Source organism: Phoenix dactylifera, unplaced genomic scaffold (genome assembly GCF_009389715.1).
Source record: "Phoenix dactylifera cultivar Barhee BC4 unplaced genomic scaffold, palm_55x_up_171113_PBpolish2nd_filt_p 000658F, whole genome shotgun sequence".
In the NCBI taxonomy this organism is placed as follows: Eukaryota; Viridiplantae; Streptophyta; class Magnoliopsida; order Arecales; family Arecaceae; genus Phoenix; species Phoenix dactylifera.
In genome coordinates this window covers 177391-249247 of record NW_024068047.1, presented here as the reverse complement: position 1 = coordinate 249247, position 71857 = coordinate 177391, and the positions used below count along the sequence as shown (strand labels likewise).

Sequence of the window (71857 nt, the reverse complement as noted above, 5' to 3'; positions counted from 1 at the left end):
TCTTGCAGCCGTGACGACTTATATTTTTTTCCTAACACTACCCCCAACTTCCGAGCTCGAGCTGCTCGCAGGTTCGAGCGCGGGAAGTAACTTCGGTCGTGTCAACATTAACTAGGAAAATTTTGAATTATCACGCGCTTCAAGACGCTTTTAATGGGCGGGTCTCCTTTTTTTGAAACGTTTCATCAAGGGAGTGCCTTTTCATTTTTCGAAGCATCCTCGCGTCGTGGGCTCATGATGGAGCCGCACGATCCAACGAGGTGTTTCCGTATTCGAAGCATCGGACCGAATTGAATGCCGTGCTTTAACTCTCGGGGTCGACGCGTGTCGTGATCTGGGCAGGGGACGGTGCTCCGCCCCGCAGATCAGAGCTGTCAGTGGGATTTATATAAATCCCTGTTTGGCCATCTCTGACTTCTTTCCTATTGCCCTTTTCTATCTTCTTCTCCGTCCGAGGCAGCTAATCTTCTCTCCCCATTGTCTCCGGCGAACTCCGAAAGTGTTCTCCCCTGCCCGCTCAGAGTTTTTCCTTCTTTTCTTTCTCTTTTTCTCCTTTCCGATGGGTCTTGGTCCAGACGAAATAGGGTCTTCGATGAGTGAGGAGGAGGTGGAGATGACCGAGGAGTGGTTATTTCCTCGGCGAGGGTTCCGTTTGGAACCTGCCGGGTTGGGGGATCGGGTGACGAACCCCCCCAAGGCCGAATCGGAGTGTATTTGGAGGCACTCTGGGCCGGCCTGCGATTTCTCTTCCATGGGTTCGTGAATGAGTTGCTCGGAGAGTACCAACTCGTCCCGGCACAACTTGTTCCGAACGCATGGAGGACGATCATCGGGTTTCTATCCTTGTTCATAGCACACGGGATCCCGTCCTCTGTGAATATTTTCCGGCGGCTCTTCATGTTGAAGTCCAACCTAGAGGACGGAGAGTGGCTCTATATCGCCCTTCGGGGAGGCCGACCACTCTTTCAGGGCGCTCCGACGTCCATTCACGAATGGAAGAAAAAGTTTTTCTTTTTAGCTTTTGAGCGGACATGGGGGTTCGACCCCAGGTGGGGGCAGAGCCGGCTTAAGACCGCTAACAAACTCCCCAGGCTTTCCAAACGCAAGCAGGGGATCCTTGACGCTGTTCGCGGCCTCGGGGATGATTTCCTCCTGAACGACCTCATAAGTGAGGACGCTCTGGTCAACGTTAACCTGAGCTCGGCGTGCCCTCAGGGTAAGGGTAGCAATTTAAAATTTTTATCCTCCTTTTCCTCTCAATATTTTACTAACTTTTTCTGCTCGTCTTTACAGACATAGCGAAAATGGTGACCAAGAACGAAGCTTTATACGCTCGGTTTCACAAGAGGGCGGCCGAGATTGGAGGGGCCCTTCTCGAGCCAAAGAAGAAGCTCAAGATCTCGGCTAGTGGGGTGGCCGAGAAGGACGCCCCTCGAGGTGGGCCCTCTGGAGCGGCTCGGAGGGAGGGTTCGAGCTCCGAGCCTAGGAGCTCGGGCTCAGCGGGAGCTGCCATGGCGCTACCATGTCCGGCGCCAATTTCGCAAGTCTTTGGTCGGCCACCAATCCGACCAGAGCGCCCGGCGTCTGAGCCGGGCAGCAGCCAAGGGGCCGCGAGGTCGCCTCCACCAAAGGCGACAAGGCCCCGCCTCCTTAGTCCACCGGAGGGCAAGGGCCAACGAGGAAGGCGGCCCCACATCCCGGAATAGGAAGTGTACGAGGGCGATTCAACCCTCGAGAATGTTGAGATGGCGCGGCAGATCTTCCACGTCGCACTTCTCCCAGCCGATAAGGCGAAAATTTAGGCCATGAGCCTGAACAATTTTTTGGAGTCAACCCGCCTCTCCGCTGTTCGGGTAAGTCTTCATTATTTACTATTATTCATTCTTTGCGCTTTTAGCTTTTATGCCCTAATTTTATCCTCGGCCTAATTTCTCTTCACCTTGCTCACAGCATCTTCACGAGATCGATACACTGATCTCGATCGGCGTGGACTATAAGGAACGAGCTCGTCAGTGTTTACGGGCACAAGAAGAGGCCGAGAGAAAGCTGGCGGAGCTCGAGCTCCATAAGAAGGAGCTTTTGCTTAGAGTGGGGGCCATCGAGGACGAAGTCCGAATTCTGACTGCGATGCTCGAAGAAGAGAAGGCCGCTCATGCTCTGACTAGATCAGAGTTGCGGGCCGCCAAGGCTCGCTTGGCCGAGGCGCGGTCCCTGCTCGTCGTCCGCGAGCAGGAAATAAAGAACGCGGAGCTGAAGGCCGAGCAACTCGAAGCTCACCTCGGAGCTCGGGAGAAGGAGGCCCAGGAGCAGGCCCAGAGCACCGTTCAACTCTTCCGTGAATCGGAAGAGTTCCGCGACCTACTCGAAGAGGAAGCCGTGAATGGGCTCCTTCAGGGCTACAACGACTTCCGCAATCAACTAAGGCGGCTTTGCCCCGATTTCGACCTCGACCTGCTCCAACCGGGAGCGGGAGTCGAAGGCTTCGAAGCGGAACCGGCCGAGGCGGTTGGAGAAGCTGCTCGGGAGGCCGCTCCCGAAGAGGCTACCCAGGTCATTCTCGAAGCTCCCGAAGCTCCGGCGGCAACTTCCGAGGCTGCCCTTGCCGTGGGAGAACCGACCACTGCCGAAGGAGGTCCGGCAGTTGCCGAAGTCGTCGAAGTCGTCGAGGTTGAGCCCGGTGAGATTCCGGCCGTGGACGCCACCGCGCCCGTCCCTTGAGATTTTCCTCTTGTATTCTACCTTTCTCTTTTTCTTTTTTTTTTTGTAATGGAGGTCGACCTTTATGCTTATTGTATGGCCGAACCTCAATTTTGTACTTAGCCTTCGGGCTTTTCTTTTAAATGAAACTCTTCCTTTCAACGCAGAACTTTTCTCGGTAAATCAAAGTGCTTGTGCTTGACTAAGTCCTTAGACTTAGGCTCAGTCGCGGAGAATATTTGCTAGGGCGATGTCTTAGGTGTCAGGCTCGAGCCACAGGAAAACCAAGTCCTTGAGCTCGGCCGAACTTGTAAACTTGGACTTCGTGGGCTTAAGTTTTCGCCGCGCTCATCAAGTCAGATCTTTATCGACGAATTTCTCTAAGTCTTCGAGCTCGGCCAGGTTTATGGACCTGGATTTTCTAGGCCTCGATTCAAGTCATGTACGCCAAATGGGGTTCCAAGCTCTGGGCTTTTGAGCTCGAACCTGAACCATGCTGGGCCCCTAGGCTCGGCGCCTATATTGAGCCCGGCCCCCAAATTCTGCAGGAGTTTTATCGGGCTTTCGAATTCGTCCTTTAGGCGATTTTAACTGAGTTCCCGAACTTAGCTTTTCGGGCGTTAGCCAACAAAAAGTGTTGGGGTCGGCCTCCGGGGAGATCCCGGATCGAAGTCGCGTCGCAATTGGGGCCCTTACGACGGTTGATCGCAGACTTGGCCGAAATGCCAACAGAATCAAAATCGTGGTGGCTCGGTACTTCCGAGCTCGACCAGGATATATTTGCCGCTAACGAGCAATAGGGGAGGTGTACCTAGCGTATGGACCCCGGCTTGCAATTGGTTTAGAGAATCGTCTCGACCTTGGTCGAGGTAAGTCCTGAGCTTAATCAGGAAATTGCTGGCAAAATTAATGAATAAATGTAATGGGACTGTAAGGTGTACATTCTGTACTGTCGGAGTCGAGCGTCCCATGCCAAAGTCGGCAGTTTTGCTCCTCGGCTAGCTTTTGAGGGCGCTCTTTTGCTCGAGGTCCGCTCTTTGGGGACGCCGGCAGATTAGGAGAAAGTTGCCATTGGAGATCCGTGTGGGCATTGCTTTGTGGTCATCCACGAATATTTTGGGGGCGCTTTGTTGTCAATCACGAACATTTGTTGCCGATCACGAACACTTGTTGCCGACCACGAACATTTGTTGCCGATCACGAACGTTTGCTGCCGACCACGAACGTTTGTTGCCGACCACGAACGTTTGTTGCCGATCACGAACGTTTGTTGCCGACCACGAACGTTTGTCGCCGACTACGAACGTTTGTTTCCGGGGGGCCGCGAAGGTACTACCCCGTCATTCCGAGGTTGAGGGAGCTCGGGCTCACTATCGACTCATCGGGGCATCTCGACCTTAGTCGAGGAGGCGCTGCGGGGGGCCACGAAGGTACCACCCCGTTGTGTTGAGCGCCACGGAGGGCTGCGAAGGTACTACCCTATCTTTCCGAAGTGTCGAGGGGTCTGGGCATGCACTGTCGACACTCGGGGCATCTCGACCTTAGTCGAGGAGGCGCTACGGGGGGCCGCGAAGGTACTACCCTGTTATTGGTGTTGAGCGCCATGGAGGGCCGTGAAGGTACTATCCGTCTTTCCGAAGTATCGAGGGGTCTGGGCACGCACTGTCGACACTCGGGGCATCCCGAACTTTGTCGGAGGATCGTACGCAGGTCGAGGGGTCTGGAAATGCACTGTCGACCTGCGACGCTTCCCGAGGTCGAGGGATTTGGGAACGCACCGTCGATCTCGGGGCATCCCGGCCGTAGCCGAGGTATTTGAGGAAGATCAAGACCAAGCTCGACATTAACACTTCGAACTTTTCGCTAAGGCGCTCGACTTCGCCCGGTGCTGATTGTAGTATCCGAGCGGGGTCGTGTATATGAGCTGGGCCGGGTCGTCTGAGAATCACGAAACATTTAGACATCAGGAGAAGCGCAGCACAATTAAACAATTGCAGATAAGTTATTGTAAAAAGGTGAGACTTATGCTCCAAACAGAGAACCCCTTGGGGTTCTATTGGTAATACACCCGGAGGTTTTCGAAACTCCAGCTTCGTGGAATAGGGGTCCCGTAGAGAGACTCCAGCTTGTACGCCCCGGATCGCTGGACACATACGACCCGGTAGGGTCCTTCCCAATTCGGAGCCAACTTTCCTTGCTCGGTTGGCTGAGAGGCTTCAGCTCTTCTGAGGACTAGGTCCCCCACTTTGAAGGATTTGACTTTGATCCTGGCGTTGTAATATTGTGCCGTCTTTTGTTGGTACCTCGCCATGCGGACTCGGACGGTTTCCCTCGTCTCCTCGATGAGGTCCAGGTTGTTTCTGAGCTGCGAAGAATTGGAGTTGGCATCATAATGCTCTACCCTCAAGGAAGGGAGTCCAATTTCTAATGGGATGACGGCTTCCGTTCCATACGTCAAGTTGAAGGGGGTTTCGCCGGTGGGTATGCGGAATATGGTCCGATAAGCCCACAGGACGTTGTATAGGTCTTCGACCCACTGACCTTTGGATTGGTCGAGCCTGACTTTGAGTCCCTACAGAATAGTGCGATTCGTTACTTCGGTTTCTCCATTTGTCTGAGGATGCGCAACTGAGGTGAAGCGGTGGTCGATGCCGAGCTCGGAGCAGAACTCTCTAAAGCGAGCGTTATCAAACTGGCGACCGTTGTCTGATATGAGGATGCAAGAAAGTCTGAATCTGCAGATTATTGACTTCCAAATAAAATCCTGCATCTTCTGCTCGGTGATCCGGACCACTGGCTCGGCCTCAACCCATTTAGTAAAATAGTCAATATAGACGACCAAAAATTTTCTTTGCCCGGTTGCCAGAGGGAATGGTCCCAGGATATCAATTCTCCATTGGGCGAATGGCCAAGAGGAACTGATCGAGGTCAATGGGGCCGAGGGTCGGCGTTGAATATTGGCGTTCCTCTGGCATCGGTCGCATCTCCGGACGAAGTCTAGCATATCCTTCTGGAGTGTCGGCCAATAATATCCCTAGCGTAGAATCTTATGCGCCAGTGCTCGGCCTCCCAGATGATTTCCGCAAATTCCTTCATGGACTTCACGCATTGCATAATCCGCCTCCGACGGGCGGAGGCATCTGAGGAGGGGGGAGGTAAAAGACCTCCGATAAAGTTTGCCCTCATACATTATGTAACGAGAGGCTAAGCACTTGACTCGGCGAGCTTCGCGCTCATCAATGGGGAGGACGTCATCCTGCAGGTAGATGACGAGCTCGTCCATCCAGCTCGGCTCAACCTCGATGCAAAGGGCCGGCTCGGGTTCCTTCGTGCTGGGCATCTGAAGATACTCCAGTGCTGCTGCTTTGGGAAGCTCGCTCATGCGAGAGGACGCTAACTTTGATAGTTGGTCTGCTCTGAGGTTCTCCGACCTAGCAATGTGTTGGATGTGGAAAGAGCACAGAGTCGAGGTGAGATCCCGCACTTTCCGGATATACTCCTGCATCGTGGGCTCTCTGGCTTCAAAGTCACCCAAGATTTGGTTCACAACCAGCTGGGAGTCACTGAAGACCCTTAGGTCCTTCACTTTCAGCTCCCTTGCCAACTTGAGCCCGGTGATGAGTGCCTCGTATTCCACCACATTGTTAGAGGTGGAAAACTTGAGGCGTAAAGCCTGCTCGGCAACCACTCCATCTGGACTGGTGAGGATGAGGCCCGCTCCACCACCCCCCGAGTTCGAGGAACCATCGACGGGCAGAGTCCACATCGACCTCAGGGTCTGCTCCGTTGATGCAAGCTCGAGCTCGGCCTTGTCTGGCACAGTGCACTCGACTATAAAGTCGGCGAGCACCTACGCCTTGATCGCCGGTCTGGGTTGGTACTTGAGGTCAAACTCCCCGAGCTCGACAGCCCACTTCGTAATTCTTTCAGCACGATCTGATCGTTGCAGGATTTGCTTCATCGGCTGGTCGGTCAACACGGCCACCGTGTGGGCTTGGAAGTAGGGCCGGAGCCTCCGAGCCAAAACGACTAGGGCAAAAATTGTCTTTTCCAGCTTTGAATATCGGGTCTCGGCATCCCTCAAGACCCAGCTAGTGTAGTATATCGGTCTCTGAAGCCTGTTCTCCTCTCGGACCAGAATCGAGCTCTCTGCAACTGGGAAAACAGCCAAGTACAGATAAAGGAGCTCACCCTGCTGAGGCTTCGTGAGCAAAGGAGGAGAAGCGAGAAAATGCTTAAGCTCTTCAAAGGCTTGCTGGCATTCTGCCGGCCACAAGAAGTCCTTCGGCCGCTTGAGAGCCGCGAAGAACGGGAGACAGCGCTCGGCCGACCGAGAAACGAATCTCCCGAGAGCTGCAATCCGTCCTGTAAGCCGCTGCACCTCTTTAACTGTCCTCGAGGGCACCATCTCTTGGAGCGCTCGGATCTTCTTGGGATTGGCTTCAATTCCCCATTGGGTGATCACGAAGCCAAGAAACTTGCCCGAGGTGACTCCGAATACACATTTTGCGGGATTGAGTTTTATCCGGTACTTTCGAAGCGTGGAGAATGCTTCATCGAGGTCAACCACATGATCCTTCGCCATTCGGCTCTTCACCAACATGTCGTCGATATAGACCTCCATGTTTCGGCCTATTTGGTCTTTGAAAATTTGGTTGACCAGCCTTTGATAAGTTGCTCCAGCATTTTTTAAGCCGAAAGGCATCACTTTGTAGCAATAGGTGCCCCCGTCAGTAATGAAGGCCGTTTTTTCTTCATCCTCCGGCGCCATCCGGATCTGGTTGTACCTTGAGAAGGCGTCCATGAATGTCAGCAACTCATGCCCCGAGGTGGAGTCTACGAGCTGGTCGATGCTGGAAAGTGGGAAGCTGTCCTTCGAGCAAGCCTTGTTCAGGTCGGTGTAGTCCACGCACATGCGCCATTTTCCGCTAGCTTTTCTGACGAGGACCACATTGGCGAGCCACTCCGGATAGGATATCTCCCGGATGAAGTCGGCCTTGAGGAGTTTGTCGACTTTCTCGGCTGCTGCTCGTTGTCGCTCTGGAGCGGCGCTTTGCTTCTTTTGTCGCACAGGCTTACAGGTTGGCTTTACTTGGAGTCGGTGGACCGCGACCTCCGGATCTATTCCCGACATGTCGGCGGGCGACCAGACGAAGACGTCCATGTTGGCCCGTAGGAAATTGATAAGGCGATCCCTCTCACGGGCATCAAGGCCAGAGACGACCTGCACGGTTAGCTCAGGACAATTTTCTTATAAGGAGATTTGGGTGAGTAACTCACCAGGCTCTACCCGCTTCTTCTGAGGGCCAACCCGTGTCTTGAAAGTTTCAACCGAGAGCTTGTCATCCGGCATCGAAGTTGACACCTTGGCCGGTTGTTTTGCCTCGTGGGTCGCCATGTAGCATCGCCTTGCTACCGCCTGGTCCCCATGGACGTCGCCGACTCCTTGGCTGGTGGGGAACCGCATAAGCAGGTGGCAGGTTGAGACCATGGCTCGGAGAGCGTTGAGCCCTGGTCGTCCAAGAATGGCGTTATAGGCCGAGGGCAAGCGCATCACGAGGAAACCCATCCTCACGGTACTCTCTTGGGGGGCCAGCCCGACCGTAACCAGGAGATCAACCTCGCCCTCCACTGGAACTGAGTCTCCAGTAAATCCGACCAGTGGGGCGTTCATCCTCCGTAACTGCTTTTCTGTCATCCCCATTCTAGAATAGGCATCAAAGTACAAAACATTCGCCGAACTTCCATTATCAACTAGGACGTGTTTTACATCAAACTTGTTTACAGCCATAGAGATGACCACAGCATCATCGTGGGGAGTTTCAACTCCCTTGAGGTCCTCATTCGAGAAAGAGATGACTTCAGAGGTGCGGGGGCGCTTTGGAAGAAGTCTTTCCCCAGCTGGTTCTCCGGCTGGGGCCCCCCGATCTATGGTGTTGATAGTGCCAGCAATGGGTTTGTTAGCATTTGAATCTCCATGCTGCACGACGTCCTCCACTGGTCTTTTTTCTTCACGCCGGTTCCGCACGAACCGGTTGAGCACTCCTCGGCGGATGAGTGCCTCGATCTCGTCCCGGAGCTGGAAGCAGTCCTTCGTATCATGACCGTGGTCCCGGTGGAAGCGGCAGTACTTCTTGAGGTTGTGCCAGGCCCCGGGGTCCCGCATCGGGGGCGGGGCCGGAAATAATCCCGACTCTCGATCTCCATGAGGATCTCAGTCCGAGGAACGTTAAGGGGAGTATAATTTTCGTACCTCCCGTTGGATATACGAGGCCGCAGTGGAGATCTCGGACGAGGCAGGGATCTTGGTCGGAGCGGTCCCCGCAGCCGGGGTGGACTCTTCAGACGAGGCGGGTTCTTAGCTCGACGCGGAGACGGGCTTCTGGGACGGCCGCGCTTCTCACGACGCCTCTTTTGCTTTTTGGATGTCTGCTCGGCCCCACCCCGTCTAGAAGCGACGGCTTCCTCGGCTTTTGCATACTTCCGCGCTCGGGCCAGCATCTCGGTGAAGTCAACTGGGAAATTCTTCTCGATGGAGAAGAGAAACCTTTAAGACCGAGCTCCAGTCTTGAGTGCCGACATGGCTATTGACTGGTCGAGCTCGCGGACCTCCCATGTTGCGGCAGTGAAACGGTCCAGATATTTCCTGAGCGACTCTCCCTCCCTTTGCTTTATATCGAGGAGGGAATCTGAAGTCCGCAGCTGGGGTCGGCTGGTAGCAAAGTTAGTGGCGAACTGCCTGCCGAGCTGTTCGAAAGAGGAGACCGTGCCGGGTTTCTGCCCGGCAAACCAAAGCCGAGCTGCTCCTCGAAGCGTTGCTGGGAAGGCCTTGCAGAGCATGGCCTTCGAGGATCCTTGCAGCGCCATCAAGGCCCGGTAACTCTCCAGGTGATCGAGGGGGTCGGTCATATCGTTGTAGGGCTCCACCTGGGGCATCTTGAACCTCGGCGGGACCGGCCCATCCTCGATTCGTTGGAAGAAAGGGGACTTCGTGGTAAACTCGAAGTCGCCCTCGTGTCTCGCCCGCCTGCCGTGGAGCGCCTCGATCTGGCGCTCCAGGTTCTCAACTTTCTTGTCGAGTTCGTCACTCTGGGGGATCGCCACGACAGTCTGCTCGGGCGCAGGTTGCCCTGGGACTGACTCGACCTCTGACGGTTGTGGCCAGTCGCCTGGACCCCTCACTGGGGGTTCTCTCCAAGAAGATGCTCGGGCGTAGAGATCTTGGCCTTAGGGGGCCGGTCCACTTGGAGGGGGGACCGGCTGGATCGGGGCCTGAGGGAACGGCGCTGTCGGGACGCCCCTAGGTTGCAGGCTTTGGACAGCAGCAGCCAGGGCCTGAACCTGCTGCACCAGGGCATCGAATTGTTTCGGTCGAACTTGAGGAGTCGAATCGGCCAGAGGTGGTGAGTTCTGGACAGAGTGTCCAGGACTAGGTGGAAGACGTCGGGAGGCATTAGAGGCTCCCTTGCTTCTCAGCTTCATGGCCGCGACTCGGGCCCTTCCTCTAGTGCCAACTGTTGCTGAAATTTGGACCCGGGGGCGACCGTCGGCTGAGGAGAGGGGGAGCTCCGGCGAGAGTCGATGAACGGCGGTCCGGCTAGCGCGCGACGTCCTCCGAAAAACCTGCAAGAAGCCGGTGGCCGGGGTTTCCGGCGCCGGTCCTCCGATGCTTAAGTTAGAGGGGGCAAGTGTATGAACGGGAGTAGTCAATATTCAGAGTTTTCCCTCCTTTTCTTTAAAGAGGGGGAGTTCCCCTTTTATAGAGGGGGCTGGGTTACCTGTGATGTGACGGGGCAAACGGTCTGTAGTACGATTGGGCATGCAGTAGAAATCAATGCTCGATCGTGTGAAGCAATGTCGTTACTGTAGGAGATTAGGCCGAAGCTCTCAAGTCATCATGGAGTCATACCATCATTCATAGCCAAGCAGGTTTTCCGTAAGAGGCTTGATGTCCGTAGACAATAGGAGCCATACGCTTTAATTATTGAGTAAGCTGAGTACCTGCAGGAGCCATATGCTTTGATTGTTGAGTAAACTGGACGTCTGTAAGAGCCATACGCTTTGATTGTTGACGAAAGCAGGGCATGATTTTTCGGTCGCGCTGCGGGGGGATGCGACTACAGCGCGAGTCAGGGCGTCTTTGGGTCAGTAGGGCTGCTCGGGCGCTTCCGGGTTAGGGGGTCTGCTCGGCGCCTCCAGGTCGGAGGGTCTCGCAGTCGTGACGACTTATATTTTTCCCCTGACACATGGCATTCACTACAAAACTATCAGAAATAAAGAAAATTTATAATTTTTAGCTTTACAATCTCAAGATTCACACAACGGAAGATTGTTCAAAACCTGAAATAATTTAGGTGACTTATTAGACTTCTATAAGGTGTCATATAATTTGTATTATCCCATTAAGTTGTGAGACCTTCTCAGACTCCACAATTTAAGGTTTTTTTGAGACATAGGTGGTGATCCTAGATCCATAAACTAGTGACTTTGCCCCACGAGTAGGGTCCAATCTACATTTACACCACCATGTCTAACTTAGCATCTGGGGGTCTCAATCACCCTTTTGATCTAACGATTAGTTACAACCTATACTAACAAAAGTATTTCGTAGAAAGATAGAGTTTTGTGATTACCTGAATGTGAAGGGGTCTATTCTAATCACACCTCCCACCTATTTGGGTTCTTGTTTCCTCCTGATTAGATTAGAATTTTTAGGTTAGATCTAACTAGTAATTAAAAGGTAATTAAGCTAAATGGAGGGGATTAGACTCGATCTAGGTTGACCAATGGGAGAAGGAGAGAGTGACTTGGTCTAGGTCCAATTGGGTTTTGGACCTAATATACTTGATAGCAAGGGGATATCATGATATTAGGTCCATGAGTCAGGGAGGAAGGTATATTAGATGAGGGAGAGAGAGAAAATTCATGGAAGAGATGTGGATTATGTGAAAACAAATGAGGGAAAAAGATAAAAATAGAAGAAGATAATGACAGAACAGAAAGAGGAAAAGATGAAAGAGAAAAGGCTAGAGGAGGGGTTGATGGCAGCCAGACCGTGGCGGTGGTGGGTCAATGACTAGCTAGCGGCAGTCGACGAGGGTGATGTCAAGCGGAAATAGACAAAACAGAGGAAGAAAGAGGTGGCTAAACAAGGTTTCAGCTGAAATCAGAGGGATAGGACTCGACATAGAGGAGAAAAAGGAGGGTGATGAAGGGGGTTCGTCAGCGAGTAGCAAAGGCAACGAACCTTCGTTAGAGGTGGCAGTTCTATCAAGGTTGTGACACCAAAATGTAGAACAGAAAAACAAAGGAGGATTTGAGAGAGGAGGAACATGGTCGTGATTGTGGCTAGGTAGTGGTGCTCAGCTATGGTGGAATGGCGACTGCTAGAGAGGATGAAGCGAGGAGGAGGCGTCAGAGCTTGGTGGTGACTCGATTAGGTGAGAAAGAAGGAATTGACTAGAAAGGTTTCGAAAGGGAATAAGCATGGTGGTTTCGCAAACGCCCACGAATTTGCCGACACTTGGGAGCAGCCCCAATGGTTGGGTGGCTACTCCATACCAACCTCACGGAGTCCATACAGGCCACGGCCATTCTACAATGGTCGTAGCTTTATCTCCTCAGCTGAGGCTTGGGTAGAGAATTACAATCGTGATCCTTTGTTTGGGGCTCTAATTTTTTTTTGAAATTTAAAGAGAATCTAACAAACCATTTGTCGGTTTTTAGTTGAAGTCTGGCCCAAATAACAATTCTCATAATTAGAATGAATTTAAAAATAAACAAGTCCAAGTTCGTTGCTTATCCCTATTGGTAAAATTGTCAATCTAGCCCGACCAAATCGAATTTATAGGCCTATTGGATCGAGTTGCACTGTTGTGTCTGAGTCTAACTTATATATAAAAAATAATAATTTTTGAATTAGGAAATGTTCTTTCTTGATTTTATCTATCATTTTTTACTAAGAATATCTCTTCTCTTTATCCTAAAAATAGATTAAAACAAGCATATAACCCATACGATCTAGAGTACAATTTTTTGCTTCTTTTTCCAAGTATTCTTGAAATGCAATATAACAATATAATACTTTATAATAAATAAAAGGTTTCAAAGACTAAATTTTTGTTATATATTAAAAATCAAATTTAATGATGGCTGAATAACAACTTCTATCATTATCATTAATACTATCAGTATAAGTTCATAGAAAAACTATCAGTATACAAAATCTAATAGTATATATATATTTATCAATATGGTAAAATGATATATTATTATAAAATAATAAAACTATGATCCAACGTGTATATAATAAGAACTAGAAATGTAAGGTTATTAGTGGTTGTACTTTTATTTTGGAATAAGATTATGATTATAAAAATACAATATAAATTAATGAAAAATACTTTTCATTAAAATCAACATACATTAAGCAAATACGTTTATTAATTTTTTCATTAATTTTTATATTAATTTAGTAAACTAATAAATTCTTGATTTAGTATGGTTTAAGAAGATATTATATTGCTATATTTTGATAAAGAACTATATTAAATGAAAGCTATATTTATTATCCAAAATAAAAAGTTAATAATAGAATATATATAGATAATAGAATATAGGCATATGTATGTATGTATATTACATATATTAGATAATAGAATATATATAAATACATTTGGCTATGGTCAACTGAATATGGGATTGGATCCAGTTTCCTCCCCAACCATAGGATGAGCATGGATCTCAAAGCCATTGATATCCTTGGTATTGTTATTGTATAGGGTAGAGACATCGAGAAACAGTAGAGAAGAGAGTAGGGTTATGCTCCTTGGCTGCTTAAAGAATATCACTCCGCTAGTTTAAGGTTTCTTTTAAAGTTTTGGATGCAAGGTTAAAAGAAATCAATTGCAAGAGAAAAAAGAAAAGAAAAATATATAAAAAGAAAGGAATAGAAGGGACAAGAGAAATTACAATATTAGCGACAGAAGATAACAAAGCAAAAACATGTATAAATCAACATGTTGGATAGTCATATTTTCTGTCTAAATTTTCTTTTTTGCTGAGAAAACTACAACTAAAAGTTTTAAGGGAAGGAGCTTACCTTTGAAAACATGGTTATTTTTGGTATTATTCAAAATTTTTCAAGATTTCAAAACTTTCTCGCCATCATCATTCTTGGCAACCATTGCCGGCGAGAGGGTGGAAGATCTTGGCTAAAAAAGGAGTTGGAGGAGGGGCGAAGCAGAAAATAAGAGGATAGAGAGAAAGGAATAAAGAAGAGAGAGGAGGTAGAACAGAGAGAGAGAGAGAGAGAGAGAGAGAGAGAGAGAGAGAGAGAGAGAGAGGGAAGAGAGTTAGCAAATTAGAGGTAGAACCTAGAGTGGAAGGAGAGAGAAGGAAAAAGGGAGGCACAGATCACCAAGAAATGATTCAGAGAGTGGTAGAGAGAGAAGAAAGTAGCAAAAGAGAAGAAAATAAAGCGGATATCAAGAGCAAGAGGTAAGGTGGAGAGGGAGAGGCATGCTTTCTAAGATAACTGCTTTCTTTCTTCCTCACTGTAGAGAAACAGAAAGGAAGAGGTATGCTTTCTGAAGTAACTGCTTTTCTTATTTTTCTCGCCATTGGGAAATGCTAAAAAAAATTAACGATAGGTTAACAAATTGAGATATATTCTTCATGGAAGAATAGATAAGGAAAATTCGTGGAAGAGATGTGGATTATGTGAAAAAAATAGATGACAAAAAAGATGAAAATAGAAGAATATAATGATAAAAGGAAAAGAGGAAAAGAGGGAAGAGAAGAGGTTAGAGGGGGGGTTGATGGCGGCTAGACCGTAGCGGTGGTGGGTTAGTGACGAGTTGGCGACAGCCAATGGGGGTGATGGCAAGTGGAAATAGACAAAATAGAGGGAGAGAGAGGTGGCTAAACAAGATCTCGACTGAAATCAGAGGGATAAGGCTCGACATAGAGGGAAAAAAGGAGTGTGGTAAAGGGGGCTTGTCAGCGAGTAGCAAAGGCAACGAACCTTAGTCAGAGTGGCGGTTCTACCAGGGTTGTGACGGCAAAATGCAAAACAGAAAAACAAAGGAGGTTTGAGAGATGAGGAACATGGTCGTGGTTGTGGGTAGGCAGTGGTGCTCAACTGTGGTGGCATGGCGACCACTGGAGAGGAGGAAGGGAGGAGGAGGCATCGGAGCTTGGCGGTGGCTCAATTAGGTAGGAAGAAGGAATTGAATAGAAATGTTTTTGAAGGGGATAAGCACGGTAGTTTCACATCCGCCCATGAATTGGCCAGCAATTGGGAGCAATCCCAATAGCTCGGTGGCTACTCCATACCAGCCTCACGGAGACCGCACATGCCACGGTCATTCTGCAATGGTCATAGTCTTATCTCCTCAGCCGAGGCTTGGGCAGATGATCACGATCTCAATCCTTTGTTCGGGGCTCTAAATTTTTTCCTAAAATTTAAAAGAAATCTAATAAACTATTAGCCGATTTTTAATTGAAGTCTGGCTAAATTAACGGTACTCATAATTAGATTGAATTTAAATATAAACAAGTCCAAGTCCACTGATTATCACCATTGGATTTGTAAATAAAATTGTCAATCTAGTTTGACCAAATTAAATTTGTAGGGCTATTGGATTGAGTTACACTGTTGTGTCTGTGTCTAACTTATATAAAACAAAATATAATATTTGAATTAGAAAATGTTCTTTCTTGATTTATCTATCAATTTTTTTTATTAAGAATATCTCTTCTCTTTATCCTAAAAATAGATTAAAACTAGCATATAACCCATATGATATAGAGAGTACAATTTTTTGCTTCTTTTTTCAAGTATTCTTGAAATGCAATATAACAATATAATACTATATAATAAATAAAAGGCTTCAATAACTAAATTTTTATTGTATACTAAGAATCAACTTTAATAATGGTTGGGTAAAAAACTATACAAGTTCATAGAAAAACTATAAATATACAAAATTCTAATAGTATATGTATATTTATCAATATGGTAAAATGATATATTATTATAAAATAATAAAACTATGATCAAACGTGCATATAATAAGAAATAGGAAGGTATTGCATCTAGAGGGTATTTAAATGCAATATAGTAAGATTATTAGTGATTATACTTCAATTTTTGAATAAGATTATGATTATAAAAATGCAATAAAAATTAATGAAAAATATTTTTCTTTAAAATCAGCATACATTAAGCAAATATATTTATTAATTATGTCATTAATTTCCATATTAATTTAGTAAACTAATAAATTCTTGATTTAATATGGTTTAATATGATATTATATTGTTATATTTTGATAAAGAGCTATATTAAATAAAAGCTATACTTATTATCCAAAATAAAGAGCTCAACTAATAAGGTTATTAATATAGGCATATGTATGTAATTATATGTATGTATATTACATATATTAGATAATAGAATATATATATAGATACATTTGGCTATGGTCAGCCAAATATAGGGTTGGATACAGTTTCCTCCCCAACCATAGGATGGGCATGGATCTCAAAGCCATCGATATTCTCGGTATTGCTTTTGGATAGGATAGAGAGATCGAGAGACATCAGAGAAGAGAGTGGGATTATGCTCCTTGGCTTCTTGAAGAATGCTATTCCACTAGTTTAAGGTTTTCTTTAAAGTTTTGGATCCAAGGTTGAAGGTAATCAATTACAAGAGAAAGAAGAAGAGAAAAATATATAAGAAGAAGAAAAGAACAAAAGGCACAAGAGAAATAGTAATATTAGGGATCGACGATAACAAAGCAAAAAACATATAAATCAACATTTTGGATAGTCATATTTTCTCTCTCTCTCAAAAAAAAAAAAAAATTGCCGAGAAAACTCTAAGTTTTAAGGGAAGGAGTTTACCTTTGAAAACATGGTTATTTTTGGTATTATTCAGAATTTTTCAAGATTTCAAAACTTTCTCACCATCATCATTCTTGGCAATCCTTGCTGATGAGAGGGTTGAAGATCTTGGCTAAAAAAAGAGTGGGAGGAGGGGCAGAGTAGAAATGAGAACATAGAGAGAAAGGAGTGGAATAGAGGGAAGAGAGAGAGTTATTAACAAATTAGAGGTAGAACCTAGAGTGGGAGGAGAGAAAAGAGAAAAGGAGACACAGATCCATAGGAAATGATCCAAAGAATGATAGAGAGCGAGCAAAAAAGAAAGGGTTAAAGAGGTAAGGTGGAGAGGGGGAGGCATGCTTTCTAAGCTTTTTTTTTTTTCCGTTGGAAAATGCCAAAAAAAGTTAATGATAGGTTAATGCATTGAGATCTATTCTTCATCATATGGCTTGAGATCTATTCTTCATCATATGGCTAGGAGGTGGCCAGATCAGGTCTCAAATATCGTTCACCCAGAAAGAGACATATGCTTGCCCATACGTATAAGTGCAAACTTTTATTGCCAAACTGTAAAACTATGTATAATTATATCTGGATGCACACATTGACACATATCCAAACTCTGGCCACAAATCTTTTTGAAGGCCGAGTTTTTAATACAATAATTTTAAATCTGTCCATACCCAACATTTGCCGTACTGTATTCCTGTCGAATGCCGAATGAATTATTGTAGTCGGATCCCTTTCATAAATTTTTTAAAAAAATTAGGCTCTATCTTTTTCTCTATTTCGACTCATACAAATATTTGATTCTTGTTCTTTCTGCTCTCTCCCCCTTAGCCGTGCACGGCACATGCCCGGTTGCTAGTTTAAATAAGATTGAATCTCGATCAAGCAACGGAGAAAAAGAAAAATTAATTACTCCACGGGAACGTCATTTGATCAATCATTCAACCAGCACTGCAGGTAATGGCAAAAAAGTGTTCAAGTGGATACTGGGACTCAGGGCCGGCCCGAGCCTTAGGCGACCGAGGCGGTCGCCTAAGGCCCCGGGCCAATGGAAGGCCCCGGAAGATGGAGAGAGGGAGGGAGGGAGGGAGGGAGGGTCTGACCGTGACCAAAAGGAAGCAAAGGCCCCATATTGAGTCTTCCCCCTTGATGGAAGGCAGGTGGAGAGTTTCTTGGCCTGCAGAGGGGAAATTTAGGAAGTTGGGGACGGCAGTTTTGTTTCGGATGGAGGGAGAGAGGGAGGGGGAGAGAGAGAGAGAGAGAGAGAGAGAGAGAGAGAGAGGAGGGATTTGGTTGGCTTGATACACGCCTGAAGCCACTCTTATCTTTCATCCCTTCTCTTGTTTGGTTTTGGTCTTGGTTTTCCTTCCCTCACATTACTCCTGATCCAGCTGGGCCATCAGGAAGAAAGAGGGATTGGAAATGGACTTCTTGGAGGGTGGAGATTCTTTTAATTTTCTCCTCTTGGTTTCTTCTCCCCTCTTGGGTGGTAGAGAGAGAAGGAGGGAGGGGGTTGAATGGCTGCTGAGCTGTGATGTTGCGGTTGCTGCTTGGGTACTCACTTGAAGGGGAGATGGAGGGATGGGACTTTTATTAATTAGATGGAGTCAATTTTTCATAATGCCCTTACTTTCTCTTATCTAGACAAATTCTTTTCTTTACCTTGACCATAAAATGCCATGGGATGACCTTTTCCTATTCCGCTCTTGCTTGACATGATAAACAATATTGCCAAGCATTATCTCAGTTATTTAATCAATTTTATGACCTTTTTTTAGGATAATTACTTGCTACACTTCCATTCAAAAATAATATTAAATTAAAAAAATTTCTTGTCTATCTTTGTTAGATTCATGTATCTTTGTTGAAATAGTATACTTGATAGCTATCTATTTTCATATCATTTTTTTAATATTTTATATTTATTAAAAAAAATTATTATTAAAAAAAGGCCTCATTCATTGGATTCGCCTTAGGCCTCCAAATGTATTGGGCCGCCCCTGCTGGGACTACAGTGGGTAGAATGAGATACAGGATTTGGTGGTCTTTTTTCTGCTACAACCGATCCTATCATATGACATGATAACAAAATCTTACACCTACCGGGCAAGTGGTGGTTGCCATCATCATTAGATCGTTCCCCCGGTCCCAAAAAAACCCATCAGGATCCAATCCCAACTCTCGCATTCCATCAAATCCCAATCCCGCCCCCAAAAAACCCATCAGGATCCAATCCCAACTCTCGCATTCCATCAAATCCCAATCCAGAAGCACAAACAGAGAAGGGAATCCACAGAAAGGGGAGCAAAGCTAAAATTTCATTTCATTATACGAGAGATCAGGAACAAGAAAAGGCCATCCATGGTCATCTCCTCACCATCAGGACGCAGAACAAAACGGAGAAGATGAAGGACCGAGCGACCGAGGTGGCGGCGTCGAAGACGGTGGCGAACCTCCGCTCTTGCAGCGCCCAGATCGTCCCCGCGTACATCCCCACTCTCTCCACCATCGCCACCAAAAGCCCCATCAGCCGACCCACACAGAAAATTCTAGGGGAGATGGAATTGGAATTTGGAGAAAGAGATAGGGGACAGCGCCAGCTCGGGGAATTTATTGTGGTCTCAGAAGAATTTGGTTTCTTTCGGTAAGGTTTCTTCCCACATCGATTCGTAAAGGAGTTTTTTTATTATTACTATTATAGGATCCACGTTCTTTCCCGTTTTTTGGTAAGTTTTCCTACTTTCATATATGTCAGGGTGTCACAGAGGACTGGGCCAATGGGATGGCCGAGTCCAACTATCGAGGGCGATGCCTTCCACATTACGGATTTTACGCAAACTGTTTGCGCGATGACGTGTGTTCTTTTGATTGGAACAGTTTTCGACATTCGGATGCCACGTCATGGAGCAACGGAGGATGCGTGATATCCGTGAGCGGGGAGGGGATTTTCCCGGTGGGCGTCGCCGGGGAAACGTTGTTCACGCGAAGGCAACGCGGCAACCGAAGTTACCAGCGAGGAACCTGCGAAGAAAGTTACGCCTCTTTTTAACCGGATAATATTAGCCGGTATTTAAATCTTTTTGTACGTAGTCACGGAGGGAGACATAGTAACTTGTTGTGTCTTAATAAGCAGGGGCCAAACTTGGAGTAATTCCTTTGTTGGATTAAATTATAAGCTCTAAAGTCACCATAGCAGTTGGAAAAAAAAAAAATCATAAATATTTCAACAGCTTATTTTTATTAAACAAATGCTGAAAGCAATGTCTAACTCGCTAAATGAGACTGTTACCGGCTACTTGTTGGAGTGGTTATCAGTGAGAAATCTAATAGGGAGATTACATGGCAGCAATGCATCTTTTCTATTTGATTTTTTTGGTTACATGGCACTATCACTATTTATTACATATACAACGATTTGAGCAAATAATGTCATTATCTGTAACATTATATATTAACCCTTGTAGTAGTTACTAAGGTCATTGTGACTATTTTATTTGGCTCCCTTAAAATCTAGTCCATTGGTTGCGGCTCACACAATGTCGAGGTTTAATCCTCACCTTCTACCTACAGTCATCCTATCCAGTAGGATCGAAGCGAGCGCCTACACAACTCAGAATGGAATCTTGTCCTCTTAACCGAGGGGTAAGAAATAATACCATCAAAGTAAGGACTTAGTAGTCAAATTCATCAAATCTTCATTAAGTAATGATGTAGAGATTGTTTTTAATACCGAGATATTACCATTATTAAAACCTTATTCTAGACATAACAATAGTAATCTCTAAATTGCAAAAGTTTCTTGAACTATAGGTTGAACTTTCGTTGACGAACAACTCTACAAAATAATTCTTAGGTGATTGAATAAATCGTCAATAAATCAGTATTCACAAATTTTATGACAAATTAGAAATTCTGCTAGTGATGTTACTAGTTATTGTTGTTAATGGCAATTGTACTGCTAGTCTATTGTTTGTTTGTTAATAAACATATACACACATTAATATTATCGAATTTTTGATTTGTAGTGATTTCACTATTTAAAATCATTTTCAAACTTCAGCAAACTCCCTGCACTTTGCTCAAATCCAAATATGAGCTCCTAGCCAAATTGTTCCTTGATGCTATACTTACCATTGTGCAAAAGCTTGGGAAAGAACTTTGCACTGCAAGTGCAACTTGATCTTCGGACAAACACAACATACGCTCGCATTTGAGATCAACATAGAGCGTCCATTTAAAACTGTTGAAGGTTAGCTTATTGCAGTTCTAGCTTTATTCAATTTTACTCTCATAAAATATATCCCAGGACCCCGGATTGCCGGGATCTGGATAGAAGTCCTTCAACATATCCTGTCACTAGCAACCAAACTAAGCATCAAATCAGGTTAAGGAAAAGAACTTCACCTAATTAGTTCAAAGTTCCTTTCGATAAGTCATGCAATAGTCAAACTATAATCTGCATAAGAAAGAGCAAAGGATTTGAACAAGGAATCTATCAGATTGTTCACAAATCTATCTCTCTCTCTCTCACACACACACACACACATACAAAAATCTTAAATGTGGATTTCTATGTGCCCATAAATTAGTGTCGAAGCATATCTAAACACTTGTACCGAAAAAAGGACATATCTAAACACTTTGACTAGGCTTATGCCAATCTAAGCTTAACAACCAAGTCCCTAATTTTCCCAGTATAAAACTGACAGTTTGCATAATATGACTATTAAGCACAGCCGCCTATGGGAACGTCTATCTTGGTTCATGCAGGTTTCTTAGAAAGTTCAAACGACATGCATACAGTCATTATGTACTACGAAAGTTATCTATTTAGTCAACTCATTAAACAACTCTCATGCCAGATTGCTATGAAAAGAAAAGCGGAAGCGGAAATCTAATGGAAGTAGAAATCTACACTAACTTGAAATCTACACCCCGGATAGCACTTTACAGTTTGTTGCAAAATTTGATCTTAAGGAGAGTCCAACCTCCCGGCCAGAAATCATGGACAAGATATCTTCCTGAGTAATTCACTTTCAGGTGCCCAGACCTGTAAATCCAAAAGGTTTAGTGCAGTTTAATAAATGGAGCCTTAACATTATGCACATTTGGATGTTTGAGACATCCACGCAGTGCAAAATTTCCCTCCAGTTCTCATCCTGTGCCACTGAATTTCATTCTTGTAAATAAGCAAATTGCTTCATTTCAGCAGGATGCTACATTAATCTATTACACATGAATCTACTAACAGGTAACCACTATGCCAGACCCGAGCCCCACCGGCAAAAGATGGGAATGTTTGAGGTTTGGTAAATGAAGCTCAAAGTATAAAATGAGTCAGCATACCTCCAACAGTGACACATTTATCAAATGGAAATCAGCATAGAATGATTCCTATACTCAATTAATCGATGCCAACTGCATTCAGGTAAAACTGAATGCACTTTTCGCTTCTGAAGATCTGATAGAATTCAATTCAGCTGCCAACTTCTGTCCTTCCCCATCCTCAGTGAGTTCAAGTTTTGCCCTGCAGCCCCACAAAAGCAAGGAATGAGTTTATTCATGGTCCATTTCTTAAACTTCAAGACATTATTTTAAATTACAGGGGCCACTTAACAGAGCTGACCTGCATTTCTCTTGCAATGGAAGGAAGCCATTTCTCTCCTCTGACCTTTTTCAGTTCCAAAACTCTTTCTTCCTCTTTCTTGGTTGCTGCCTTTGCTGCAGCTTCTTTAGCTTCAAATCTAGCCAAAGATCGCTGGCATGCCTCTCTCGCTGCATCCATAATATTATTGCCATCAACAACGACAGATTGAAGTTGGCATCTGAACTGCACCAAAGAAAGGATGACTAAAACCATTATGAATATCAAAACCACAATCAAACAGATAAGTGTGTGATAAGACGGAAAATGGCATACCTTCTTTGATTTCTCATCAATTTCCTCTCCTGGTAGAATTCTTGGTTTTTTTTGTGGTTGTACATGTGTATCTGGCAACATGCATCAAGCTTGAATTCCTAGTTTATGTTAGAAGTTAATATGTTTTACTGACAATGACAAACTAATATGAGTAGAATTAGATGAAAAATCATACCAATGGGATCCAAAATTATGCCAGGAGGTGCTTTTCTGAATAACTGAATGCCACCACCATTTGATTGAGGAATGTCATTGGACAGAGGGATAGGATTTATCACCATCTCAAGACTCTTCTCTAACAGATCATCAAGAAGCTTTTGTGCCTGTCCATGATATGCTAAAACTTGAATTCTCATCTTCACCAAGAAATAGAATTGCACCACACTTATTTGATCTTGAAGATGGGGTTGGTGTTGACTATTTAGGCAGGAAAGGAGATGTTTATTTGTACCGAGAGCAGTAGAACGAATTCTTTTTGTTCAAGTTTGGATTAATGTAATATCTCAAAGGTACTTATAGAGCTTCTTGCCAGCACATACCAAACACATTCTTTGGGAATCACTTAGTCTTAAATGTTACATAATGGAGATAACTTGCAAAAAAAAAATGTCACGGGTATCCATTGGTTAATAGACCTCCACCCCTCATGTAATCCCCAGTAGACCAAATAAAAGGAAGGAATTATCTGGCAAGTAATGAAAATGTTGAACACAACCAAATGAACTTATTTGATGTCATTGGAGAATTGAACAGTATGAAAATGATGAACCACAACCAAGGGAACTTATTTGACGTCATTGGAGAATGGAATGGTAACTAACATGAGAACTTCCTGAAAAAGTACAGGAGATACTCTAGTTGCAGTGCATATGAATTAAGCCCAGGTTTTCGATTCCCTAACTCCCTAACACTGACTACAAATGAATTTTTGCTAGCATTCCAGTAAAGATCCTCGGTGTATATTATTTGAAAATGGTCTAGCACTAGTTAACAAGCAAATTTGCAATAAACTCTAAATCAGATTGTGGAGGAATGTTCTGGTATAATCATTTGCATTTTGTTTTACATTTATACTCAGATAATCATGGGGCATGCTTAATTCGATCATCTATTTTAAGCCCATAGTACTGTTATTTGCTAGGTCTTCCAAGCAATTGTTGAATTAGTAATACAAAATGATATCTAATGCAATATGAGGTAGCATTATGCAGGTTATATTAACTGCCACAGGTTATTAATCCATGCAGAAGAAAATATTTAGCAATATTCTTGTTATTTGAATATTACTCAATTTCTTGTGCTAGTCTTATCGAATATAGGAGAGTCTGAAGTTTCATCTCTTAGTATCAGATGATCAGGTGGCTCTTTGAGTTAATGTTATAAATGAGATCTCAATACAGTGGTAGATAGCATTAGACAGGTAATAATATCACCTCTGCAAGAGACTGCACAGCTTTTTAATCCATGTGACAGAAATTTGGCAACAGTCGTCTTATTTGAATACCATTCAACATCTTTGTAGAAGGAGTTAAAATTATTAGGCAGTGTGCATTGAAGCCTCCTAACATCAAACTCGTTATCAACAATAGTTGCATTTATCAGATGTAGGTTTTGGATACTAACAAACAATACTAGAATTTTCTGAATAAGGATTTACTGAACCACTAATATTTTTTTTTAAAAAAAAGAGCTTTGCATGAGCACTAAATCAAGAATCAAATCTGAGAATCGCAGAAGACAATTGATCAAATTAGCAATAAGGAAGACCAATTTAAGTAAATTATAATCCCGGAGGGGGACTCGATTACGGGGACTAAGTGGATTCGTGACGCCGGGCGACAGGGCAATGGTCACCCCCTACTCGGGGATATCCAGAGCTTGGGGGCTGGCTACAGATCATTCTAAATGGCCCATGTGTATCGGGAGGCGAACTCGGCAGCAGATTGGTCGCCTCTTTTACTGCTCACCACTCGAAAGAGGTTTTATGGACAGAGACTGACTCCGCTCCCCCACCCTTATGTACTCTTATTTCTTTTGATTCTGAAGGTAGAACTCATGCCAGGTTGATGTGAGTTACCATAAAACCCCCCCCCCCCAAAAAAAGTAGCCTCACAAATAACTCTCTAAATGTACCATCTAGATTCACAGTCGAACATTTTAGACTTTACTGGCTCGATCTTACCCCTCAAACAAGGTCAAACCGACCACTCAGAATAAAGCAAGGTAAATACTCAAGCTTGACCTCAGATGTAAATGCTGTACTTTACTTTTAACCCTCAAACAACATCAAATCAACTCCTCAAAACAAAGTACTCAAGTTTGACCTCACATGCATAAACTATACATACAAATAACTGAACTACACAATTACACTTACACAATTACACTAAAGGGTCCATATCCGACAAAAAAAATGCATACAGCCACAGTACAGAAAAAGGAAGACAACAGGTTATTGAAGGTTGAAGCATGTGGTATAGCCTTCATTCTCTTATTTAATTCTCAGAAGTTTGGTACTACTATCATTCCAAATTTTTCACAAAACTATAAACAAATGCAAAGAACACCTTGCTCAAGCTCAAATTAAAGCAAAGGGCATCTAAGGCCTCATCAGAAGATCTGAAAGGCCACTCAATCCTCTTCCACTATTAACAGTCTTCATTCGGTTTTTAAGAAGAAAAATCTTCATTTGCAACATCCCACTACACAACAGATGCCTTTGGTTTAAAACTTGATCCCTCTTATGAAGGTCATCTTTGGTAAATATTTCCCAAGTGGTTTCCAAGCAGACCTTTGGGTTTTAAAATCATTATTTTCTGAATTAAATTCTAGTCCAAGACAAAAGACTTCATCAAGCAATTAAAGCTAAAATTCCAATTCAACCAAACAGTCAACCTAAAGATCAACAAGAAAAAATAGTATAATCTGATCCCTGAAGCAATGCATTTTTGAAAATCCTTTTTTGTTTTCTTTATGCAACCCATGAAAAATACCTTTCAGTACCTATTTTAACTAAACTAAGTTCTACTAGTGGTTCAATCGAAAAGCTTCAGAAACCTGAAGGCAGCATCAGATATATAAGACAGAATGTTCCAGTCAGATGGACCCCATCGCTGTAAACCAACTCAGCATCAAATTAGTTAACTATTTTTAGTCCCAATGAACTAAATAAAGTGAAAAGAAGCTGACCGAAACCATGGGTAGGGAAAGTAATAAAATTGGCGGTACTAGGGCCAATTAAAACAAGAGCGATTGTCTTGTTCATTTGACGATTATACAAGTAATATAGGTTTTATATGCTCCTTCTAAATATTTCATTTCACTTGGTCCTTGGAAAGCGACAACCATGAAATGCTGAACCATGTTGAACTAGCTAATTCGAGGCATAGTGAACCGAACCAGTTGGTTACTGGCACGGTTCATTTGGTCGATACAAAACGGAAGCCTTACCGCACCTACAGAGGGAGAGGGAGAAGGAGAGAGAGGAAGAGAGAGAGTTAGGGAGGAAGGGAGGGAGAGGGAGAGGGAGAGGAAGGGGGAGAGAGAGAGAGGGAGAGGAAGAGAGAAGCCGAGAGAGAGGGCTCAAAAGTCCTTATCGGAAGTTCCGAACAGGGGATCTTTTGTTTCATTTCGAAACTGAAGATCCCTATTTAAGTGAACTTGGTAAACCATTTGGCGACATCAATTTTGAAATTGGCAAAAAAAAGGTACATCCCCAAACAACATTGCACAGGCCTATATAGTACCATACCAGTTGCCAACCAGTATGGGCCCTGATACTAGTTCGGCGAACCTTAGCAACAATAATTGATTATTTCAAGTACATATCAGCTACATCTTGTGTACGCTATGCAATAATGGCTATCAAATCTGTAATTGAAGATTCAAGCATTGCAACATGAAGCAACAGATCCACGCAAGCATTCGGATGCATAGAGAAGCACATAAACTGATTATTTGATTGCCAATAAATCTTGTTTATCACATTAAAAGCAAATGCTTTGATAAAACGTTTTGCTTTAACAGGGATTGCATAAGAGGGGTTGAAAAAAGGTTCTGCCTGTGCACACAAAACTTGATAATTAGTAGTAGTCATGATTTAGCCCCTTGAGGTTAAATTTTTCCAAGAGCTCAGGAGTCTCATGAAGTCATGGTAAGAAGGGAATCACGCTACAGGGGGGGAAATTGGAAAGGACACTTGATTCATGATGGCAAAACATCATAAGTCAACAGGTCAAGAATCCTAGTCAACCAACTTGGTAGATGAAGCAACAAGTTTAAATATATTCTATATATTTTTTAGGAAGCTGTGCAGAAACCAATCATTATAATGTGCCAAAGAAAAATCTTAATTTAATTTAGTAATATGCAAGCATTGAATGAAAATCATGTCGAAAGTTGTAAGTAAAAGGTATTCATGGGTATAGAAGATTGCACTTCTTTAAGCCATCTGAGTTATGAGAGACTGTTTTCTACTAACACTTGAGCTTACCATATTTCAATATCATTCATTATAACTTCTAGTATCGCAGAGCCCAACACATTAGATGGAATAGTATTTGCTAAAGTCATCACACCTCTACTAGACTAAATTTCAAAGTTTACAGATAGACAAGCATTACATTATTCAAGAAATTCGGTTTATTTGCCAGCTAAACTAATTCCCGCATGAAATTGGATACCGGAAACGCACAAAAGGAGCATTCTTTAACAATTCCTTCCTTCAAAGCATGGATAGATAGGGAAAAATCTCCTTTTTAATAGAACGTGCAAGCCAAGCAAATTAAGAAGGTGTTGGACCTCCATTGGATCGATCCTAATCATCAAAAGCTTCCATCTTTTCACAATTAGCAACAGAATGATGGAAATCTCTCGAAGAAACAGAGGGAGGGGGGGGGGGAGTTTATACCTTGATCTGGTAGAGCTTGAGACCAGGGGTTTGGGACTTCTTTAGCTGCCCGTTGCGGGGGTCGTCCGGGGCCGTCGAACCGCCGGCGACCGATTGGGGCGTGGCGGGGCGATTGGAGGTGGAGACGCCGAAGTTGACGGCGGCGACGGAATCGATGGCCGCCTTCCATTCGGCGTCGCCGTCCTCCTCCCCACTGCTGCTCGCCGAACTGCCGCCGCCCATTAAAATTTCTTTGGCTCTGCTGCTGCTCGCACGGGAAGGTCACCTTCGCTAGCGCCTGATGCCTGGTTTTGAAGCGGAAAAGCAAGAGGCATGGATTTCGGAAGATGAAGATCGGACGGTCGCTGAGAGTCTCCTCTTTTGGAGGGTTGGGTGGAGTGGCGTTGAGGGGGGAGCCCGGGGAGGGGATGAAAATATATTTAATTATTAATTTTGTAAAAAAATAAATTAATTTACAGATCTCTTGTAATTATATTTCTGATCTAAGTACAAAACTAGCGGAGGTCTAAATAGATATATATTGGATGTGAAAAATATGTATAAGATATTCATCAAATATATATTAGGCATCCAATAAATATATATTACTGGCCATATTTAAGTCAAGAAACAAAATTATTCAAGAATCCAAAAATAATTTGATTTTTTTTATAAAATTAATATTTAAAAAGATTTTTTATGCAAAATTCACTAATCATTCTTGTAAAATATTTAATATATTTCAAATTAGTTTCATAAGAACCTGTCACCCACCCAAGGTTTTCATCTTAGTAAAAAGAGAGTTTTATCAGGTCTCTCACTCTCTCAAGCTATATTAAAAATATAGATTTATTATATAAATACATACATAGTTATTATAATATTAAATAAAATATAAATAACATACATAACTATTGTAATATCAAATAAATTTTATACTATCACAAAGAATCATAACTATATTATAATACACTTATTTAATTATTAATATAATAATCTTTGATATCACTATTATATATATATTATAATTATAATAAACAAGATAATTTGTATTTTAATAATTTTATTATATTTTCTATAAAAAATAACTAATAATCAAAGTTATATCATATTTTCTATTATATAATAATTATTAGTTATTATAATCATACATTTAATATATATTTACGATTAAAGCAATATACTTTGTAATTATAATATCAAGCAATTTTATAGTGATACATTTAATATAGTAATTATTCCTAAGCTAATTTAATAGTAATTTGATGTTATTTCTATTATATGATAATTATTAAAAAATGATAATTATTACTTTATAATAAAAAAGATATATTATTATATAATTATTGCTATAATGAGATAATAATTATTTAGTAAAATAAATATTGCTATCTTGATCATGATATACATATCTAGTTATGATTGTTGTATCATAATCATAATCATAAAAAATTTAATTATACTATAAATCCTGTTAATAATAATTATTAGTTATTACAATAATACTTATTATAAATATATTAGATCATGATACTGTAATTTGGCCACATCCATTTCCATCCGCCATCGGCTGCCATTAGATACACAAGTAGCGATGCATCCAAACTTACTGTACCTAATCCTCGACAATTCCTAGCCCATAGCCATTTTGACGGTCCTGATCTGCGGTACAGCGTGGATGTCCACGAGAAGCAATGGCTGAAGTTCTGAACGTCATGGATCTCAAAACACCCAGACGACCAGACAGAGACTGCCGATGACCCAAAGAAAAAAAGGAGGGGGACTTGCCGTCACCTACGCGGCTAACGTTATCGACATTGCCGTCCCGTTTGCCCCATTTGGTTGCGGCGCCCTCCTCCGATTCGCCTCCCCCGCTTCCCCTTCCCCCACCTCCCTCTTCCCCTGTTGCCCGAATTTCAGAAACCAATCGGTAATTTTCGCGCTAAATTCTCCGTTTATTTACTAATCGTCGTGGGGATTGATTTGTTCCTCGCTTCCCTTGCAGGTAATTTTAATTTCTGTTCTGTTATCCCTTTCGTTTTTTATCGGATTGATCTTCGTGATAGAGAGTGGTTGACGGTGCTAATTTTCTGATTTTAATAGTTTTAATCGCATGGAACGGGTTTAATTGAACTGCGCTTGATGAATTTTGGCTGGGGTTTGTTCTACTGACTCTTGTTTCTGAGAAATTAAAGGCTAGATTGATGCTAGAAAGCTATGCTTTGTCTCTCACCAAAATCTCGACGTTGAAAGGGGGGAAAACAAAATTTGAATTGCCGAAATAGTTTGGATCATTAATTGGAACAGAAACTATGTGAAAAATAGTCTTTTTTTTTAAAAAAAAAAAGATCGGACAAAGCTCGAGTTGAAGTTACAAGGTCACTAATTCATGTAATGAAAAGGTGAAAAGAGCAGTTTGTTTGATTTTTTTTACGTTTTTTTTTTTAAAAAATACTCATCGTATGGAAGCTAACATAAAGTCATTATATTTAAATTGGTTTCACTAGAACTGTCACGCGAAAAAAGCTATTTCTGTGTTTATCATAAGTAAAAACGATAGGTGAAAATTATTATCAAGTGAATTTGGCCACTGCTTTGGACTGTGAAAATTGGTGAAGATTCAAAGATTTCTTTGAGAATATATAACATTTCCAGAATCTACTGGTTTCATTGGAATTATCCATTGGTTACTCGAGAAATTTTTCCCTCTTTTATAGTTAATCTGGATACTTAGGGAGGAGTTGCAGTGCTTTAGTAGAATGATGTGTGATTGATGCTACTAACACCTGATTTATCTACTTTTTAAACAGGTTTCAGGGTTTTGTGGTGTGCCCGCTGTACATATATTTTTGGCCTCTTAATTCGCACTAACAGAAATTTGCTACTATTTTTTGAATATTCTAGCAAGAGGACAACTTCTTGCTGCTAACATATTGGTTATTCCATTTCTGTATTTCTCTCAACCATGGCTGTTGGAGCTTCCCTGCAGTTGTTCCATGACTTTGGTGTCATCAAAAGATTTGGACAGGCTAACCAACTTAAGGTACATTATAGTTGTCAATTTGTTAGCTTAATGCAACATTTACATTTCAATTAATTTTTGACTTTGGTTACGTTTTTTCAGACTTCAGAAATGAAGAGTTGGCACCACTTATCGAGTTTTTCCTTTTCTTCATGTGCTTCAGTATGGTTCTATTTTCTTTTTTATTTTCTCATATCTTTTCTTTATAAGCATAATTTGATCCTGTCCTCAATGCTTTATTTGAGGTTGCTTATTGTATTTCAATATGGGCTCACTAAACTCTTTCTTCAAGTAAATTCAAAAATGACTATATTGCATTCTGATAGATTAAGTTTTTTGACAACAATTGAGTATATCACAACTTCAATGCAGAAGTATATAGCTGCTTCTTTCTTTTTCCTTAATTTTCCCCCTAAAATACTTTTGTATCTTTTTACAACTTTTATACCTTTTAAGTTGTACCTTTTTTTAATGAAATTCCGCAGAGGAAAGGATTATCTTGTATATGTCCCAAGTTCCAACTTGATTATTCCTATTTGTTGTGGCTTCTCCATGTTCTTGTTTTACCTCTGAAGCCTTGAGGTTGTCAGTTTTTTACTTTGTTCTTTCCCTTCTTTTGGTTCTTAGTTTTGTAAAATTCTAGGTTTTTGGTAAATCGAGTACTTCCTCTTCGAATCATGTGTCACAACCCAGGATCTCACCCAAAAGGGCTAACCAGAAAGTGTTATTTAGGTTCCTTGATCCTATATAAATATCTAAGATCTACCTAGCGAATAACCGATGTGGGACTAAACACATGCCCGCATGGGTTCTCACATACCTCCTGTTTAAGCCTTGACATCTTCGTCAAGCTAAGGGTCCAAATCCATTCAAATCTAATTACAAGCACTACGATCAGCTCGTGGTCAGCTTCAATGAGCATGTGTTGTAGTGTTTCCTAGTCCACATGGACTATAGGCCGGGTCTGTTCTGATATCATTTGCATCAACTTAGGACCTTACCCAAAAGGGCCAGTTGGAAGGTATTATTTGGATTTCTTGATCCCATATAAGTATCTAAGATCGACCCAGCGAATAACCGATGTGGGACTAAACACATGCCCGCATAGGTCTTCACATCATGAGTTGTTAAAAGAAAATATTTTATAAATTTTTTCCTATCTTCCTGCTACATTAAGCAAGTCACCGTAGTAAAGTGCTGTTTATTCTTTCCTTATACACATGCAGCTTGAAGGAGATCTAAATATTTTTTGTGCAGCGACAAGATGTTTGGAGTCTACATGTTTCAGACAGGATAAACAAGCCAATGCTCTTGATCCCTTATAGATACAATGTTTTCATTTCCCGGTCTTTTGCTATGCCAAGCTCTGTACATGAATTCCCTCTTCTGAAAAGTACCACCTTGGCTTTGACAAGGTATACCCTCAAGATTTAATATTTATATATTCTGATGTATCATATTTATTTATATCATAGTTTGCAGAACCTGACTATATCGGTCCTTACTGATTATACCAGTATACCGAATTGTACCAATAACAAATCGATACTCAATACGACTCCTGTACTGAGTGTTCGTATCAAGAACTGGATTGTATCGACACTATACCAGTTGGGTACCAATACGGGTACCGAAACTGGTACTGCAAATGTTGATTTATGCATGCGATACTCTGTACTTATCTGTTAATACATGTATTTAGTTGTCTTATTTATGTTAAAGACCATTTCTCATGTGGCAAAAGGAAGTGTGGTGCTTAATGCAACAGAAAGGAGCCTAATAAATTGGTTATGATCTTTTGAACAAAATGATATGAAATATTATGTTAAAAACAAAATGAAAACAAGGAGAGAGTGCTACAAAAAGGATCACTCTAGTTTTCTGCTGCATGATTGCATGGCAAAATAGTAATGTAATATTTGATTGACTGCTTAGCTTGGTTATATGCTTCGCTATTACTCCTCACACATGCCATACATTAAACTTTCCTACACATCCACCAACTGGCCAGTCTACATATGACTTTCATATATGGAAACTTGGCAGAATAACTCTTGATTCTGCCTCCCATGCTGGTAGGACTAGATTGCTGATGCAACTATGAGGATGTAAATTCTATATTTTCTTCTTATTATTTTTTAGTTCTTTGGGAGTGATTGGTGTGTGATAAGGGTCAGATGAGATGGGGTTAAGTTTGAGTACATGCATCTGTGTTTTGCTTTTAAGAGCTCATACTTTACAGTGATCATTCTCTGGTCAAAGAGGTGACGACATTGTCTCTTAGGGAGTATTCATATGCAAAAGCATAAAATTGCCAAGTTTTTTTTTCTTTTGTTACATCGACGTATATCATTTGGAGTCTTATTTTGAGGGAAAATGTCTTCACAGATGTCATAAGAGTTTTAAATTCGAGAACTGAATTAAGAAAATGAAGTAATGTTTTTCCTCAACTTACTTTGCTTAGATCAAAATCAGTTCCAATCAACTCCTACAAGATTACTGTGTTCAAATAACAACCTAGGTCCTCAAGTGCATATTTAAGGATAGCTTATATAGTCTCCCAGATTTAGAAAATTTCCAACTTCCAGGACCACTAGATTGTGATCTGCATACATCTAGACGTGACTTGTTTAAATGCTTGTGTTTTCACATATGTACACATACTGATATTAAGGTGTGTCCATTATCTACAGTCACATAATGCATTTGTTACATGATTGCTGAACTTAATTCTCATTGTTTTGATTTCTCATTGGTGTTATTGTAGATCAGGTATTTCTATATATTGTTATAACTCCACTTATTGATTGTTCTATTCCATATGTGAACATTGATATACATAATTTGACCTGAATTTGTCATATAGGTCATATAATGCACTCCTTGCAAGCCCTTTTACTCCCCAGTTAGTCCCAGCAGTTGGAATAATTGCTTTTGCTGTCTGGGGTCTTGGACCATTCATGCGTTCCATTAGAAGTCTGTTTCATGTATGTGTTTTATGCTCAGGTACTGCATTCATCAATTTCATAGCTTTATTACACTTATTAGCTAAGCAATATGATAAATTTTGTATCCTACAGAATGACAATAACTGGAAAAAGAGTAAAACATATCATGTCTCTACCTCATATATTCAACCACTTCTGCTTTGGGCTGGAGCAACACTCATATGCAGGTATCATGACCTTAAATTTTGTGTTTCCTGTAGAACTATTCTTATAAGCAGCACGCTGCGATTTGTTGTGGATATCTGCACTGATAACAGCTGGTTGTTTCAATCAGGGCACTTGATCCAGTCGTTCTGCCATCAGAAGCAAGCCAAGCAGTGAAGCAACGCCTTTTGATCTTTGTGAGATCATTATCTACTGTGCTGGCTTTTGCATATTGTCTATCAAGGTAAGCTGTTGCTGGATCAATCTTCTATCATTTAAAATGATTTTTGTTGAATATGGATTGTCTGTAGCTGTATACCATACATATGCAAGCTGTATACCCATGTATACATGAAGTGCTAGACTGCTGCAATGACATCCATCTGGATCATTCACATAGAGGCTAATTGCTATATTGCAACATTCCAAGCCACCATCTTTTAATTTACCAAGTTACCGTAATGGATGCACCATTAGAAACTAGTTGTTGTTGCGGATTCTCGAGACTCGAGAGTATTTTCTGCTTTTATCCTTCTGCCACCTGTGCCATTTCTGATAGTGTCCTATTGAATGGTGGACTTAAATCTTTTTTACTTTTCCAGCAAATACCTTTTTCCTCTCAAATGCATACTGTCCATGGATTCTTTGCATCATTATGACAGAATGACCCTTGTGGTTGTCCCAAATACCTTTTTCGTCCCAAATACCTTTTTCCTCTGAAATAAATACTGCCCCATCGAGACTCTGCATCATTACTACAAACTGATACTTGTTCGTCATGTTTCAGTTTCATGAAACTTTTTGTCCATTAAACTTGAATATCCCTTTTCTATATATTGTTGTTTCTGCTTTGTTTTTTGTTTTTTTATCTACAAGTGCAAAAGTACATTTCACATGCTTCTGTGCTTGCCATGTAAGCTTCTTTTATAGACTTAAGCTGGGTTTGATTAAAACATCTGCTTGCATGTCAAACACAAGCATTTCACATAGATGGTGATTTATAGAGTTGGAAAAATTTTATAACTGTTTCTATTTTGTGGTCTGACTAAATTGAAGTAGTCATATATCCTTTGGTTAAGCTGTCAAATAATAAATATCCTTTTTTTGTATATATCACCCATTGTACTGAATCTATCTTCTGAGGGCGAAGAAAGGAGTGAGATAGAAGGCACACGAACTTGGAAGAATTGAACATGGGGGACATGAAGCAGGAGCAAAAGGATTGCTATAAATGTTGAATAGACGAAAATTGCATGTCAATTGTCAACCAGATGATCATAGAAACCAACCAGATGAAAAAACTCCTTGACATAATGACTTTCTATCATTATTCTTAAAATTTGGAACATTTACATACCAAAAAGTAAAAATTGGAGCATCTGTATAATCTTTCCTGAATTCTTGACAGAAAGAGAATTCAAATCTGTATCTATATTGCTTTCTTAATTATTCATCGGAACATAATCAAAGATCTAAATGTTGTCACTGTCATCATCCTTAACCTTGTTGTTGTACATGATTGTGTCCTCATCAGGAAGAAAATGACCACTGAAGAAATGTATCCTAAATCTTCAATTTCTCATTTGTATACTCTTTAAAATGGGAGCTACTTCAAAGCTGGATGCTTGAGGAAATGCAGTTTTCTCCATATCTAATTCTATCCACAAAGAGTTGATTACAAGAATCATTGTGATCATTTCCTTAATATGTTTTTTACTTTTCATACTCCATTTTCCAGTCACATTGCTCATTGGTGTATGTTGGTCACATCACCAAAGACTTGGAGCATGTATCTGCCAACCTGCATCATCTTTGGTCGGTCAACATTTTAATGATGAGCTTTGGTGCTTATTTTGCAAGTTAGATTCCTCTATTCTCCTTTCACTCACCTGTAGTTATTGTCTTTCTTGAACATCATAAAGTTTCTGTCTCTACCTTAAGGTCTTTCCTTTGTTGTGTAAGTAGTCTGTCAAAAGATAAATCTGGCCAAGTGCCTATCTCAAGATTTAGTACCAGAATGATAAGCATGAATAGGCAGAACATAAAAAATAGACTTGCAAGAAATTGGAAGAAAAATAAAAAAGTTCTCTCAGTATGAGATGATTTCTGTGCAGCTCAATAGTAACGTTGTCTTGCAAGTCATTGTTTACTTTGTTGTGGGAGCTTGATGCCAATATGTATAGTCCCATCATCCCATGTGTACCATCAAACAAGGTCTTTTTTTGAGGTTCAGAGGAGCATGTAGTGTTTTAAGCTGATTTATCTATGTTCATGGGTTTGGCATGCTACATGTTAGCCATAGAGGCTAAGAGGAGTGTGTCTAACTTGTTGTATATAAGCATCAAGAAACATGTACGCAGCATGCAATTTGTTTATTTATTTATTTTCTTTTTGGAAAACCATTTGAATTGACCTTTTCTTTTATATGACTCCTAGCTGATATTTCATTTTGCATGATTCTTTTTTCCTTCATTGCTTGCTTTAATTTATAGCTGTATGTTGCTGATCTAGACTTTATTTTAAAATACTAGCCTACGAACTAGTATTCTATGTTTGGTACTTAACCTTGTTGTTTCCTTTGCAGCTTAATTCAGCAAACACAGAAATTCTTTAAGGAGACAAGTGGTTTTGATGACACAAGAAATGTATGTTTCTGTTATAATTTTTGCTAAGCAAATTTCTTCTTTCTTTTCTTGAACTCATAATAGTTTTTCTTTTTCTTTATTGTTTTGGGCTTAAGTGAAGGACTTACTGCTTGGCTCTATATGTGCTATCATGATTGCCAAGAGAAGGGAAAAGCAATTTCTATTGGTTTTGAACTTTGAAAGTTTCATTTAATATTCAATTGTTTTGCTGTCTCTAAATTTCATAAATTTTGATGTAGAGGTTGATTTTGGAGGCAATTATGATAACAAGATATTTTTATTCTTGAATATGCTTGTAGTAATTAAATCTTGCTACTTAAAAGGGTTGCTAGTTTCATAATCAGTCCACAAGGGCCATATCTGGAATTACAGATATTGTGAAATCTTGTTGCATTTCAGTTGATCAAGTATCTTATGGTGTAGATTTATGTGCCACTAATAAATGATCTTAAGAAGGATCCATTATCTCCCCCCCCCCCCCCCCCCCCCCCCAAACATAAAAAAAAAGAAAAAAGAAGTCTCCATTTTTAAAATACACAAGCTTTTCATGTAGTTTTATTCTTATGTTGATGGAGCTGTTTTCTTTTCATTGTGTTTATTTAATTATCTGCTTGATTGCAGATGGGTTTTGAATTTGCTGGTAAGGCTGTGTACACTGCAGTTTGGGTTGCTGCATTTTCTTTATTCATGGAATTGCTGGGGTTTTCTACCCAGAAATGGATTACTGCTGGAGGCCTGGGAACTGTCCTCCTGACTCTTGCTGGCCGCGAGGTATTGCCAGAATTTAGAAAAGTACCATACTGCTGTAGTGTCTTCCCTATGAGGTGTTGGTCTCAGCCTTTTTGCTGATTTGGTTGATAAATCATGTTTGGTGCAGATATTCACAAACTTCCTCTCGAGTATAATGATCCATGCAACACGTCCTTTTGTTATGAATGAATGGATTCAGACTAAGATAGAGGGCTATGAGGTTTCTGGTACCGTCGAGGTTAGTTTTAAGACCACAAGTCACAACTAATATGTTGTTTCAATCTTGATGGTAGTTGGTGATGCTTGCTTTTTTAAGTCCTTTTTCAGGGCATGAGAGCATACTATTTTCCCTTTTAGCATCAGTTAGGAAATCAATCATGTTGTTTATCTACATATACATAAACATTCATACATACATACATATATGATACATATACATATATGTATACATACATATATACATGTACATTTATATACATTATATATATGCATATACATGCATGTGTATGTATATATGTATATGTATACATAGATATCTTTATATACATATATCTTATTGCATACCTATACATGCATATATACACATGTATATGTAGGTGCATATGTACATACATACATACAGAATGCAGAACCGTTCCGAACCGTCCAGTTCGGGGCGTACCGAGCCGTGCTGGTGGCGAACCGAGACGGTTTCGATATTCAAAATGGAAAACTGACAGGAGGTGGAGAGGGAGAAGGAAAGAGAGGAAAAGAGAGAGGGGGAGGAAGGGAGGGTCGCCGAAGGGCGCCAGAGGGCTGGAGAAAGAGCTCTGCCCTATGGACCATTGCGTCGAACAAAATAAGGGTCCGTTGGGGCTCTTTTTTTATCTGAAAATTTTAAGTAAAGTCAGTAAAGAGGCTCAAATTTTAAGTGAAATCGGCAAACTCCTTGTCGACTTCACTTAAAATTTTTAAAATAAAAAAGGACCCTGATGGACCCCTGTTTTGTTAGAAACAGGGGTCCGGAGGGCGGAGCCCTTGTTCCAGCTCTCTTGCACCCTTCGGACGCCTCCAGCAACCCTCCCTCCCTCTCTCTCTTTTTCTCTCTCTTGTTCTCCCTCTTCCTCTCCCTCGCCTTCTCTGCTATGTCGGTATGGGCACGACACGGAACGATACTGGGGCGTACCGAACCATGTCACCAGCTGGCCAGTACGGGCTCCGGTGCTGGCACGGCAAACCTTGTATATATGTACATATACATGTTTACATATACATATATGTATACATACATACGTGTGTGTGTGTGTCTATATATAGATATAGACACATGTATGTATGCATGTATACCAAGGTTTGTGATTTCAGTACTAGGAAATATACTTTACCGGTTTAGTATGGTACAGGTTGGTACGGTAAGGTATACACCCTGTATCGAGATAGCTCTTGAGCCAATTTTTCTCACATTTTATTATGGTACTGCCCAAAAATGGAGAGTACAAGCCGATACGCATCCTAGTTCACCTTAGTATACCTTTGTACGGCTCGGTATGGGTTGGTATGGGGCCTGTATCAACCCAAATAGTATTTTTGTACCTGTTCTGGCCTGGTGCTATATGGTTCGGGGTGATATGGCAAACAACCAAACTCTATTTTATATGTATGTATATGTAAATCTATACATATACATATATATAAACATGCATATACGCACATACATACCAACATGCAGAGAGATATTGATATAGGGCGATATGGTAAACACTATTGTATATGTATGTATATGTAGATATGTACACATACATGGAAAAATTTATAAACATACATATATGTTACATACATACATACATACATACATACATACATAGAGAGATAGGTATATATATTTCCTTGTATTCTATGTGTTGAATAAATAAAATGTATATGTATCATAATTGATGGTAGTTGCTATTTACTGCCTTTTAGATATTATTATATGCAATCTTATGCAGCTACTTCTAATGAAACTTTATTTTCCCTTCAGCATGTGGGTTGGTGGTCTCCAACAATTATAAGAGGTGATGATCGTGAAGCAGTACATATTCCTAACCACAAATTTACAGTAAATGTTGTAAGAAATCTCAGCCAGAAGACTCATTGGCGTATTAAGACCCATCTTGCCATCAGCCACTTGGATGTTAGCAAAATTAATGTGAGGACAGTTCTGCTGATTATGTCTTTCAGTGAATACTTCTCGTTTCATTGATATTTTTGGCTTTTATACCTCTCTCTTTCTCTCAAATATGTTACCTTCACATGCCTTTTGGAGCAGAATATAGTCGCAGATATGCGGAAAGTCTTGGCAAAAAATCCTCAAATAGAACAGCAGAGGTTGCATAGAAGAGTGTTTCTAGAAAATATCAACCCTGAAAATCAAGCTCTTTTGGTAAACACACTTTTAAGCTTTTAAAATCTTGCCTCTTTACCATGTTGTATAAGTAAACTCTAATTGTGCTCTGAAGCTTTGATTTACTATAGTAGGTGATTATTTGCCAGTTTGTAGGTGTTGTATAAGCTAACTTCTTAAGGAAAGGGTAAATAGTATTGAGTAGAATCAATAGAAGAAAGGTAATAAATTGTGTTTGCCAAACTTCATGTGCATGAAAATATTAAATTTATTTAGGTGTCCTGACCTATCAGAATGCATGGACTCTATCTGCAACTCTGCATTCCCCCATTAGATGGCAGTCTTATCACATCTTGTCTGTCTAGATTTATTAATGCAACCTCGACCTTTTCTGAAGTATCAGTTTCTCATGTATCAAGCAAAAAATATAACCTAATTCTCCCATTCTGAAACTCACGCTCGAATATTCAAATCGTTCCTTTTTCACAAGGATAATTTCTTGTTATCTTTAAAATTCTGTCTAGAAAGAATGTGATCACAATTTATAAAGCATGCATGCTTCTACCTAGTTAATTAAGCTAACTTTAAGCAGCCATTCTTGTACTTTTGCTATCAGATAAGAGCACATTAGGGCAAAAAGAGAATTTTGTCTTCACATTTCAAACACAGGCCACATTGCGAAACATTCTAAAGAAGCTTCTTCACATGGTACTCCTTGCAACCTTAAATTTGCCATGAATATAGAATGTCATGTTAATATGTACACTAATAAGTAAGGTTCGCCGTCTCGGTACCAAACTCCGTACCGGTGCCATACTAGCATTGTATCGGTACGGTTCAGTACGGGGTTTTTTCGGTGTACCGAGTGTTTGTACGCCATCCGTACCAGATACCGGTACCGAACCGGTACAGTACGTTCCGTACTGGCTGATTCGGTATTGGTACAGCGAACCATGCCAACAAGCTTTCTATATCTTTAGATATGCTGCTTTACAAAATTTTGATATTAGGCAGACACAACTTTTGCTGCCTGAATAAGTCTAGCATTGGCCTGCATTATGTTGCATTAATCTATATGCCTAATCTCTAGCTAAAGTTTTCTCCTAAAGGGACCTGAACACTAATCAACTTCATGGTTTTCAAAAGCAAACGATACTCTTAAGGTGACATGATCTCTATATCTCTTGAGGTGCTAGGTGCTAAAAAAGTGCTCACCTGAGGAAAGCAGGTCACTAATTTGTGAAAAATGCAATAAATATTGTTTCTACGTAAAAACAATGCAAACATTGTAACATTATTCATTTAAGTTTCAACATCCTACATCATAATTGTCTTAGACATGAGCTATCATGTCTTGCATCAAAAAAAAAAAAAAATCAAATCAAAATACCACTTCACAAAAGGAAGTAAATGTAAATCATTAGACATCTTATAATCGCTTCATTGTTCAAACATGACAACAAAATGCCACTTCCCATAACATGTTTCTGAAGAAAAAACATAACAAAAAATTGCTAGACATCCTAGAGTAGCTTCAAGCCTTCAAGCATCATCATCAACATAATCATTGATTCCTTCATCAGTAGGTTTATAATCGTTAGTCACATTGTCTGTCCTTTGAATTAGCCTCCTCTTCAAAATCCGGTTAAGTTGAAGCTATTGCACTTGCCACGATCTTGCATGAGGCCTAGTATTCCTTTAGCCCTTCATTTATGAGGGCTCCAATAGACCAAAATGCCTCTCAGAATAAAACTAACAGAGCTTTTAAAGAATGGGAAGAAAAGGGACAAGAAGAATGTTGTTGGAGATTGGAGACGTCCTTTCTCGAATGTCTCTTGCTTTATCTCAAGCGGGCATCACTTCAGTAACCTGCCTCACCTAGGGACTATCGAGGCACTCCAAGGCTACCTCCTCTTGCCCGAGATCATAGGCGAGCACCTAGAAATCTTTAGTAAAGAATTTCAGTTTTTCATGCTATCCTCGAAAGTATCAAATTAGCTGAACCTCACTTTCCACTTTCCAAAGTTTGAAACAGGGTGACTGGGTAATTTTCTGGACAAACCAAAGAGGTATATTGTTGCCTAAAAGTTAAAAAATGAGCTTTTCCTTCTCCACATCCACCACTGGATAAGAATGCAGAAGGGAAGACAACTCTCCATATCAATGTTCTGAAGCCTTTCTTGCACAACATCTGTTTTGGTGTCCAGGTTACGGGTCAGCGGAAGAAAACTGTCAATATCAGTGTTACCTGGCTTGCACAGCATATGTTTTAGCGTTCAGGTCACATGTCAGTGATTCAACTGCAGGTTGATCCGTTAGCCCATCGCATCATAAATAAATAAACATATAAAAGTAGTAAAAATTTCAAAATATAAAATAATAATGATGATGATGATGAGTTCATCATATATGTTACATATATGCCAAAAAATAAAAGAATATTGCAAGTTATTTGTACAAAAAATAAGAGTAAAAATGTAGATTAATATCTCCTACCAGCAATACCCTATAAGAATAATTTTGGATGACAATGATGATGAAGGAAATTAGGACTTGGGATGAAGCTTTTACCATGGTTAAAATAAAGTCCTAATCCTATATAGTAAACTAGTAAAGTAATAACTTTTAATTGTTTTGTGTTATTTCAGCATATTTTAAGTGATTAACCCGGATAGATCAAAAGTGGGTTGACGCGTCCAGGTCGAGTCATATGGGTTTTTGGGATTTCTGGATTTGGGATCGACCTGACCCATGCATGTTTCCAGGTCATGGGTCGACCTGGTCAACTTGCCCAGATTTTAAAAAAAATGATCCATATAAAAACAGTGAATGCCTATAATTTTTTGTCAATCATAATATTAATGATCAGGTTCTGATATTCTGAGTGCCAGGCTATCAGCATTGCATCACAAGATATGATTTGCTTGCTTGATCCTACGTTGAATGATCAACTGAAATTTTATTTTGAATCAAAGAAAAGAAAAGAGAGTGATGGGGACATCAGAGCCCTTCATCCAGATGATCCTGAGCCTCCGGATTGAGCCAGACGCATTTATTTGCATTTAGGGATTTATTTGTGGTTTATTTTATTTCTGAGTTTATTTGCATTTTAGGGCTTATTTGTGGTTTATTTGTGTTATTTGTGGGCTTATTAGGATTTATTGTTGTGTAAGGGGGTTTATGCAAGTTGTGTATTTGGGCCCTATATATAGGGAACTATTTTCATGATTAGGGTTTAATGAAGTGATTTGGAATTTCTTTCCCCCTACGTTCTTTTTTCTCTTTTTCTCCTCTCCTCCTCTATTCTTCCTGCGTCTCTACAACCTCTTCTTCCTTTTCCCTCTCTTGTTCTTCCTTCTTCTCCTCTTTCCCCACACTGGTGCTGCATCAACTTGGTATCAGAGCAACCGGTTTGGCTTCTATTGCCAAAGCCCCGATCCGTCAACAGTTTTTCTTTCCCTCGGTTACCATCCACAACAAGAACAGACCCCTTCCCTCTGTCAGTCCGCTCACCAAAGAAAAAAAAAAAAAGGATCACTGCCGAGTCTGTGAAGGCCCAGATCGACAGCCATCCGCATCCGACCCCCCCTCTCTCTCGGTCTGTGTCTTCACCAGAGCAAAAAAAAAAAAAAAAAAAGTTCTGCAGCCGAGAGAGAAGAAAGAGCCACAGCCCCTGCACCAGACTCTCCTTCGCGTCTCTCTGACTTGATCCATCAGTCGCCGCCGCTGCCCAGTGAAGGCCCGAGCCCACCGTCGGAGGAGCCAAATCCCACCACCCGTCGCGCCCACGGCCGCCTTCACCCCGCGCACAACGTCAGCAGCGCCACCAGCTCGCCCGCGCCGCCCACGGCCGACCCGTGGCAAACCCGGGAACGCCAGCCATCCCCCGCTGCAGGTCACGGAGCCGCAGCCGTGACTGCCGACGCGTCACCGGAAGCGCCGCCGGCCGGAGCCTGTGACTGGCCCCGCCCGCCGCCATAGGTCCCAGAGCCCCGGCCACCGCCATCGCCGTGAAGATCGGAGCCTTCTCCCGAAACCATCGGGAGGTTGAAGAAAACAAACCTAACGGGTAAGATCCAAACCCGTTACCCGTTTCTCTGCTAGCCCGGATCCATTCCAAAAAAAAAAAAAAAAAAAAAAATACACGTGCCTTGCACGTGAGGAACTAACGGGTTATCGGAGCGGTTCACGCCCGACAACCCGAATCCGACCGGATCCAAGGTTATAACAACACACGTGATCTCACGTGTCTCAAAAAAAAAAAAAAAAAAAAAAGAAGTCGGATCATGTGACCTGCACGTGTTTCCCCTCAAAAAAAAAAAAAAAAAAATACCAACCTCTTTTCTGCCGAAAAGGAAACCCTAGGGTTTCCACCGTCCCCTTCGCCGCCGTCGCCGAGCTCCGCCTGCAGCGCCGCCTCTGGCCGCTCCGCCTTTCCTCCTCGCCGCCGTCGTGCCACCCCCTTCGCCGCCGTCGCCGAGCTCCGCCTGCAGCGCCACCACCAGCCGCTCCGCCTTTCCTCCTCGCCGCCGTCGTGCCAACCCCATTTCCGCCGCCTCGCCGAGTCTGCCGCCGCTCATCTTTCGCGGCAGCCTTCTCTCTGCCGCTCCATCTCTGTTGCGCCACCTCCGCCGGGCTCCGTCTCCACCGAGCCTCGTCCGCCGCCGCCGCCGTGTCCGCCTTCACTGCGACCCGAGGACGTCTCCCGTGAACGACACCGGACCCACGCCATCCTCGCCACCGCCACCCCGAGCACCACCACAGCACCTCCCCGACTTCGGCCGCCATCCCAACCGTCGCCTCCCTCATCTGCTCTCCCCCTTGGCCATCACCGTCGCCTCCCTCATCTGCTCTCCCCCTTGGCCATCACCGTCGCCTCCCTCATCTGCTCTCCCCCTTGGCCATCCATCTTTCCCGCACGAACCAAGGCCCCAGCCGCTCTTGCTTCTGTACTGGCCCAAGCCTGTGCGCCATCAATTGAGCGCGGCCCAAGCCCAAGCGGCTGCAGGTCCGATCTCAGGCCCAAACCAGATTGTTCTTCAGCCCATTTCAACAGCCTCGGAAGCCTTGTGCTGTAGATGCAGGTCCATAACTCCAGCTAGCTCTGCCCGGCGCCAACTTCGTGTCCGAGACTCCACGAGCAGACGATTCTGGTTGACTGCATCCGCCACAGGTGATAGGTTTCTACTTTTTCTGGCTTGTTCATTTAATTATGTTCTAGTTCTCTTGCATGATAGCCACATTTTGAAAACTTATATTGCTGTTATAATTCAGAACATTGAACCTCTCACTTCCGAACCCGTCCTATTACCCTTTAAATCTTGACATTAAATTAGCACACCCTAGTAACAGGACGTTTCTCAACATTATTCGATCATATTGATTTAGGATCAGAACAACTGTACTACTTGATTGCAATCTAATTTCTTAAATTGAATAATCTTAATCCTTAATTCTGAATAACCGAAGTAAAAATCAGCAACATTTAAATTTAAGCTATTATTGTGAAGACTTGCTGATTTCTGAAATCATAATAGATTGCATTAGTAGGTTGTCCTGCATCAAATCTGGTCCTGCATCATACTTATAAGGGTTTCATTAGTGACACTACATTTCACATCATCACCCAGTGTCATCAGTGCAAGCCAACCTGTAGTGATATGGAGCACTATCTCAATCAACCTAAAATCCCTGTAGCTACCATGAATTCTGACATTTTGAGGTCTCTCTTAGAACAGATCGTTGCCATGCGGGCTGGAAACAAGGAATTCCAACAAGAGATCCGTGAGCTCGTGCAAAATTCTAGGACCCCTAAATCGCCAACCCCTGTTACAGCCCAAACTAAAATCGGTTTGGTCGCACCACCTGTAGTCCTTCCCCACTCTCCTAGGCACCAAATCCAATACTCTAGGTGTCAACAATTCGGCCATATAGCGCCCCAATGTTCCACTAAGACCTACCCGATTACTGAATCAGAAGTTAGGAACCAAGAGGCCGAATATGTCGAAGAAGTCTATGAACCAAATATAGAAGACTATGAAGAAGACTTTGAAGACGAACCTACAGAATTAGACTTTGTCCAAAATGATTCCCAAAGGGAGACTATTGATCTAAGTACAACCAAGCCACTTCACATCACTATTGTGGAAGAGGTAGTGACAGATATTGAGAGCAAGTCACCTGAATTGGCACTTGTAGCTAAAGATACCCATGCAGAGTCCAACCTTGAACATTCCCCAGTAGTAGTTTCTCTTCTAGAGGAGTTTCATGATGCACTCCCTGATGATCTTCCGGATGCACTTTCTCCAATGCGTGATATCCAACGCGCAATCGATCTAGTTCTCGGAGCATCCCTGTCCAACCTTCCACATCATAGGCTCAGACCGAATGCATATGCTAGGACCTGGAATTTAATGTTACCAACAGTTGAGTTTGCATATAATAGTTCGGTTCATAAGTCCACAGGCATGAATCCATTCGAAGTGGTGCTTGATTACAAACCTAAGCAACCCATAGACCTGTTTTTCATGTCTTATCAGTATAGAGTCGTTGAGTCTGCACAATCAATTGCATCACATCCACATTCATTGCATCAAGAAATCAGCAACTGTAGTCACTTTAATAACTTAAAATATAAATCCCTTGCTGATTTAACTAGACGTTATAATGAGTTAAGTGAAAGAGATTACGTCATGATAAGAATTAGGTTTGAACGACTTTCTTCGGAAACGTTTAAGAAATTGCAAATTTGTAGTGCAGAACAGTTCAAAATCTTAAAGAAAACCAGTTCGAATGCATATGTTGTGGATCTTCCTGATGACTATGGGATTAGTGCGACATTTAATATTGAAGATTTAATCCCATACAAAAAGTTAATATTCATGCCTTCTGACCCCTTTATTGATATACCTACCCATGTTGGACACCCTGACCTCTTACCTGCTGTTGAGCCACCACCTTCCAAATCTCATGCACGCAGAGAACAAATAGAACATATATTGGATGAGCAGGTTATTTCAACCAGGAATGGTAGTTACCAACGTTACCTTGTTCGGTGGAAAGGTCGACCAAAGTCTGATGTGACGTGGATTTCCAGAGCACAGTTGCAGCGCCTTGACCCCGATCTTCTGGAGCAGTACGACAGCCGGCCAGACTTGTACTCGACGGGGTCGAGTTTTTCTCACCCGGGAGGAGTTGATGGGGACATCAGAGCCCTTCATCCAGATGATCCTGAGCCTCCGGATTGAGCCAGACGCATTTATTTGCATTTAGGGATTTATTTGTGGTTTATTTTATTTCTGAGTTTATTTGCATTTTAGGGCTTATTTGTGGTTTATTTGTGTTATTTGTGGGCTTATTAGGATTTATTGTTGTGTAAGGGGGTTTATGCAAGTTGTGTATTTGGGCCCTATATATAGGGAACTATTTTCATGATTAGGGTTTAATGAAGTGATTTGGAATTTCTTTCCCCCTACGTTCTTTTTTCTCTTTTTCTCCTCTCCTCCTCTATTCTTCCTGCGTCTCTACAACCTCTTCTTCCTTTTCCCTCTCTTGTTCTTCCTTCTTCTCCTCTTTCCCCACACTGGTGCTGCATCAGAGAGATTTTGATGTAAATGGTTTGTGCTTCTGTTGGATGTAATCCTAATACCTTTTCTTCAGGCACCACATGATAGTCTTGCAACTGGGCTTCAAATGACAACATGAGACATGCTATGCTGATTGCATGTCTACAAGGTTGTGAAAGTTTGACGTTCCTCAGAAGAAAATATTACTGCTTTAGGATGCCCATTTTTGAAGAATCTTTAACTGAAACATTCCACAAAGAATTTAGCACATATTATGAACAAATGGTAAAAAAGTTTGGAGATACAACCTAAGGGTCTTGAGACATGGATTTAAGCATATAATGTCAGACAGTTCAAAAGTTAAATTGAAAGCTATAAGGAGAAATTAAAGTTTAATGGGCTATATATGTATTCATTTATACATAATTTTTAAGTTAAATTCTAAAACATGTGATGGTAGAGGGGGCAATGGGGTATTATGGGTTGGGGGGAGGAAGGTTAGTGTTAGTATAGAGACAACAGTATTAATGTAAATGCAAGTAGTTGCAGTTTATTTATACTTAATAGTATATCATTAAATTAAATTTCTTTTCAAATAATATTTTGCTTGAAAATCTAATGGCAGTTTTGGTGGGAAACTTGACAGACCCATATCTTCAACTTGCTCTCTGAGTATAGCTTAGATGAAAAAGTAGCTTGTATGCCAAAAAAGTAGATCTAAAGGATAAAGCCTTGCCTACCTATCTAACTGTATCGGCAGTCATGGAAAATCTTTTGGCAATATAGGATTAAATGCGTACCTTAAGGAGGCTAAGATTTTTTTTTTTGTCTAACGGGTGGTGAAGAATCATTTACCACAAAATTTGGACAAACACTGGCAAATTGATGTAAACAAAAGGAGCTATACTTTTAAAAAGACTAAAAATGATCCTTGTGAAGGTAATATCCATATTTATATCCAGTCAGCTCTTATAGTATTCATATTTATTATCAGGGCAATATGTAGATAAGCTGAGCAAAACTGTAAAAGTTGGTAGATAACAACCACCTATAAAGAAGAATGCTACTTACCATTCTTTTTGACAACAATATTTCCTGCATTCCGATATTTATGATGCCGACAAGAATGTACGATATGATGTTCTTTATGATTTTCTAATGTGATAATATAAATTCTTATTGTGCTGTTATAAAGTGGAAACTTTGCTCCAGTAAACATTTCTTCTTCATTGCCAATGTTGCTTATATTTCATTTGAAACTCCTTTCTGATTTCATTTAAACTTTAACTGCATGGTATAGTGTAGTCTTTTCCAATGCTACATACAAAAGTTCACACGCAAGAAAGTAAATGTTGTTATTCTAATGCTCAACTATGAACTTTACATTCAACATTTACCTCTTAAGATTAAATGAAAGTATTTTTTACATCTCAATCTAGTTAAAAGATATTAAACAAGATAAATCTAAACCTGTCAAGTATATGAGAATTAATCTTATTGTATAATTAGTTTAATAACAACAAAAAGTTCCTTCCCAATCTCTTGCCCAATCACATTCATCATCATGGTATGCTTACGTCTCTACTGTTTATAAAAGAGCGAATAGAATTTTTGTCCAGAAATGTCATGGCTTTTTAGTCTAACTAAAGATATCTTGGTCGTCTAAACTGCTCCTAATATGATTACTTTACCAAAAAATGGACTGCCGAAATGATTAAAATTCCAAAAACCGGAAGAAAATTGTGACTAAGTTACAACTATATGTTTTGATCACTTTTTGAGCCAGAAAACATTGGAATTCATTGAGTTCCATGGGATATCAATTATGGATCTTGTTCAATATGTTTGATTCATGAAATCCAATATTTCTGTAAAAATTATACTTTTTCATAAATCAGTAGAAAATTGTCACTAAATTATGGCTATAATTTTCAGCCACTTTTTGACCTGGAAATCACTAGAATTTTGGTTGAGAGCCATCAGATATTGATTGTAGATCTCAAGGAGACCTATCCAACAAGTCTAAGAACATCAAAAGCTAATATTCTCATGTAAAGTTGTACCTTTTGAAAGATTATTGGTTCCATATAGACAAAGGCAGATTCGAACCATTTGATCTAAGGATGGTGTAACTGTCCCAAACTGGGCGGTTTCGGCTGTTCCAAGCCGTACCGGTGGCTCACCAGTACGATTCCGGCAACGAAAACGAAACCTGTTGCCGGAGGTGGAGAAGGAGAAGGAAAGAGAGCGAGCAGGAGAGGGAGGGAGAGAGAGAGCGGGATGCCGGTGGAGGGCCGGAGGAGGCCGGGCCATGTCTGGTTCCTCTGTTTCGAACGAAATAGGGGTCCGGCCGCGGCCTCGCACCCGCGGCCTCCGTCGGGCTTTCTCGCTCTCCATTCGTCTCTCCCCCTTCTCACTCTCTCTTTTTCTCTTCCACGGTCTGCGTGCCGTCTCCTCTGTTGGTATAGGCCCGGCATGGCCTGTACTGACTCGTGCCGCCGGAAAACCGGTATGGTGCCTGTATCGGTTCCGGCAACCTTGATTTGATCTAACATATCTCTAAACAAAAGTTGTATATGAATTGTAACATAGTAATCATATAACTATACTCCTTACAATAATACAATAGCAATAGTAATGTAATATAATGGAGTAGCTTGACCTTATGCAATGTAATAATTATATCAAACATTTTTTATATTCAAAACTACAATTCTATCTCAAGCAATAGATAATATAATTTGATGATTTTTTACAATTGTGTTAATGATGATTATAGATTTTGGTTATATTTCTCCTTCTACACATGCATTTGCACGAACACTTCGCTAATCGGTACAAAAATATGTGGAACTAACAATCTTTAGGTAGTATCAAACCTTCGTTTGAGTATGGTAGTACAAATCTGGGCTTCAAGTTAAACTTATTCCTGATCTTGTGCCTGAGGAAGGGTATGGCTCAAACATATAACTAATGTGTTTTATTTTATAAGATATTAGGATGTGCATGTATCTCCCCTAAAGTGTAGTGGCCCTGATTATATCTGATATACATGGGTATACAATAACTAGCTCTAGAATTCCAGATTCCTTTGTGTGCTACATCTATAGGTATTGGTTTAAAATTGTATTTATGTTTCTATCATATTCCTTCAGTGTTGATATCATTTATATTCTTTCAATTGTGTTTCAGATTCTCATATCATGCTTTGTGAAGACATCACATTTTGAAGAGTATCTCTGCGTCAAAGTAAGAAAATAAGAATCTCTCCCAACTAATCTATTTAAATGATCAATCTGATAATTTTTTTTAATTTTTCTCATCATTGCAAGCATGACTGTTTCAACTGCCATTACATGCATGAACTGTAAACATTTTAATCACATAGTTTGTCTCATGTTTATTAATGTTAATATGGATAAAAGGGATTTTTCGCCATGCAGAGCTGGGCTTGGGGGTCATTTTATATGATGGTTTATGTACATGGATTTTATGTTATGTTTTTGAGCTGCCTTACAGATTATGAAACAGGTGGGTTAAGTAATAAAATATAATATTTACTGTGGAGACACATGAGAAATGCTATGTCAAGAGATGACCTTTTTATATTAGTAGAAATAGATCACAAGAGTATATTCTAATACCATTTTGTAAACATCAAAGCCTTGTTCATATTATTCTGGATGGATATTTGAAAACATGAGAGACTCCTTTAGTGGAAATATGAGAACGAAAGTTGAGACCTGGCAGCATACTGATCCTATCGGATGACAGAGGACCCGATGAAGTGTGAAAGTATAGGCAAGTCAGCATAGGGATCATTTTAGCAAATATTAGACACTAAGGAGAGGACAGTCTCAATGAGGTTAACAAACTGGCTCATACTTAGCTTTAAGCTCTGCATCAGGAAGTCATAAACCCGTTGACAATTTCTGAAGTAAAATTCAACCTCACAGTTGCATGTGCTGGCTCACAGCTTGGATCTTCAGTCCAAATTACTTCAGGCTCTACTCAATTGTACATACACATGAAAGAAATAAGTCAATATCTACCTTCCATTTTGGAAGTTTGCAATATGAGCTCTAGGATAAGGTACAGTGTTGTGAAAAGGTTAACACAGATGGACTGATTATCCAATACCTGTCAGAAGTAGATGATGAGGATTTGGATTATCAAGCAATATATCCTGGAAAATGCATGTTGAGCGGCAGAAGATATTGGATCTGGATTTAAGGCCTTGGAGATGGCGTCATTGGTCATCTCTTGCGAAAAGAGTGCACAGATTGGTGGACCACACCACCTACTCACCTCCCCAGCTAGTCAGACATCTATAGTAGGGTGATATTATGTGGCATGTGGTGAAAGTGTCGGCCATAAGAGTGAGAGAATGGAAAGAAAAATATCTTAAGGCGAGAGACAGCAGTGAGAACTGAACTGGAATTAGAAGTGTTCAGGCCCCTATAGGCCTGATAATTTTTATAGTGAAACTTCACAAACTATAGGCTGAAGATAGATAAGATGGAGGTTCAACAAACACTCGAGTGAGGTGGGATGGATATAGGAAAAAGAAAAACACTTAGTGCTTGTTTGGAAAATCCAGCAGGATTGGGCTGGATTTCCTATGGGAATTGGGCCTGTTAGCCTGCCAGCCTCTTTTTTTCTAAAGGCCCGTCTTACTCTTGGCCTAAATCCCATCTATGGGCATGTTGGACTATATAAGTCTTTTTTCCCCTCCCATAGGATTTGGGCTGGAGAGGAATTGGGTTGATATGGGCCTTATTTAAATAAGATGTGTAATCTATGATCCAACAGCCAGTTGGATTTTCTGTTGGATCATGGACTACACAACTTATTTAAATAAGGCCCCCATCATCCCAATCCCACTCTAGCCCAAATCCTGTAGGAGAAAAAAAAGAGACCTTTATAGCTTTTTCTTTTTTTTTTTTAATCCTGCCGGCCAACAGACCTATACATGGGATTTAGGCCAAGACTAGGATAGGCCTTCAAAGAAAAAGGGGTTTGGGCAGAGGCTAACAGGCCCGATTCTCATAGGAATCCAGCCCAATCCTCTTGATTTTCCAAACAGGCCCTTAGAAGTTACAAAATGAGGGAGAAGGTGGTAAGGAAATACTTGTGAAGTATTAAAGAAGGTAAATGCTAACAAACAAAACCAGCACTGAGAAAAAAATGACTGAAGATGTGAAAATGAGTTCCTATTAAAGTGATACAAAAATAGCAGTAGAGGAATAAGATTGGTGTTGAATTGGGTGATGGATTTCTTAGTGAGAGCAGCTGACTGGAATGGGATCACTCCGAATGAAGATGAGCCTAAAACATTTCTCCTTAGTTCCTTGTAAAATTGATGGTTGGAGAAAAATAAAGCTAAAGTTATTGAACTCATATGTATCATTCATCAAGGGAAGCTTTGAAATCAGAAACTACAGACGTTTTATGAGCTGGTAATCGATTTGCTCATATTGGTGATGTTATGGTTGCTGTACTCAAAGAAGCAGTGCCAAATATGCCTCTAGAAAGATCAGAAGTCGGTGTCTTGACTGGATATCTACAATATTCAGCTGGGCATGAACAAAATCATTTGGTCCCAGTTAAAATTTTTGAGTTTTTGACAACTATAGGCATCTAAGTTTGTCAAATTCCATTGAATGGCAAAGTGTGTTGACAACTACAAAATTCCAGAAGCAGTCTCAGCAAGTTGGGGAGATGATCATGAGAGTCTGATACCATGAAATTTGATACCCCTCTGCTTAGCAACTAAAGGTTCTGGGTTCAAATCTTTGGTGGTGCATCTTCAAGTATGAGAACCTAGTAATTATAGTGTGGTTCATCTTCAAGTAAAATACACTATATGGACAATTGATTTGATACGTGTAATAACTAATAGTTGGCGCATATGATGCACATGAACTTCAAGCATGAGTATTTGATGGAAAGCTATGATCCCATCAGAATATAGTATGTTGCGGTACATGCAATGCATATGAGTAACTGAAGAGAAATTTGATGGATGGATGCCACATCATTTGATGAGATGTTATTCGTAATAAATGTGATTGATTCAAGTGGATGGATTATATATATTTGATGGATGGTTGGATTTAAGAGGAGAGAGGATTTTGTGGAATAGACTCCAATATTTTTTTACTGAAATGCCAATGATTAGATTTTTTCAATTCAAGTCTTTATTTTTAATTATGGATTGTTATATACATCCAATATTTGGTCGTAGACTTCTATTCATCTTAACTCATTAGACTTATGGGGAAAAAAGTAGGGGGCACTCATTGTAAGTGGTGTATTGAAGGAGATTGTATCAATCAAGGTCTGCAGGATCGGTACTGGGACTCGTACCAGTTTGTGACTAGTTCAGTATGATACTAGTACGTATTGTATCGAGCCAGGGCATATTGAACCTATGCGAGAGAGAGGCAGAGAGGAAGAGAGAGGAGGGAGGGAGGGAGGAGAGGGCATATAGAGAGGGGAAAGAGGGAGGAGAGAGAGGGAGGGGGCTCACAGAGGGGGGGAAGAGGGAGGAGAGGAAGAGAGAGAGAGTGAGGGAGAGGGGCTCATGGAGAGAGGGAAGAAGGAAGAGAGGGAGGGAGGGAGGAGGGAGATGGGGGCTTCCCTTGGCGTCGGTTAGCATGGATCAACGTTGAAGGAGGGGGGGTAGAGAGAGAGAGCGAAAAGAGAGAGCAAGCACTTTCTTGAGTATTCGGCTGAATGCTGGTGGAGGGGGTTATAAACTGAATTTACCCACTAAACTGTCCCGATTTGGTGTTAGTTCGTTCGGTAAGCCGAACCACCCGATTTAGGTTAGTTCGGCGAATGCTGATATTAATGTTATAGGGTGTGGTCGCTGTAACTGGTATATTGACATAGATGGTATTAATGCATTGAGCAGGGGCTTTATGGTGACATGTTAACGCCATTTGCGGCTTTTCTAACATGCATCATACATGTCCAAGATCTAGTGAAAGTATTTTGCATCACAGTTTTTTCAATATTTTTGAAATTATGGAGAAGGAACATTCCATGATGGTCATGATTAGATGATTGGATGACAATGAATATCTATGATCCATTTCAGAACAGAAAATTTGATGAAGTTTATGCTTTTTTCTGCCTCCTATTTTGAATCCCTTATAATGCAGGAGGTTGCAAGTTATTTGAGAATTCTCGATATTTTTTTTTGGGGGGAGGGGGGGGGGGGGAGAGAGAGAAATATGGACATAGAGAGAGAGAGAGAGAAATATGGAATATGTTGACATCTCTCTCTCTCTCTCTCTCTCTCCAGCCTTCCCCTTTTTCTTTTATTGCACAACTTCCACAACTATCCTATTTTATTTGAATGTTCTTTCTTTTCTTTTCTTTTGCCTGGATAATTGGGTAGCCTACAGCAGCTCAGATGATTTTGTGGAATTGAGAATCTCAATTTTTTTGATGCAGACTTTCTTTTTTCTTTTTTCTTTTTTCTTCCATTGTTTGTTTGCTTTCTTTTCTCTCATGAGATCACGTGAAACCATCAAATGCCAAATGGATGACAATTTTATTGAGTTTCCATTTTTTGTGCTAATATAATGCACGCTCCTTGAAAATGAGTTGTCTGTTGGAGAAACTGCTAGGCTCTCCCCACACCTTGCTCTAATTTAGGCATATTTTACAGTATAATCGAGGAAGAGATAATGCTTTTGTCCTTTTTTCTCTATAATTTGTTGCTTTAATTTCCTGATGAGAGTCGGAATTGAAAAGCCTACCTAAGTTTCTCTTTCATTCTAGTATATTGCTTATTCAAATGGACTGGGAATTATAGAGCCTATCCAAGTATTCCATATCTTTAAGGCAATCTGTATATCTATCAAGTATTTTAATTCATGCAATCACAACCACCCATCTTAAAAAAAATGCAATGAAGCTATTATATAGCAATAGATAATAGCCATAGGCTTCTCACATGGTATGTGAACACAGTTTAGAACCAATCTGTGTTTTATGATTTGTTGTACCCCAATATAAAAAAATTTATCTCTTGTGATTTGAGCTCTTTTTCTAGTTTAATTAATTGCACTGGGAAGAGCCTTGGAAGCTTTGTTATTTTTTTTAAAAATTTTGTTATCATATGTAAAACCTCTAACCATGTAGATCTTTACCATATCAACTATTAATAAAGCTCAGGTTTGATCAATTAACTAGCAGAGATTTCCTAGGTTGCCAATTAGTGCAGTTGGTAAAGTCATTGGGGGTTGGGTGCCAATGGCCTGAGATTGAGTCCCACCCTCAACTACAAATTTGGCCAGGCTTTCCCTGTCCTAGATCTTAAAAAGAGAGGTTCCAAGATTTCTAGTATTGCAAACTACTGCCAACTTCGGAGAGTGAACGTGAACTGTAACTTTGACAAGAATCCCTGAACAGTGGGCTGCCCATTTGTCTATACCCCCTCTCTGCATAAAATGTTTTATAGTTGATATCTTTTTTCTTCAGTTAGCTTCCCATATTTTATGAACTTTCGGCATTATGATACAGTGGCACTTCCAGTTCTTGTTGTTGTCAACCTCATATGCGCCTTTCGCTTCTGAAGAATTTAGTATTGTTTCTCAAACAATCTTAGATTGCTTTATCAAGCTCAATTTGAATATGATAATAACAAACTTGATGGATTTTGGTGAAAAATGAAAAACAATAGGAAACGGTTTTGCTAGATCTCCTCAGAGTCATCAGTCATCACCGGGCCAGGCTTGCCACTCCAATTCGCACCGTGCAGAAAATATATGGTGATGCAGACATGGAGAACATTCCTTATTCTGAGACCATTGTTACCCGTTCTGCTGCTGCCACCAACCGCCCGTTCCTTCTTATTGAGCCCTCACCAAGAATCAATGGTGATGACAAAGCTAAGCCCCGTACATCACGGACTAATGGAGAACAAACTTCGAAAGCTACTTCTGCATCAGGGCCCAAGGTCACTCCATCGTCTGAAGGCACAATCTTAAACAATTCAGACAAACAGCTACAGAAGAAGAAAAGCTCAGGAGACACGCCTTCCAAGAGTAATAAGGCTGATCCTGCAACAGCACCATCATTGAGTTCACAGCTTGAAGGCTTGGACTCAGTAGGATCGACCTTTAAAGCTGGTGGTGAGAATCCTATGTCCCCAGAGGCTGTTAGCGAGCAGGTGGATGGTACCAGTCCAGTTCATGCTAAAAATGAAGGTGAAAGGGTGCCTACTACAACACCCCCAGTAGCCAGGCCTGCCTTTGAAGATAACATTGTCCTTGGTGTGGCTCTTGGGGGGTCAAAACAGACGCTTCCAATTGAAGAAGGGATGGGTCGAGCAGCTTCTTCATCAGAGGCAAATGACTTGGATAAGAAAGGGCCTTCGTCCTCTACAAAGGATAAGAAAGAACAGATTCCAGCAGTCTCTAGTCAAGCAAAAGTAGACACGAAGGATCAAGAGAGGTGACATCAACAAAATTTATTGAATTGTTTGATGGCATTCCAAAGTTGGTATATTTGTTTCAAATCTGTTTTCTCTAGAGGCTGGTAAAATGCTGTTGTACATTGTTGTGATAATAGGAATGATTCTCGTCTACTTTCAAAAAACAGAAGGGTAATGATTCTTGTCATTGTTCTCAAGTATTAAAATTTTAATTGCCTGGTGTTTTTGTCTTTTTGGGCTGCCTTTTGGCAAAACGTAACTGGGATCTGATCAATTGATCAATAACTTCGATCATGATAAGTGTTTGAGCTTATGAAGATCATGTGTATTCTCTTTCATACCTTTTGTTTTTTTTGGAGAGAATTATCATGCTTTTAAAAGGTTGTGTGATTATAACCTAATTTTCGCAACTGGTGTTCCAAGTGGTAGATGGATGGTTGGTATGACATATGTTGCATGCCCTAACAAAATTCACAAGCTTTGTCATATATGGTACGGGCAGAGAATTAGGTGGAGCATAGAAGATTTACCAGATGTTGGGCAGATGCAACAAAAATATGGAAAAAATATATTATCTATCTTAAATAAAAGGAGATTTAAATTTTCAAAAGATTCTATGACCAAATTTGTATGCTAAGATATCATAGCTTTTCTAATTAAAACTTCATTAGATAAATGTACATCAAGTCTGATCAACCTGCACAACTTGAAGAAACAAGTTTGACTGTCAGCAACACTGCCTACAGGATCCTAATTTGGATGGTGACTATATTTCTTTAAGATTGAGGTTTGCTCGTTATTTTAGCTTTTTTAACCCAAGAGTACTTCTTCAAGAGTATCTATATTCATCTCTGAATTTTCATAGCTCCTCCCATTTTTTTTGTGTTTAAAATGAGGTCTCTTCCTTGTAATCTATCTAGATGGAGAAAAAAAGTTGCGCAAATTCTCACCTTGGAAGTAGAATCTCATATTTTAAGCAAAAAAAAAAAGGTAGAATCTCATATCTCATCTCTGATTGGTGCATTATTCTTTCCCTCTTTTTCCCTTGTATTTCCTCTTTCTTAATGTTCCTTTTCACATTATAGAGATTTCTAGAGACAATCACTTGGCAATCCCAATTACTTGGTATTGGGACTTTAAAGCCACAAGAAATAAAAAGTTGTGAATTTGCTATGTCTTTAGGTTTTATATTGGAGAAACTTTTTTATCAGATGGTATAGTTATTGTTTTGGATTATCTCCTTAGAATAGATGCAACTTATGGGTGTGTACATTGGAATGTTTTGACCTATTTTCCATCTGGCATACTCCGATGTTATTGGTATATACTTGATTAATTATATAAGAACACATGACTAAAATTGACAAAACTTATGTCTGATATTAGCGTATATTTTTATCCCAGTGAAACTTAATATACATTGAATGGATTACAAAAATTGAAAATCTATGAATTATAGCTGTGGCTGCTCTTGATAGTAGTTCTAAAGGATATGCTTTCAAAATTGGATAAAATTTTCTTTGCTATCCACATCACATGTGTTTTGAGCTAAATAAGCTGACCATGAATTCCGAGTTCAAGAATTTGTTTTGTTTTGATAGTATAAAATTTCAACCTCTTTCTCAAGCCAATAAATCACGTTTGCATGGTTTTTCTTAGTAACAAGAGGATAATTTTAGTTAACAAGTAACCATTAACATAAAATTCCAGTTATACATCTTCTGCATAATAAAATATAAATGCATTTAACTAAACTAATAATTTTTGTTTGTTTAGTTTCCTCCACCTTCTGAAAATAAGCTAATGAAACCTTATATCAAATATTACAACAGAAAAATTGAGGAAGTTAGTAAATAATCTGATATAATGAACAAACAAACTCCAGATCGTTGACTCATGTTAGGTAAGAGTTTACATAAATTCACCATATAGAAATAATTCCCATGCAATATATGATCAATCGTAGGAGATCCATGTGTACTATCGAGCATTCACAATAAATTCATGAATTCAGAACAATTTTATAAATCATGACTTGATGCTGGATATACCAAAACAATTTCACTTGTCTACAGTTTCAAGTGCACGTTGTGGACCTATCTACCACTTCTCAAGCTTCACCTTGATTACATATAAAGTGTGTGCTCATCCTAATACCCTTAAATGACTTAAAATTATGATAATGACCCACTTATTTACATATGTGACATCATTTTAGCCTCCCTTTTCTGCCCTTTTATTATGATTAGCTCCAAACAAATCCAAAATATTTCTTCTATACCTTAACAGTATATGTTAGCCATTCTCTATGTACAATAGTTAATAATCAATTATTTTTTCATTTTTCATAGACAAAGCTATGATGGTGGTTGCACTTTCTTGCTTACATGAAGAGTTGGAGGCTCAATCGATCCCAGTTCAGTACGCCATGCCTTTTAAAAAGAATTCTTCCTTCGATTCTCACCTCAAATGCTAAGACCGGAAAACTAAACGACATCCCTCTTGGAATGAAGCTATGCAAATTATTAGTGAAAAAATAACACTGACCGATCTGTATCAAATCCCTAGCATTTGTCTTCCCTCCTAAATTTAAAGCCCCCATGCTTTGAATGTATGGTACGTATGGGTACCTCACTGATCATATCAACACCTTTCTGATAGACGCCTACAAATACATGGACAAGGAAGCTCTCATGATGTATCTTTTCCAAATGTCTTTGTATAGAGATGTATTAAGTTGGATTATGAACCTCACTAGGGATGAATTGCAAAGCCCTCACAAAATCTTTTTCCTATTCAGGAAATGATTTAGCCTCCAAATCCAATATCTTCCCACGCCATCAGAGCGAATGAATGAAGATTTGGAAGAAGATGTCACGCCCCAGATCTAGAGCATGACATGGCCGTGCTACCGAGGAATATAACCTATGATAATACGAAGTCAAACGTTTCATTTAACTTCCAAATTCTTCTCAAACAAAATATAATAAATAAAAATTCAATTTCATTATCCATTAAATGCAACCAATATTGGTTTAGAGCATCTAAATCCAAACATAAATACCAAATCCATATTCCTCAATATTCAGAAAATCATTAACTGCAATTTCACAGTCAATTTAAAATACTAAAATTCTTCTACAAAATCGTCATATTTGCTAGCGCGAACTCTAAGCCTAGACCATCCTTCATTCTTATTAACCCTATTCGTCTGGAGAGAAAAAAATAAGAATAGAAATATATGAGTGACACAGCTTAGTAAGTAGAGTTGGGCACTGGGCCGGGCCGCCCACGGCCCGGCACGGCCCGCCCACGGCCTGGCACGGCCCGGCACGGCCCGGCACGAAGCGGGCCGTGCCAGCACGGCCCGCTTGCTACAGTGCCGGGCCGTGCCTGGCACGGCCCATTTGAGAGGGCCGTGCTGGGTCACAGGGTACTGGCCCGCGGGCCGAGCCCGGCACGGCCCGCTTCGGGCCTGGGCCGGCACGGCCCGCTCTAGGCCCGCGGGCCAAGCACGGCACGGCCCGCGGGCCAGCCCGGCACGGCCCATAAGGGCCTGGGCCGGGCTGGCCCGCGGGCCTGGCACGGTCCGGGCCTGGGCCCGGCCCGGCCCGATAAAAATTAATGCTTCATAAATTTTCTAAAAAAATAAATAAATATTGAAAACTAAGGATTTATGAATATAAAGCCACCTTAATGGTGGGGGGTTTGGCATAGACCCCTACCAGTTTATTAATTTAAATCAAAATGGTACATGAAGGGAGGTTTGGACCTTGGTCTGACCTCTAGAATACAATAAGAAACTAAGAAAGGGCCGAGGTTTGGACCTTGGTCTGACCTCCAGAATACAATAAAAATGTACAATTATAAAAAATTAAGAAATCTTACTAATCATCAGTGATTCAGTGAATCAGTATTCACTCTTCAGTCTTCAGTCTTCAGTAGTGTTTGTATCATCATCATCAGAGGATGTTGTATTATGTCCACCTTTATCTTGAAGTCTTGCCTCAGCATCCAACCAATCCTTGAAGCAGAGAAGCATCTCCACCGTTTCGCCCGTCATCCTACTTCTCTTTTCGTCAAGAACACGCCGACCTGCACTAAAAGCGGATTCCGATGCTACCGTAGACATCGGCACAGCTAAAATATCGCGTGCAATTGCAGACATAACAGGATATTGATTTCTAACACTCTTCCACCAAGATAATACATCTAGATTCTCTATTTGATTTTCATCATATGCAGACTGAAGATCATTTCGTAAATAAAATTCTAGTTCACTACTTAAAGATGAAGAAGATGAAGAGGAACTTGAAGCATGTGTGTGTCTTCTCTGTGCAATGAATGAAAAAATAGATGACGAACGAGAACTACTAGAAGAAGAAATAGAGGTTTGTATTTGTGTTCTAGATCCACAAATTTTTTCATCATATATAGCATAAATATCATAAAGAAGTTGTTTTACCTCATCTTTAGCAGATTCAGAATCTTGATTCATATTTTCAGAATATGCATCAAGTAAAATTAGCACGCCATTTAATTTAACTCTAGGATCAAATACAGCAGCTAAGTTATGCATAGGACATATCTTGTCCCAATACTCATTCCATTTAGATTCCATTAGGTCAATAATAGGCATTAAAACATCATCATATCTATGTTCTACAAATTTTTGACTAATTATATATGCTTGTTGTAAAAATGAATATGAAGTAGGGTAATAAATACCAGAAAGAACATTGGTAGCATTATAAAAACTAAGCAAAAAATCTTCCAAAATTTTTCCTTTATTCCAATCAGTTTCAGACAATGTAAAGCCTAATCCACGATCATTAATATATGCACTTAATAAGTTTTTATATGGGTATGCATCATGTATCATGCTATATGTGGAGTTCCAACAAGTAATTACATCAAGTTTAAATTTTTTAAAACGTTTACCATGATTTATGCATAATTCCTTAAATTCTTGAAGTCTTGATCTTGAAGCATGAATAAAAGAAACTGCATTTCTAATTTTTGAAATCACATCTTGAATCATGCCCATGCCAGCTTGAACAGAAAGATTTAAGATATGACATGCACATCTAATATGCGGTAAATTTCCATCTAATATGGGATGCAATGAGTCTTTTAATAATGCAACAGCAGAATTATTATTAGATGCATTATCAAAAGTAAGAGACATAATTTTATCATTAATATTATATGAACATGCAGTTTGATAAATAATATTTGAAATTTGTTGCCCAGAATGTGGAAAATCAAAAGCACGAAGAGCAAGAATACGTTTATTTAATTGCCAATCATTATCAATATAATGAGCAATAATGGCAATAAAACAATTACTACCTACAGATGCTGACCAAATATCAGAAGTTAATGAAATTTTTACATTTAAAGTAGAAAGTGTTTCAATTAAATTTTGTTTCATTGCTAAAAAGTTGGTCATAGCTACTCTTCTAAATGTACGCCTACTAGTTCTTTTGTAAGCAGGTTGTAGGTTTAATTGAACATATTCTTCAAAATTAAAAGATTCACATAAACTAAAAGGTAATTCATCCTTAACTATCCATTTTACAAGTGCTTTTCTTTGATTTTCATGATTATATACAAAATTACCTACAAGTAATCCCCTTTGTATATTAAGGGTACTTTGAGTTTGAGCATGAGAATCATGCATCCTATGACTCTCTTGATGTCTTTTTAAATGCCCTGTTCCCCCACTACTACTACAACTATAAAGTTTGGCACATTTTTTACATCTAGCTTTCCAGACTCCATCAACCATAACTCTATCAAATTCATTCCATACAGCACTAGTCCTCTTACGAGAAGAGGTTTGATCTTCACTCGGTTCACCAGTTCTAGAGGAACTAGGAACATGGGGTTGGGAATTAGTTTCTTCTCCCTCAGAAACAGGAATGCCAAACTGACTTTCCTCAAAAGATGACATATCTATGATTAATTCAAAAAATAAAAACTAACCGCAAGGAGGAATTGAGTAGAGGGTCGGAGGGCAGAGGCAGAGCCGAGATTCCGAGCTTCCTCTTGTGCTCTCAACAGAAGCAACCTTCTCTTCTCAACAGGAACCTCCTCTTGTGTAGCACTTGAACAAACTAAAAATTAAATTGCTAGAAGAGCACTTTAGAAGAGAGAAATAATAGCAGTAAAGAAGGAGAGAATGAGAGGTTTGGTGTGGTGAGAATGAGGGAGGAATGGGTTATTTATAGAAGCCCAAAATTTTTTTTTCCCAAAATACCCCTCAATTCAGCCGTTATTGGACTGTTGGGAGGGGTAAAAAACGGCTATTTTCCTCCCCCTCTCCAGACGGGCCGTGCCGGCACGGCCCGTCTGGAGCCGTTGCGGGCTGTGCCTGGCACGGCCCGTTTGAAGCCGTTGTGGGCTGTGCCTGGCACGGCCCGTTTGCGCCCGTTACGGGCCGTGCCTGGCACGGCCCGTGGCGTGCCGTGCCTGGCCCGGCCCGCCAATAGACGGGCCTGGGGCCGGGCCGGGCTGGCGTTCCGTGCTGGACGGGCCGTGCTAGGCACGGCCCGCTTCATAAGCGGGCCGGGCCAGGCACGGCCCGTTTAGTCCTTTGGCTCGGTGGGCCTGGGCCGGGCCGGCCCGGCACGGCCCGTTGCCCAACACTATTAGTAAGTAATCCTTTCACTATCTTACCAGATCAAGCATAAGTTTTTGCATGAATTGATGCAGTATATAAAGAAAATAATAACTATTACAAAATAGAACATATCATAGTATCATATAATAAAGTAAGTCATGAAGTTGTTCATGTTTAAGTAAATCATCAATATGTCGTAAACATGGTTCTAGGTGTATAACATAAATAAAATCGTAAATCATTTACCATTTAACCATCAAATTATTACTCTCAGACTAAATTACTAGGTGTATAACATAAATTACTATTATTCCTGTGACAGCCCGTAATCGACAAACATCAACTACTATTACCTATTGGTAGGATCGTATGTCAACTACTATTATCCGCTGACAGGATCGTATGCTAACTACTATTACCCGATAGTAGGATCATATGCCAACTACTAATATCCACTGGTAGAGTCGTATGCCAACTACTATTACCTGCTAGTAGGATCATATGGAACTGGATGTCGATCTATATCACTTTCGGGAGCCATACCTAGCTATTTGAGAGCCTTTTTGTCATAGTTCTTAAAACAATTTTTTTTTGAGTCATATTTCTTAAATCATATGTTCTTGAATCATATATGAATAAACACTAAATGGCTTTATAGAGTTCATAGTCAATAAATAAGCGTTTAACAGTAGAATAATTATGAAATTATTCTTTTCATAGCAAAAATACTATTTTTCATAAATTTGAAGTTCGTAGTTCATAAACGAGACGTTAATATTAAAATATTCATTAAACCATTATTTCGCAATAAATTATAATACTACAGCAAAAACTATAATTGCCGACTCTATATTGCCGATGCTAGGTAGAAGCGTCGGTAAATTTTTTTCGGTGACAAAGATTACCAACGCTTTTAAAAAGCATCGAAAAAAAAAAGATTTTTCTGAAGCTTTGCTTAGCATCGCCGGAAGCCACCCATTACCGACGCTTATAAGCATCGGAAGGGTTAATCACCGACGCTTATAAGCATCGGTGAAAGCCAAAATCCAATGATACTTATAAGCGTTGTCGGACTCCATTCGTCCCCCAAACAAAACCCGACCCCCTCCATCGATCAACCCCAAATCCCTAACCCACGCCGATCGACCCTCTCCTCATCCCCTTTCACCGATCTCAGCCCTTCTCCTCCGCCGACCGATCCCAAATCACTCTCCTCCACCGCATCTCCTTCTCCTCCTCCCCTTCTCTGTTGGCCTCCTCTCCTTGGCCAACTTCCTCCTCCCATTCTCCTCCTCCTCCTAAACTTCTTACTCTGCACTCACAGGGCATTTGAATTTTGGAGCCGGCAAGGACAAGGACAAGGCCAGGTTTGGTATCTTCTTCTCTTGCTTCGATCCTTAAATTCTGAATTTTTTGGATTTTCTTTTGATTTTATAATCGAATTGTTTAGGAATTTGTTCTAGTTTCTCTTGTTTCATGTTTTATCTGATTATACAATCAAAGTTTGTTTGTTTTCACTCATTATTGGAATTCTACCCTTTATAAAGCACTGATATGATTATCTAGGTGAAGTTACTGCTGAACTCCTTTGGAAGCATTATTGTGTTATGCTAGAATAGAATACTTGCTTTATCTATGCTGAGCTTCTTTTGAATGTGGTAAGGTATAATGGAATTTACCTCAGCATGCCCAACTTTCTAATATGATCATCTTCTCCCCTTCTTTTGGTTTGATATAATTTACCACCATGGACGTATATGAAACAGTCTTCACTTATTTTGTCAATAGTTATTCTAGGTGATAAGGGCCCAGGTAATGATATTAATTTTTTTTGCAGCCTTTAATAGAAGAATTGAAATAGTTATGGAAGGGTATTGATGCATTTGATGCTTTCACTGGCCAAACTTTTAAATTGCATGCAGCTCTAATTTGGACTATCAATAATTTTTCTGCATATACTAATTTATTTAGTTGGAGCACTATGGGGTGTATTGCATGTCCTTCTTATGGAGATATAACCCATTCGTATTGGTTAAAACATGAAGAAAAGTTCTGTTATATGGGCCATCGTCAATGGTTAGAAGCAAACCTCATTCGATTTCAGAATGATCTATTTGATGGTACCACAGAGTTATGATCTGCCCCTATTCCACTAACTGGAATTGAAGTTCTTAGACAAATGTATGGCACCAATTATATACCCGGTAAGATCTCCAAATGTTCGAAGAAGAGAAGAAGAGAGGATGTTGATAGCTCAATGAAGGAAGGGTTAATATCAGATATTTTTAAGGATCCTGACAACTTTTTTGAGAATGATCACAATGCATATGGACAGAAAAATGACGATGACATAATGGTAGCATCTACACAGAAACAGTTATGAAAAAAAAGAAACATTTTTTTGATTTATCTTATTAGGAGTATAATCTTCTTCGACACAATCTTGATGTCATGCATATAAAAAAGAATGCTTATGATAACTTGATTAGAACATTGTTAAATCTTGATGGAAAGACCAAAGACAACTTGAAAGCGCTTCTTGATCTGAAAGACATAGGCATAAGACAAGAGCTTTATCTGAAAGAGCTTGCCAATGATAAATTTTTTATACCTTCTGCATATTACACAATATCTACTCAAGAGAAAGATCTTTTTCTAATGATTCTGAAAAATATGAAGGTTCCTATTGGGTATGCATCGAATATTTCACGATGCATAAATCTTAAAGCGAAGACTTTCAAATCTTAAAAGTCACGATGGTCAAATTTTGATGCAAGACATTTTTTCATTGGCTTTAAGATCGTCAATGCCGAAATAAGTTTTTGTAATTGTTTCTTAGTTGTCATCATTTTTTAAGGCATTATGTTCAAAAGTTCTTGATCCTAAGAAACTTGATCAATTGGAGTCTAATGTTGCACTTACATTATGCCATATGGAAAATATCTTTTCTCCTAAATTTTTTACCATTATGTTTCATCTACTCATTCACTTAGCGGCGGAAGCTAAATTTAGTGAACTGGTTCACTACCGATGAATGTATCCTATTGAGAGGTGATGTATCTAAACTCTAATGTCCATATTTATAAATCATATTGGTGTTGATATTGATCTTAAAAAATTCTTGTTGAAGGTTTCTTGTGCGTTTAAAGGATTATATACGCAATTCAGCCTATCCCGAGGGCTCGATTGCTGAAAGATATATTGCTGAGGAGTGTTTGATATTTTGCTCGAGATATCTTGAAGGTGTTGAAATTGCTTTCAATCGGCTCAAATGAATTGTGATATTATAGAGAATGCAGAAGTTTACAAGTTCTCATCTACTGGAAGAGTTTTGGGGATAGTCAAAAGTGTTGTTCTTGACCAAAAATCATTGGCACAAGCACATCGCTATATTTTACTTCACAGTGATATAATATCCGAGTATCGCAGGTTAGTAGGGTTATAATATTTTGAGCTGTAATATTAGATATAATATTCTTAACTAAAGAGTTTCTGATCGTGCAAAGAATTTTCAGTAACTTAGCGAAGCATCAACAATAACATTCATCCTACTTCAAGGATTGAGGAAAGATGGTTGGTTGAGTTATTTCCTGAATGGTTATTCAAACAGGTTGGACATTTAATACATTAGTCTTTTTTTAATTTCTGTAGACATTATCATTGAATAATTAATCATTACTTCTATAATTTTTTAGGTATCCACGATGATGGAGAGAAATTGTTCTGATGAATTAATAGTCATTGCTTGAGGTACGAACAATATTGTCCATAGATATGATGGGTTCATTATAAATAATTTTAAATTTCATATTAAAAAGTGAGAAATTTAGAAAAATCCAAAATGGTGGGGTTATGGTTGAGACGGACGGAAAAACTTATTATGATGCCCTAACAAATTTTTATGAGTTGGATTATTATGCAAATTTTAAGGTAGTACTATTTCGATGTGATTGGGTGGATATAAACTCATTTAGAGGTTTGAGGCAAGACATAAATAGCTTCACACTTGTAAATTTTTCAAGGTTGATACATAATAGTGTGCTATTGAAAGATGATCCATTCATTTTTTTATCTCAAGCTCGACAAGTATTTTGTGTATAGGACTCAAAAGATAAAGATCGGTTTATTGTCATTAAGACTAAACCTAGGCTTGTATGATATGAAAAAAGGGTTGGAAGAGGAGGATAATAAGACTTATACTCAGTGTATGCATTTTAATGTTGTGCCAACTGATGAACTAATTGCTACGAGCTTGGTTAGGACGGATGTTGAATGAAAGAGTACAATTTCTTAATAGTAAAAAAAATTTACGATGTATACATTGAATGAATTATTTTTTATTAGCAATTTATTTAGTATTTAATTATTATTTAACTGATATTGATTTTTTTTTCGTGCATACTAGGTAACAACATGCCCCGAGGGAAACTGTTCAGAGATGTGGAGTTCTAGCAGTCTCAGGTGGGATCTTCTTCTGCTTAGTCAGTCCCTATGGTCCCAGCAGCCCTATAAGCCCCAGCATCTTGAGTTCGAGTCTCAGCACGAGTTCCAATCTCAGCACGAGCCTCCTGCTGATTATCCAGGCGAGGAGGTTGTTATGGATGACTTACAGATCTAGGATAATTTGATTTAAGTTCATATATTAAGTTCTGTTACAATCTAATTATTTTAATTAATTTGCCTTCAATGCTTTAATGGATATTTTATTATATTTTTATAGATAGACAAGGGAGAGTGAGTGTGAGGATCCGTACGGGCGTGTGTTTAGTCCTACATCGGTTATTCGCTGGGTAGATCTTGGGTACTTATACAGGATCAAGGAACCTAAATAATACCTTCCGGCTAGCTATTTTGGGTAAGGTCCTGGGTTGTTACAAATGGTATCAGAGCGGATCCGACCTATAACCTATGTGGACTAGGGGACACTGCAGCACGGATCCATTGGGGCTGACCACGGGCCAATCGTGGTATTTGTGATTTGATTTGAATAGATATGAATCCTTAGCCTAACGAGGACGTCAGGGCTTAAACGGGGGGAGTATGTAAGGACCCGTGCAGGCATGTATTTAGTCCCACATCGGTTATTCGCTGGGTAGATCTTGGGTACTTATACAGGATCAAGGAACCTATATAATACCTTCCGGCTAGCTATTTTGGGTGAGGTCCTGGTTTGTTGCAGTGAGGGCGACATGGGGATTCTCTTGAGCAAGAGATGTGTGTCAGCTTTGTGAGGATGAAAAGATCGTCATCCGATGCAACGAAGTAGGGCAGCCCATCAAGAAGGCTGGAAGCCTTTTATCAAGTTTTCTAGGATCGGTTGCATGTAAGGGTCAGTTGTGTTCGCTTAACTATCAAAAGTGAAATGATATGCTTCCTTCGTATAAAGTTGAGCTACTTAGAGTTGTATAGGTAAAGATTTGAATTTATATTGTTAATTTGATACCTACTGTATGTTAATTTGCTTACCATCACAATTTTAATTTTTTGATTTAATATTGTTATAACATTCTTTACTTTGGTGTAAAGAAAGTTTATGCTCCCTCTAGAATGTCATGATTGGGTACTACAGTCCTTCAACCGCAAATGGAAAGAATATAAAGCAAAGTTGAAGGCGGACTGGAAGGATGAGGGTATGATAGAGGAGGAGGTTGCTCGTGTTTGTTCTCTTGATGTATACCCTTATCAGTGGAGGGAGCTTGTTCGCTACTAGTTTTTCGAAAGAGGACAGGTTGTATACTCTCTCAATACCTTATATTATGTTTAATATATTTAATATATTACATTGTTTACTTTTTTTTGCCAGACATATTTCGACATTGGTAGAGCTGCATGAGTATCTCTGACAGTTCCTCACACTTCAGACTCGAAGAGTTATGTGAGGCGTGGAGCTGAATTTGTAAGTTTCTTTAAAACTCTTTGAAACTCTTGTATCATAAGCATGTATCATGATATATAGCTTGCCAATATACTTTTTATTATAGATGGAAGAGCATGGGAGGGAGCCTGGTGAGGTGGAGTTTTATAGGATGACTTATACCTACCGAGATGACAACTTTGTCCCAAAAAAATCGAGAGATAGAGTTGCATGTATTCATCTTTGATTTATGCAATAATTTTTTATTAGTTTTATTTTTAAAAAAATTAATATGTGACTTTTTTTGAGAGATATAGGACAAGGCTATATCCCTTATTTCAGAGCATATCAGAAAGTCATTTTCAACCGGCGACATCAGTCGTATCGAAGCTCAGGTGTTTACCAAATTGATGGGCTTGGAGTGTTATGGTCGAGTGAGGAGTTATAGTATTGGAGTTACCTTCACTCAGTTGTTTGCAGTGGGTAGATATACTCAAAATGCCAGACAGAGTAGTAGCACTACAGAGGTTAATATTCTAAAGGCAGAGATACAGGAGACGATACAGAGCCATCAGATAAAGATACAATCTTTGAGGGCTCAGCTTAACCATATTACATCTTTGTTGCATAAGTTTGTCCTTCCTTAGGTGAATAACTACATCTATTTGAACATTTTACATAAGTATCATATTTTTTTAATGATCTTAATGATTTTTGTATTCTTAACTTCTTAAATTTTTATTTATAGGTTCCTGATACTTCATCTGCGCATAGAGTTGATGATGTCATTGACCCTGATAACTTTTATTTAAGAGTTTTATATGTATATTTTTTATGTTTTTTGAAGTACATTGTAAATATAAATTGACAATATGAATGCAATTATATTTGACAATATGAATATTTTGAAAAATATGTTTAATTGTGACATATGTATATGCCTTTTGTTGTATATATGTTTGAATTTGTATACAGAGTTTTAATTTTTTTTTATTTTTTTTTAAAAAATACTCTAACGACGCTTTAAAGCGTCGTTAAAATTAGGAATACGGTCCAATTATCGACGCTTTAAAGCGTCGCTAATGCGCCTCTAATTAGCGATGCTTTAACGTCGTCGCCCATTAGCGACGCTTAAAGCATTGTTAATTGCCGACACTAATAAGTGTCGCTAATTAGCGATGTTTACAAGCGTCGGTAAAGCGTTGCTAATTGCCGACGCTTCTTAAAAGTATCGGCAATTATTTTTTCTACTCTTACATAGGCGACGCTTTAGAAAGCGTCGGCAAGCTCTTTACTGACACTTACAAGTGTCGGTAAAGATCTTAAAAAGCATCGCTAATGCCTCTTTTTCTTGCAGTGATATAAGTTTCAAAATATCATATGCTTGATTTTTAATTTTTAAAAAAATATGATATCGTCAACATTTAATATTATAAGTACAGAAAATATATGAAAATTTGCAAATTAATAAGGAGTGTCAGGTTGCTTACAAGTTCAAAAATTAGTAAATAGTATAAGATTTACTTACCTCTTTTGTCTTATATTATCAGACTTCGTTAGGTGACTTCGCTAGACCTGTTTGAAATATTAACAATAAAATTAATTTTTAAGTAATAATTTTAAATAAATAATTCGAGAAGACTTGACTGAGCGTATGGTAGTTTCGTGTGGGTAGGTCTAGATATTTCGCTCAATGAATCGGACTCAATCAGGCCAAGATCAATCAGCATGGTTCATCAATAGAAGTTTCAGGAACATTCAACAGAGCTGAGGTGATCGGTCCAGTAGGTGGCCTAGGCACCAGGGCGGATCAGGGCCTTTGCAAGGGTCAAATTGGATTCGTAGATCTGGTCGACAGGATCCGATACTAGTTTCATAAATATTCTAGAAAGAGAAAATGGAGAGAGGAAGAGAGAGAGAAGAGAAAGAGAGAAAATAGAGAAGAGGGAATAATCCTTTCTCTTTTTTTTTTTTTTTTTTTTTCTTCACCGATAACAGGTAGCCACGATGTCCCAATTGCCCACCTGGCGGTAGCCTCAGGTGGCTGTAACTCTGGCCAAACTTGATGGCCGATGGTGGCTAATCATGGCCGAAATAGACGTGCTTTATTTCGGATGAAGCTTTAGGCTTTCCGGTGACTCTTTCTGGCCAAGAACCTCGAGAACATAGTTTAAAATCAAGAAAACTCAAGCCGCATTTTTTGATGGATCTCAGGAGAATGGAAATCTTAAATAACAAAAAAAACCAAGCTTTTTTACAGTGAACTGCTTGTTTTGCCTGAGGGGGTGATGGGAAGTCGGAACTCGGCACTTTAGTCATAGCGGTACGATGCCTCTCACTATGCTTTTTTCTTTTCACTAAATTGGCTAGAAACTCCAATTAATAAACGGTCTCGATTGGACACGACTTTTAACGTACGAATCGAGTATCATACTTACGTTTCGTATGGTTCTCCGCGAGTCACTGTAAACAGAAATTCTCGGAGCTCCATCAAAATCCCCAAATCCATGGCGAAGTGGAGGAAACCCTAGCTCTGGAAAAGAGGAACCGAGAACTAGTAGAAACCTAGGTTTATCTCCTCGTTCTCTTCGGAGGCACCATATTGAAGTCGAGATGGGGAAGAAGCAGCACAGCAAGGATCGGATGTTCATCACGAAGACGGAGTGGGCGACCGAGTGGGGCGGCGCCAAATCCAAGGAGACGTCCACGCCCTTCAAGCGCTTGCCTTTCTACTGCTGTTCGTAAGTTTCCTCCTAAAACCCGAGAATTCCCTAATTGTTCTCGAATTTTGAGGCCTTCATATGTTTTCCGCTCTTTTTCTTAATTTTCTCCTTACGTTGGGATTTTTTTTTCTTTATTTTGATGAATTGTAGGCTTACTTTTACGCCATTTGAAGACCCTGTGTGCACGGCTGATGGGAGTGTATTCGATATAATGTTAGTATCTTCAGAAAAATTGCAATTTTTTTTTTGTTGTCTAGATTGTTGGAGTTATCAAATTCATTGTTTTTAATCGGCGAAAAATACTTTC

The 71857-nt window shown here is 40.3% G+C and overlaps 4 protein-coding genes across 9 annotated transcripts in view; 3 read left to right on the top strand and 1 right to left on the bottom strand.

Annotated features, from left to right (window-relative positions):
- The first annotated feature begins 18602 nt into the window (after positions 1-18602).
- Positions 18603-21618, top strand: LOC120106836. 2 transcript variants are annotated; one of them, XR_005508848.1, is made up of 2 exons: positions 18603-19237; positions 19471-21618. XR_005508848.1 is itself a non-coding variant. In XM_039119904.1 (2 exons), exons 1-2 carry the CDS (start codon positions 18999-19001, stop codon positions 19515-19517), a joined length of 408 nt encoding a protein of 135 aa, XP_038975832.1. In that variant the 5' UTR covers positions 18603-18998; the 3' UTR covers positions 19518-19805. The 2 variants fall into 2 exon arrangements, 1 of the variants encoding a protein (XP_038975832.1); XM_039119904.1 differs by having other exon boundaries at positions 19349-19805.
- A 147-nt stretch (positions 21619-21765) lies between these two features.
- On the bottom strand, positions 21766-27822 carry LOC103720756. Its single transcript, XM_008810623.3, has 5 exons — positions 27423-27822; positions 22689-22836; positions 22514-22584; positions 22220-22423; positions 21766-22120 (listed from the first exon to the last, which is right to left on the bottom strand). Exons 1-5 carry the CDS (start codon positions 27642-27644, stop codon positions 22109-22111), a joined length of 657 nt encoding a protein of 218 aa, XP_008808845.1. The 5' UTR covers positions 27645-27822; the 3' UTR covers positions 21766-22108.
- A 1349-nt stretch (positions 27823-29171) lies between these two features.
- Positions 29172-56686, top strand: LOC120106837 (mechanosensitive ion channel protein 2, chloroplastic-like). Of its 5 annotated transcripts, none has more exons than XM_039119908.1 (14): positions 29173-29331; positions 30212-30444; positions 30526-30585; positions 31681-31838; positions 33290-33410; positions 33504-33598; positions 33706-33819; positions 36160-36220; positions 36842-36991; positions 37098-37208; positions 38970-39137; positions 39258-39371; positions 50090-50146; positions 55596-56667. In XM_039119908.1, the coding sequence occupies exons 2-14, from the start codon at positions 30367-30369 to the stop codon at positions 56370-56372; spliced, it is 2064 nt and encodes a 687-aa protein (XP_038975836.1). In that variant the 5' UTR covers positions 29173-29331; positions 30212-30366; the 3' UTR covers positions 56373-56667. The 5 variants fall into 5 exon arrangements, with proteins under 5 accessions (XP_038975837.1, XP_038975836.1, XP_038975834.1 ...); XM_039119906.1 differs by having other exon boundaries at positions 29173-29406; XM_039119909.1 differs by lacking the exon at positions 30526-30585 and having other exon boundaries at positions 29172-29406; positions 55596-56686.
- A 14640-nt stretch (positions 56687-71326) lies between these two features.
- LOC103716969 (peptidyl-prolyl cis-trans isomerase CYP65) overlaps positions 71327-71857 on the top strand; it is a 9449-nt gene continuing 8918 nt past the window's right edge. The window contains exons 1-2 of the mRNA XM_039119915.1: positions 71327-71568; positions 71701-71763. Of these exons, the coding sequence (XP_038975843.1) occupies positions 71441-71568; positions 71701-71763 (191 nt within the window). The 5' untranslated portion in view covers positions 71327-71440. The remainder of the gene's footprint in view (positions 71569-71700; positions 71764-71857) is intronic.

Coding starts and splice junctions, on each gene's coding strand:
- LOC103720756 (XM_008810623.3), bottom strand. CDS start 27,644: ATGGGCGGCGGCAGTTCGGCGAGCAGCAGTGGGGAGGAGGACGGCGAC. Junction 22,837..27,422: donor TCAAGCTCTACCAGATCAAG/GTATAAACTCCC, acceptor TATCATGGACAG/GCACAAAAGCTTCTTGATGA. Junction 22,424..22,513: donor TTGATGAGAAATCAAAGAAG/GTATGCCATTTT, acceptor TCTTTGGTGCAG/TTCAGATGCCAACTTCAATC.
- LOC120106837 (XM_039119908.1), top strand. CDS start 30,367: ATGGCTGTTGGAGCTTCCCTGCAGTTGTTCCATGACTTTGGTGTCATC. Junction 36,221..36,841: donor GTTTTGATGACACAAGAAAT/GTATGTTTCTGT, acceptor GCTTGATTGCAG/ATGGGTTTTGAATTTGCTGG. Junction 39,372..50,089: donor CTGAAAATCAAGCTCTTTTG/GTAAACACACTT, acceptor ATTGTGTTTCAG/ATTCTCATATCATGCTTTGT.
- LOC120106836 (XM_039119904.1), top strand. CDS start 18,999: ATGAAGGACCGAGCGACCGAGGTGGCGGCGTCGAAGACGGTGGCGAAC. Junction 19,238..19,348: donor GAAGAATTTGGTTTCTTTCG/GTAAGGTTTCTT, acceptor CATATATGTCAG/GGTGTCACAGAGGACTGGGC.